Consider the following 71,678-nt stretch of genomic DNA (forward strand, 5'->3'; position numbering starts at 1 on the left):
GTGGCTCAGTCCAGCACAGTCCAGCCCAGCACGGCACAGTCCAGCCCAGTGCCACCCAGTTCAGCCAGTCGCGACCCAGCCCGTGCGGCCCAGCCCAGTCCAGAGGAGCAAGGCCCAGTTCAGCACAGCCCTGTTCAGCGGAGCTCAGGCCAGCACAGCCCAGTACAGTTCAGTCCAGCCCAGTGCCACCCAGTTCAGCTGGTCGCGACCCAGTCCAGCCCGTGCGGCCCAGCCCAGTGCAGAGGAGCGCACCCCCCCGCTGCCGTAGGTTAAGGAGTGAGCGCCCCCGCCTGGCCTTGCAGCCCCTGGAGCCCCGAACCGCGGACAGCGGGTAGCGCGGGCGAAGACTGGGCCAGTGGGAGAAGGTGGGGCGCTGGTACAGGAGGCGCAGGTGCCACCTGCCGGGACCGGCGGCGCACGGGTCAAATTTCCTGCAGCCTGGCATTGCCTGGCGCACGAGCTCTCCATCTCCATTTCCAGAACTCAAGTTCCCGTATTGGCACATTTCTTGAGAGCATTGCTCGGGATTCTCCCGCCCCCACCCCCGCCCTTTGCAGAGTAATAGAGCGCACCTGGCACACCTGTCCCAGGGGCCTGTACCTGGCATGGTTGGGGAGGGTGTGGCAGCACAGGGAGCTGCTCGAGGCCTCGCATTCTGGGGGTGTCCAGAGCAGCTCCGCAGGTATTTCACCTGGCACCCTCCTCCAGGGCACCCCTCCAGGGCTGGGTGCCTGGGCTCCAAACACCAGTGGGGGAGGGGCTGCAGAACAGGTGCAGGGGCGCGGGCCTCATAGCGTCTAGCCAGGGGCACTGCAAGGAGTATGGCCACTCCCCGTGGCCCCGACTGTTCATAAAAATAGGTAATGTATTGTTGAGTGTTTGATCAAGGGCATGGGAACCTGGTAGAGCCACGTTATGGGCCAATCTCCTTCCTGCTGGGTTTTATCATTTGAAAATGGGGATGAAGCTGTTCAGGTTTGTGGGCAGGGAGAAGTGTGATCATGTAAGGAGAAATGTTTTGTAAAGGTGAAGCCTGAGCACATGCCGGCGACTGGGGTTGGGGTGATTTTTTGGTTGTGTTCAGCATGGCTCTGCTCCCTGATCTTAAGAACCTGAAAAATAAGAAAACAAAGCAAAACAAAAGGCATTAATAAGTTTTGGTGTACCTGCTAGCAGACTTCCCAAGGTGTGCTCCATGGAATGTTAGTTTTCACATCTGCTCCACGAAGAAAAGTTTCCCTGTTCAGGTAAGTCTGGCATATTTTGCAAGCTCTGTCACCTTTCTGGCAAATCACATCACAGGCCACACTGAGAAATCAAAGGCTTGGAGAAGTCCTGCAGTAAAGGAAACTGTTTAACTTTGGCAAACCCTGCATTTCTCCTGGTTTATTCAGGAGCCCTTTTCAAGGACACGTGCTTGTTCTCTGAGGAAACAGTGCTCTAGGGCTACCATAGAGGTGACCTGGTGCTGTGGAGTTGGAGCCGAGCTCTGAGAGCTAAGTTCTGTCTGCCGTGTTTAATGGAGAGCGAGCAGAAGCCCAGAGAAGCTAAACGGCTCATCTGTGACCTCACAGCTCACCAGCAGCTGAAACTGAGCTGGCAGTTCCTGGTAAAATGGGGACCAGCACCCCATCTCCCTTCCCAGGGCTCTCACCCTGTTCAGTGGAAACCAGACGTGGAGCTTTCTCTTCTGGAACCAGCGTTGATGCTTCATGTGGCTCCTCTGCAGAGCGTACCACAAATGTGCAAAGAATAAATGACTCATTGTGGAGTGAACATCAATTGAAATGACGAGTGGGCACCTCCTGTGGCGTTTGTTTTTGCAAGGTTCACCTGTTCGTTCAGCCAGATGTGGGACCTGTGATGAAAGCTGTCGTGGTTCCAGAGTCATCCCTACCACACACACGTGCACCCTACACACTCACACACGTGCATCTAAGACAGACACACATGTGTGCCCCATACACTCACACACGTGCATCCTACACACTTACACACATGCCCCCTACACACATGCACATGTGAACCCTATGCACATACATGCACTCTACACACATGTGCATCCTACAGACTTTCTCCCTATATACTCACACTTGTGCACCCTACATGCACACACATGCACTCTACACACACACAGGTGCACCTCTAAACACATACATACATGCATCCCAATCACACATGTGTGTGGGAAACAAAGGCATGCTATTTCCATGGTAGCAAGTTACTTTCTGACCACTGGGTCATGCTGTCCCTGGAGATGTACGTGCAGGTGGCTAATCTCTCTGGGAAACAAAATTCCAGCAGACTTGATATCTCAAGTAACCTGGGCAACAAGATTTATGAGTGTATTTGTTTCAATAACATAATAGAACATCTTGGGCTTTAGTTACTCTCTTATCCACTGTGCACTGTGTTTTCATTAATGAAGTTATGGGAATAGTTAGCTAGGATAGTTGCTGGTTCTCACGATTGCTTGGGGTATATCAAGAAGCCCCTGATATTAATAAACTTGTCTGATGAGCTTGAGGCTTCAATGCTCGCAGATCCCCTGATCCCAATCTCTCTTTGTCTTTCATTCCCAATACCCTTCAGGTCCGTGACTCTGACACATGTGCATCTTCACACTCACACACACTAGCTCCTGCCCACTCACACACACAAACCTACTCTGACACAGAAACACCTGTGTCAACATACTCTCACACATGCTTTTCTGTACACACATACCCATCAGTTCCTAGACACACACCCCTAACATTCACAAACACACCCCTACACCTAAACACACACTCCTACACACACACCCCTACACGACATACACATCCTTACACACACACTGCCTACACACACACCCTTAACATTCATCCACACCCACCTACACACTCACACCCCCCTACACTCTCACACCCCTACACACTCGGACACTCTCTCCCACTCTCTCCCACATCCTTCCCTCACCTTGGCCCTCCCCAGCAGGCACTCATGGTCATGGGCTTGTCCCTCGTTCCCGGCCCCAGAGTTGGGGGTGCCTGGGCCAGCTCCCCAAGGTTTGTCTCGAGTCTGTGGGAAACCCTTCCTAAGCCAGGCCAGTGCTGCATTTCCTCATTGTTTCCAAATTTCTCCCGCTTTCTTGTCAGGTGCATTGGTAACGGGGTGAGTAAGAACACGCGTGTGAGGGCCTGGTGTGCAGTAGCCCTTAGTCACTGGTGGTGAAGTGAGGACACGTGTGTCGAGGCGTGGCCTGGTGTGCAGTAGCCCTTGGTAACTGGTGGCTCACAGTTTCCAGGTCAGAACGCAGAGCTGAGATTGCCTTGTGGTCCAGTGCTGAGCCAGCTGCAGCCCAGGCTCCAGCGCACTGGCAGCTTTTAACAGTTGTGCTGATTGACTTGCCTGAGGTTGTCCAGCTGGTCAAGGGCAGCACTCCCTGTCCCTCCAACCCAGAACGACTCTGTCCCCCACTCACTTGGCTTCCAGGGGTTGGAGCCCTGCCATGGTCTCTGCCCCAAGCTCGAGGAGAGGGCCTGGGTCCTGCAGAGGCTCAGGGTCCAGCATGTCAACTAGCCCCTGGCTGAGGCCACCAGCAAGTGTGTGTCCCTCCAGGTCTCAGTCCCTCCACCTTAGAATGGACGGTTTTGTCTTGGTACTGGAGAGGGTTTGGTTGTCTTTATTTGTTTGTTTATTTATTCTTACCTCTTTTTTTAAGATACATAAATCACACAAAACACCTCAGCTCTTTACCTGAATCTGTTCGCAGGTGGAGCACCAAGTTGTGTGAGGGAAGCTGAAATAGAGAGAGCTGTGACGTGTTCTTTATGGGCATCCCCAGCGCAGCAGGTGCTGGGTGCAGGGTGAGGACATGGAGAAGCCTTCTGGTGTCTGGGGAGAGAGGTGCGCCCCCTCCAGGGTCAGTGTCAGCACACAGGGCCTGCCCTTGGGGAGCAGAGGGGATGCCCCAGCAGTGGGGGTCACTAGGGAAACCTCACTGGGGTGGGGAGGAGGGAAAACTCAGAGATGCCGGAGAGTGGAAGGGCAGCTGATGGGAACGGGGGAGCTGTGGCCCTTCCCTGTACCCGAGAACGTTCCCATCATCTCTGGGAGGTGAGTATTTTCCTGTGGAGGGTGTGGATCTCTTTGACGAGGTCAAAAGAAATAGACTCTGGACTCATGAAAGTCTTCATTTCACCTCTGCAGACGATTTGGTAACCAGCTAATTCCAAATTCCTAGTGAGTGAGGCTAAACTCACAGGAAAAGAAGCTCTTGGGTCTGTGGTGAAAATTAGATGGTGCCACCTCTCTCCCCAGCTGCCAGGGCAGGAGGCTTTCAGTTAGACCTAAGGGGAAGGGACAGTGGGGCCAGTGGGGATGGGAGAGACGTGGGCATTACCTCTGCTCGCCTCCAGAGGGCGCTATGGCACAGGGCGGAAAGCAGCCTTCAACCAACTTTCTAACTTGTGTGCTGTGTTTTCCAAGGGGGAAGGACAAGTGGAGATAGTGGAGAGGAAAGGAAATACACATAACAGTAAAAAGGCCGGTTGAGCCCCTGCTAGCACTGGCTGGTGACCTTGTCAAGCACTTCATCCTCTGGGGCTGTTTCCCCAGGAGCCCCAAGGCCCTTCCAGACTCCTGGACAAGCAGGTGAGAGGCACCTCCTGACTCAGGGGTACCTCGTTCAGCCCCTCTGCTCATGGAGGGCACACAGCGCACGGCAAGTGTTCTCTTCCCCTCCCAGGGCAGACGGCTAATGCCTGAGCACTGAGGAAGGAAAATGCCTGTATTCCAGAGCCTGCCAGACCGTGGAAGTTGCCCTTCCATACAGCATTTGAAAGTTCTGGAGGAAAAGAGCAGAACTTAGCTCCGCGTGTCCTTCCCTGGTCCTGCACATCCTTTCCTCCTTGAAGAACCAGCTCAAAGGCTCCTCCTGAGAGAGCGCCCCCTGCTGGAGGACCTGCTCCTGGAGCTCCTTCACCTTGACTTTCCTCACTAATGGAGCTGCCTGTTCCCCTGTGCTGGTTCCTGTCTCCACCTCGTCCTGGGAAGTGTTCTGCCTCCAGCAGGTGAGTGTGTAGAGATCAGGGACTGGAGCTGGAGTTATCAGTCGGGACGCAGGATGCAAACCAGCTCCACTAACTGGGAGGATGACGCTGGTGGTACCACAGCAGCCACCACCTCCTGCAGTCTTCCTGGGTGCCAGACTGTGGTGAGCATTTACCTGGATTAGTTCTCATAATCTCAGGAACATGCTGAGCATTTATCTGGGTTAGTTCTCGTAATCTTAGCCACAGCCCTGTGAGGAAGTGCTATTAATTCTCCATTGTCTCCATTGCCAGGACCCCATAGCTAGAAGGGCCACCTCAGTCCAAGACTCACCCCAGAGCCCTAACATGACACAGTGACCAGGGCAGTCACCACGTCATCAAACTCGTCTCCTCACTTGCCTGAAGGAGTCAGGTACCCCTCAGTCCCCCATTAGAAATAATCCCCAGCCCCTCATTCCTCTCTCCATCATCTCCCAAGAAAGCGTTCTGCATCCCTCTTCTATCCCATGTGGTGGGGAGTCACTCACATTTAGGAGCTCGCATGCTGGCTGCTGACACTTCTCTAGCTCCTTGACAAGGGCACCAAGCCTGCAACTTCCTCCTTCCAGGAGGAAGAACTTGCCTGCAGGCAGCCTCAGAAGTAGGAAAGAGTAGGACAGTTCAGGAAAGCAGGTGCAGCTCAGCCTGGCTGGATTAGGTGCCTTGGGGAGGGAGCTGGAGAGGGGACGGAAGGGAAGGCAGCATCCCACCTGCAAAGCTTGTGTGAGTAGCTCCTGGGATGCACACCTTTGGGCAGGGCAGATCCATGAAGGGACTCTGAGCAGAGCAGGATGAGCTGTGCCTCCCAGGAGGGGGATGATCGAAGGGATGAGAACAGAGGAGAGAGTGTTCTGAGATCACCCCAGGTCTGGTGAGAGCTGGGGGAGCCTGGCTGTGGGGAAGGCAGAGTTAAACACTGAGATATTTCTGGGGAAGCCTCTTCAAGACCTGGTGCCTGGAGGAGGAGCCATCACTGAGAGGCAGGCAGCGGGCAGTGCCCTCGACCCCAGGGGACATTCCTGCAGTGCTGGGCTCCTCTGAGCCTCCCTCTCTCTAAAAGAAGGGGCACCCCTGCAGGATGACCTTCCCTTCCCCTCTTACCTGGACCCCTGTTCAGGGTGTTGGTCAGTCCACACCTCAGATAGAGCTTGGGGGGCAGGTGCACTTGCCCAGAGCCAGCAGGGGTTCCCTCTCGGGTGGGGTTCTGCCAACAGGAAGGCAATTCTTCACTGCACTGTGGGGTCCATAGGGCAGTGATGGGGATGGCTCCATCTGAAGAGTTCTCTGAGACTGGAGGTCAAGACCCCTAAGAGTGAACTCCCACAGAGCCAGGTGGAGCCACAGCCCCTGGAGTCTAATATTGTATTTAATGGTGAAAGGTGAAAGCTTGCCCACCGAGATCGGGAACTAGACAAGTAAACTCGCTCCCCTCCCCGCCCCCCAGCCCCCAGTATTCAATATTGTGATAGAATATTGAATACAGCTAGAGGAATTAGGCAAGGAAAAGAAATAAAAAGCACCCAAATAGGTAAGGAAGAAGTAAAAGTTTCGTTATTCACTGATGATATTATCCTATATTTAGAAAATCCCACAAAATCCACTAAAAAACGAATAGAACCTGTAGACAATTTCAGCAATGTGATGGGATATAAAATTAATATGCAAAAATCAATAGTGTTTTTATCTACTATCTTAGGAGGAAGTCAGAAAAACATTCCATTTACAGAGCGACTAAAAGGATCAAATTGGAATAAGTTTAGTCAGGACATAGAGGATCTACCTGTGTTCAGAAATATTGCTAAAAGGAACCAATGATAATCTAAATAAAGGAAGGATATTTCTGTGTTCATAGGTTGGAAGACTAAATATATTAAGATGTCAATTCTACCCAAACTGAGCTACAGATTTAATACAATCCTTATAAAAATTCAAATATCCTTCCTGGTGGAATTTCAAAAGCCAATTATCAAATTTATATGGAAGATTCAGGGTCCCCAAATAACCAACAATATTTTTATAAAGAAGAACAAAGTTGCAGGACACTCACTTCCAGACTTTAAAACATATTATCTATCTACAGGGGTAAAAACAGCATGGTACTGGCATAAACATAGAGAGATTGACCAATGGAACCAAATCTAGAGTTCAGAACAGACCCTCATGTCATGGTCAAGGGATTGTGAACAAGACTGTCAACCCACTCAGCTGGGTCAGAACAGCCTATTCAAAAATTGTGCAGGAAGAACTGGATATCCAGATCTCAAAGAAAGAAAGAAAGAGGAGCCTTGTCTCACAGCTTATTCAAAAATTAATTTAAAGTGGATTAAGACAATGTCCACAGAGACAATGTGGAATGGGTGTGGGAAGGGTAGCCATGGTGGCAGCTGGGTTTGGGGAATGGGAGGAAGAGATGAGATGTGGAGGCATTTTCCGGACGAGGGGATGTCCTGGGTGGTGCTTCACGGACAACTACGGGACATTGTAGATCCCCCCAGGGCCCACTGGATGGAACATGGGAGAGTGTGGGCTATGATGTGGACCATTGACTATGGGGTGCAGTGATGTTCAGAGATGTACTTACTGGGTGCAATGGATGTGTCACGATGATGGGAGAGAGTGTTGCTGTGGGGGGAGTGGGGGGTGGGGGCGGGGGGGTTGAATGGGACCTCATATTTTTTGAATGTAACTTTAAAAAAATAAATAATTAAAAAAAAATAAAGTGGATTAAGGACCCAAATGTAAAAACTAGAACCTTAGAATTCATAGAAAAAAAAATGTAGGGAAATGCCTTCAAGATTTTGTGCTTGGTGGTGGTTTCTTGGACCTTACACCCAAAGCACAAGCAACGAAAGAAAAAATAGATAAATGGAAGAGCCTCAAAATTAATACTTTTGGTCTTCTAAAGACTTTGTCATGAAAGTAAAAAGGCAGCTAACTCAATGAGAAAAAAGTCTTTGGATACCATATATCTGAAACAACAATATGAAAACCTTATTAAGAAATGGGCAAAAGATTTTGCGGTCGGTACGTCCTGTTGTGGTCGGTACGTCCTGTCCAGTGGACGACGGGGCAGGAGAGGCCTAGGCTCCTGCGGGGGCTCGCAGGCGTGGAGGGCGCGCGGCAGAGAAACCACCACGGAGACGAGGTGAGCACCAGGTCTAATTTATTAAGGGAAGTACATGTGTTTATATAGGGTTATGGGGGAGTGAGCAGGGGACTGATTGGCTGTGGCCAAAGGGGGATTGGATTGGCGGTGGCGAGCAGTTGGTGGGGGGAAGAGGCAGATTCTAGGTTGGTGAAGGGGCGGCACCGGCGGGAAAGGGGAACGGGGCTGGGAGTGATTGGTAGGGACTAGTTCCTTGCCTTTTATGGTGCGGCTTGTGCTGCGGCTTGACAGTGCAGGAGGGGGGATGTGAGCGTAGGCAGCTCCTGCTGGCTATCAGCAAGCCGGTGCCGGTTGCCTGGGCGGGGCCGAGGGCAGTGCGCCCGTTCCATGGCTGAGGGCAGTTCACCCGTTCCAGCCGCCCTACGCCCGAGTGGTGGGCTGCGCATATCCCCCACTGGGCGCGGCTATGCTTGCCAGCCAGACTTCAGCCTGCCTCACCTCAGATTTGAACAGACATTTGCCAAAGTGGAAATACAAAAGGCCAAAAGACTTAAGAAAAGAAGTTCACATAACTAGCTATTAGGGAAATACAGATCAAAACTACAATGAGAGGGAAGCAGACTTGGCCCAATGGATAGGGCATCCGCCTACCACATGGGAGGTCCGTGGTTCAAACCCCAGGCCTCCTTGACCCGTGTGGAGCTGGCGCATGGGCAGTGCTGATGCATGCAAGGAGTGCTGTGTCACGCATGGGTGTCCCCTGCATAGGGAGCCCCATGCACAAAGAGTGCACCCTGTAAGGAGACACGCCCAGTGTGAAAAGAAGTGCAGCCTGCCCAAGAATGGGGCCGCACACAGGGAGAGCTGACGCAACAAGATGATGCAACAAAAAGAAACACAGATTCCTGGTGCTGCTGATAAGGATAGAAGCTGTCACAGAAGAACACACAGCAAATGGACACAGAGAACAGACAACTGGGCGGGGGGAGAAATAAATAAAAAAATAAATCATAAAAAAAACTACAGTGGGATAACATCTCTCACCATATGGAATGGCCACTCTTTAAGAACAGAAAACGTCAAGTGCTGAAGAGGGTGTGGAGAGATAAGAACACGCCATCACTGACTATAAAATGGTACAATCTCTATGGAAGATGATCTGGCCATTCCTAAGGAAACTATGGAACTGCAATTTCACTGCTAGGAATATATTGAAAAGGACTGAAAGCAAGGACATGAACAGCTATTTGCACACTGATGTTTACAGCAACTTTATTTACAGTTGCTAAAAGATAAAAACAACCTAACTGTCCACCAGCTGATGAATGGATAAAAAACAAGTGATATATTCATACAACAGAATACTTCTCAGCTGTAAGAAGAAATCAACTGGGGAAGCACATGACAACATGGAGGAACCTTGAGGATATTATGTTGAGTGAAATAAGCCAGACACAAAAGGACGAATATTGTATGGTCTCACTGATATGAACTAAATATAATGACTACACAAGATCTGGATTTGGACTCTGAAGTGTAGACTGGTGGGAGATGGAATGTTGGATGAGAAGGGTGTGAAGATGTTGGATATATGTAGAATGGTTAATAGGGTCAAATGTAAATATGTGGTAATGTTTAGACTTGATGGTAACATATTATAGTGACTGTTACACTGTTGATTTATGGATGTGTTTGTGGCTGAAACATAGTCTAGTTAGATTCATGTTAGTTGGAGGACAGCTGGGGGATAATATTGGGGATATATAACAATGACTTCGGAAGTAGGTGAGGATTGTGCTTAATAATATACATACAGGAATGTTCTTCTACTATAGGGTGCTAAGTATATGGGAATACATGGAAAATATAATTAATGTAATTTATGGACTATACTTAACAACATCATAATGTTTTTGTAACAAAAGCAAAGTTGATAGTAAAATAATTTTATTAGAGGTAAAAATAGAATATGAGGTTTGCTTTGGTGAGATACGATTACGATAAAGCATTTTTTTCTCTTGATTTTTTTGCATTAATAAGGAGACCTTGACTATGTAACTAATCTGTGTTCATTTGTGTGTCTTTCTGAAGAACTGAATTAGCAGTTAAAATTAGATGAGATAAAAGCACCTGAAAAGGAAATTTTTAGGAATAATTTTTTCATAACTTGTTGAGCAGCCTTTTCCTGTTGTTTTATTTTTGTGAATTTGAAGTGAAGTTGTTAATAAACAAGTTTTAAAAAGGATGCTATGAATATTTTTAAAATGAAAACAAAGGATTTAGGCTATTACACAGACTTAGTTGAAAAAGCAGTGGCAGGGTATGAGAAAATTGAGTCCAACTTTGAAAGAAATTCTACTGTATATAAAGTGCTATCCAACAGCATCTCAAGCTACAGAGATACCTTAGTGAAAGGAAGAGTCAATTGATGTGCCCAACTTCCTTGTTGTCCTATTTTAAGAAATTGCCACACCACACCACCCTTCAGCAGCCTCCACCTGATTAGTCAGCAGCAGTCAACATCAAGGCAAGTCCCTCCACCTGCAGAATATTATGACCCACTGAAGGTTCAGGACAGGCTAGCATTTTTCAGCAATAAAGTATTTTTTCATTAAGGTATATACTTTGGTTTTAGATATAAAGCTATTTATTCCACCCTTAAAAATCGACAGTATAGTGTAAGCATAACTTTTATATGCACTGGGAAACCAAAAAATCCTGTGTGACTCCTCATTTTATTGTGATATTTGCTTTATTGCCAGGACTTGGAATTGAAACCACAACCTATGCAAGGTAGCCTGTACTGTTGTACCTGTGGAAGGGATAACATTGAGGAGACTTTTCACTACAACCATAGTGTTCTCTTGGCAAACTCTAGGAAAATCCACATCTCTACTGTCAGTAAGGAATTAACTAGTTTCTTGTGAATACCTGTCTAATGCATGTGCTATGGGGCCTGTCACTAACTTTCCTCTTTGAATTGGCTCCCAGGAAACTCAGAGCCCAGTTCAGGGACCCCCTGGAGTAAGAGGGTGAAAGCTTACAGCTGCATTCAGTGCTAAACATATGCCTGGTTTTAATTCTTGTTTTTCTGTCTTTATTTTCACTTCAGCCCAATTTTGCCTCTGATTTAATTTTAAAAGTCTTGTTCTGTGTGGTTTTTGCTGTTGTTCTTACTTGGAATCCCTCTGGGATGAGATAGGGTAAAAATAAATGATAACCCCCTCACCCTGCCAGTCCTGCCATGGGGTGGAATCAGGTCAGGGACCTGGGGAGAGGCTGGAGTGAGAGTGGGGTGATAGGACTTAGAGGGGGTAGAGCAGGCCATGATACAGTGCTGGGAACTGTTCCCAGGACACTTGGACCTGAGAAGTGCCACATTTTGTATTTTTCAAAATAAACTTAAAATTGGCAAAAAAACATTTAAATGTAAATTTATAGCATGAAATGGATAATAAAGAATAGTAATAACTTATATCAATAAACTTGATAACTGAGACAAAATGGACAGATTCTTTAAAGAAACAAATTATCTAAACCGAATCACTTAGAAATAGGAAATGTGAATAGCACTGTATCAATTAAAGAAATTAAATTCATAATGAGAAACCACCCACAAAAGAAACTCCAGGCTCAAGTGGATTCACTGTTGAATTCTACGATACATTTTGTTGCAGATGTTTAGAGAGGTTCAATTATTTGTGTATAGAAAGGCCAGGACTCAGGAATAATTTTGGGAAGGAAAAAAAGATTTATTTATGACCGGCCGGGCTCAGAGCTTCTCTTTCAAAATTGGAGCCCCGAACAAGATTCCTGAGTTGTTTTTATACAGATGAAGGGTCAAATATTGCTTTGTTTCAGTGCTCAGTAAGCTTGAGTTAACACATATTATCCACATTCTAGGTAAACTTTTAGTATATTTGGTTTGCATTTGCTCTGAATATTTAAAGTGTTTTAAAATTTTTTGTAAATGTATTTATTTACTTATTACATTCAGAAAATATGAGGTCCCCATATATTCCCCACCCTCCTCACCCCACTCCTCCCACCATAGCAACAGTCTACTCCATCATCATGAGATATTCATTGCATTTGGTGAATACATCTCTGAGCACCGCTGCACCTCATCGTCAATGGTCCACATCATAGCCTACACTCACCCAAGTTCCATCCAGTGGGCCATGGGAGGACATACAGTGTCTGGCAATTGTCCCTTAAGCACCACCCAGGACAACTCCAAGTACCAAGAACTCCTCCACATCTCATCTCTTCCTCCCATTACCCACAGCCAGCAGCCCCATGGCCACTTTCTCCACACCAATGCCACATTTTCTTCGATGAATAGAATATCTGTAAGTCCACTCTAATCCATATTCTATTCCTCCATCCTGTGGACCTTGGATTGGTTGTGTCTGCTCCACATCTATATCAAGAGGGGTCTTAGATTCCACATGGATGCTGGATGCAATCCTCCTGCTTTCAGTTGTAGGCAGTCTTGGCTCCCTGGTGTGGTGGTTGACCTTCTTCAACTCCATGTTGGCTGAGTGGGGTAAGTCCAATAAACCAGAGTGTAGGAGCTGAAGTCTGTTGAGGCTCAGGGCCTGGCTATCATATGGTCAGTCCAGAGATTCAGATCCTCTGGGTATATATTAAACCCCAGCACCAACTACAGTTCTGGAACACATAACAGGAGAGGCTTGTGAAAAAATATCACATCTGAGTCCAGGTTCATCACACAGAAACACAAACTCCAAAGAAGGGCAAACTGACATGGCATTGAGCTCCATCTGCCATAACATAGAAGCTGTGGGTCTCTGTAGCCCTCAGAAAAACCAATACCTGGGATTATATCTACTTTATCTGTCTCTAGGACTCTGCTCAGGTGTGCATAAGGGCAACCCCTCTGATAACCTCCCAGCTCTTTTTTGGAGACTCATAGTCACATAAACTCATTTGTCCTTTTCATTTCCCCCTTGATTCAGGTCAAAATGCATTTTTAACTCCTGGTATTATATGTAGACTGAGATATTCTGCTGGTCCAAGTTGACTCTTGAATTCAAGGTCATTTTCTAGTTACATCATCAGCTGGTACTTGGTAGCAATCCCTCAGCACCAGGGAGGCTCATCTCTGGGAGTCATGTCCCATGCTGGGGGGAAGGCAACGCATTTACATGCTGAGTTTGGCTTCAAGACTGGCCACATTTGAGCAACACAGAGGTTCTCAGGAGGTAACTCCTAGGCACCCTGCAGCTCTAGGCCTTGTTCTTATTTGAGGTGCACAGGCTCACAAGCATAGTCATTAGTATCAAGGGCTCATTGTTGGACCTTCCTTCTTTTTTGGTCTTTGCCATTGCACTTGGGGGATTGTTGCTGTTCCTTTAGGGACTGTGATAGAGCTCCCCTGGCTAGGATCTCAGCACTCCCTCAGTTGTAGCTTCTAATTGTGTCCACTATGAAAATATCCATACATTTTTATGTATCCTGGATATATGCCCTGGAGAACTCCCTGCCAACCCTGTGTTCCCTGTCAATAACATCCCACACCAGTATTGCTCCGCTGCCATTGTTGAAACTCTCTGTGATCCAAAACTTCCTGAAAAGTGAAGCCTAATATCTTGCCAGGTTCCCTTATTAGTAAAATGGAATATAGTGATGAGTTTACAGGTAGATATAGAATACATATTAACTTTGAAATATTAAGGTATAAATAAATTGGGGTATCAAAAAATTTAAAAATGCAAAAGCTTTGTTTTTCATGTTTTGCCTTCCATCACTGCAATAAGCATTGCCCTGTATGCACATTGGCAAGGCAACTACTTCCACCTTTTCCTCAGTGTCTACATCCTATCTTTCTTCTTTTTTCTAATTATTAAACTTATCTTCACAAGAGTTTTAGATCACAGTAATTCATATATACAATATACAGTACTCGCAGATATATAACATAAAACCTTTTCCCTTCCACAGCAATAATCTTTTTACATATTCATACTATATTTACTGAAACTGATGTACAGATATTGAGATAATAGCTTTCAAACAAGGTAACATTTGTGTTTACATTGGGTTTATATTTTAGACTATACAATTTTCTAAATTTTTAGTTATCTTATGTTTTACATTATGATTTACATTTTACCCTATCAGACCCTATATATTTTTGGTGTAATTTTACATGTCTTATATCCATCCTTGCATACTCTTGTGAAACAGTTCAATTGCCCTCACAGGTACATTGGTTCCATCTATTCAATACCTCTTTCACACTCCCCTTAGGGCCCACAGTGACAATCTTCATTGCTTGAAGGACCATGTTCAGAGATACTTGCAACAGTGCTGAGGGCTTGATATGCTCAACTGCCCTAATGCCCTGGCAGCCACCATTTCTCTTGAGAGATAGAGTTCCCTCTATTTGATGGCATCAGTCCTCCCCAGGAGGTGGGTATACCTTCACTCTCATTATATGAGTCTCTATCCAATGATATAATCCACTATGTCAAAATGAGCATTCACATATTGCATAGGAGCCTGTCCTGCATCAGATTATCCACTTTAAGCATCTTAAACAGGTAACTTCCTTATTATATTTTTGAAAAGGTTTTCTCACATTATACTCTCAACCAAATACCTGACAATCTCCTATGATCGGATGTTGCCCCACCCTCCCCAAATTTCTTGGGCAATATTATCCATCCTCCCATCCCTAGCCCCCCTCAAACCCACAAAGCCCCACCCAAAGGTAACCCTATGCCCCCATTTTATCCCTTCCTTGTACAAATACTTACCTCCAGCTTATCATAGATTTCACCCATGTAGGTGTCAGATTACATCCTTCCTCTACGCTGCCCCCCCACCCCCACCCCCGCCCCGGTTTCCTGTAAGCCTATCCTCCAGTCTCTAGCTCTCTGAGGCAGCTTGGTTTACTTATTTCATATCATTGAGGTCATGTAGTATTTGTCCTTCAATGCCTGGGTTGCTTCACTCAGCATAAGGTTGTCAAGATTCACCCATGTTATCATGTGTGTTTGTAGTGTATTTGTTCTTAAAGCCGAGTAGTATTCCATTGTATGTATATACCACATTTTATTTATCCCTTCATCTGTTGATGGGCATTTGGGTTGATTCCAACTTTTGGCTATAGTGAACAATGCTGCTATGAACATTGGTGTGCATATATCAGTTTGTGTCCTTGCTTTCAGTTCTACTGGGTATATACCCAGCAGTGGAATTGCTGAGTCATATGGCGAATCTATGGTTAGTTTTTTGAGAAACCGCCAGACTGTCCTCCAGAATGGTTCGATCCTTCTGCATTCCCAAGAGCAGTGGATGAGTGTTCCCATTCCTCCACATCCTCTCCAGCATTTGTATTCTTCTGTTTTTTTTCATAGCTGCCAATCTTATGGGAGTAAGATGGTATCTCATTGTAGTTTTGATTTGCATTTCCCTGATAGCTAAAGATTTGGAGCATTTTTTCATGTGCTTTTTAGCCATCTGTATTTCTTTTTGGAGAAGTGTCTGTTTAAATCTTTTTCCCAATTTTTAAATGGGTTGTTTATCTTTGTATTTTCAAGATATAGGAGTTCTTTATATATGCAAGTTATAAGTCTCCTATCTGATATATGGTTACCAAATATTTTCTCCCATTGTGTAGGCTCTCTTTTCACTTTCTTGACAAATTCCTTTGAGGTGCAGAAGGCTTTAATTTTGAGGAGGTCCCATTTATCTCTTTGTTCTTTTGCTGCTCATGCTTTTGGTGTGAAGTTCATGAAGCCATTTCCCATTGCAAGGTCTTGTATATACTTCCCTACTCTGCTTTCCAAAGTCTTTATGGTCTGGGCTCTCATGTTTAGGTCTTTGATCCATCTTGAGTTGATTTTTTTATAAGGTTTGAGATGGTAATCCTCTTTCATTCTTTTACATATGGATATCCAGTTCTCCAGGCACTGTTTGTTGAATAGGCCATTCTCTCCCAGTTGAAAGGGTTTGGTGGCTTTATTGAATATTATATGGCTATATATATATGAGGATCTATATCAGAACGCTGAATTCGGTTCCATTGGTCTGTGTGTCTCTCCTTGTGCCAATAACATGCTGTTTTCACTACTGTAGGTTTGTAGTATGTTTTCAAGTCAGGTAGTATGATTCCTCCAATTTCATTTTTCTTTTTCAATATGTCTTTGGCTATTCAGGGCCTCTTTCCTTTCCAAATAAATTTCATAGCTAATTTTTCAAGTTCCTTAAAGGATGCTCTGTTGATTTTTATTGGGATTGCATTGAATGTGTTCATCAGTTTTGATAGGATAGACATTTTAATAATATTTAGTCTTCCTATGCATGAACAGGGAATATTCTTCCATTTATTTAGGTCTTCTTTGATTTCCTTGAACAGTCTTGTGTAGTTCTCTGTGTATAAGTTTTTTTACATCTTTAGTTAAATTTATTCCTAGGTATTTGATTTTTTTATTTACAATTTTAAATGGTATTTGTTTCTTGATTTCCTCCTGAGCTTGTTCATTATTGGTATACAGAAATGCTACTGATTTTTACACATTGCTCTTGTAACCTGCAACTTTACTAAACTCATTTATGATTTCTAGAAGCTTTGTTGTACACCTCTCAGGGTTTTTTGTGTATAGGATTATGTCATCTGCAAATAATGAAATTTTGACTTTTTCCTTTCCAAGTTGAATGCCTTTTATATCTGGTTCTTGCCTCAGTGCTCGAGCAAGTACTTCTAAGACAATGTTAAATAGAAGGGGGGAGAGTGGGCTTCCTTGTTTTGTTCCTGATCTTGGAGGGAAGGATTTTAGGATTTCACCATTGTAAACAATGTGGCTGTGAGTTTTTCATATATACTCTCTATCATGTTCAAAAAATTTCCTTGTATTCCTATCTTTTGGAGTGTTTTTATCAAGAAAGGGTGCTGTATTTTGTCAAATGCTTTTTCTGCATCTATAGATAGAATCATGTGATTTTTTCCCTTCAATCTGTTTATATGATGTATTATATTGATTGATTTTCTTCTACTGAAACGTCCTTGCATACCTGAAATGAATCCCACTTGGTCATGGTGTATAATTCATTTAATGAGTTGTTGAATACGGTTAGCAAGTATTTTGTTGAGGATTTTTGCATCTAGGTTGATTAGAGAAATTGGTCTGTAATTTTCCTTTCTTGTGGTGTCTTTGTTTGGCTTTGGTACTAGGGTAATGTTGGCATCATAGAATGAGTTAGGCAATGTTTCTTCTGTTTCAATTTTTTGGAAGTGTTTCAGCAGGATTGGTGTTAGTTCTTTCCAGAATGTTTTGTGGAATTCACCTGTGAAGCCGTCTGGCCTGGGGCTCTTCTTAGTTGGGAAACTTTTAATGACTGCTTCTATCTCTTTACTTGTGTTTGGTTTGTTGAGATCGTCAATATAAGCTGCTTATGTGTTTCTAGGAATTTGTCCATTTCCTCTGAATTGTCATTTTTATTGGAATATAGGTTTTCAATGTATCCTCTTATGATAGTCTTTATTTCTGTGGGGTCAGTGGTGATATCTCCTTTCTTCTTTCTTATTTTGTGTATTTGCATCTTCTCTCTTTTTTTCTTTGTTAGTCTTGCTAAGGGTTTGTCAATTTTATTGATCTTCTCAAAGAACTAGCTCTTGGTCTTGTTTATCTTTTCAACTGCTTTCTTATTTTCTATTTCATTTAGTTCTGCTCTTATCTTTTTATTTCTTTCTTTCTTCTTCCTGTGGGGTTACTTTGTTGTTTTTTAACTAATTCCTCCAAATGTGCAGTTCTTCAATTTTTGCTCTTTCTTCTTTTTTGATGTATGAATTTATGGCTATAAATTTCCATCTCAGTACTGCTTTTGCTATTGTCATTATCATTCATTTCAAGGTAGTTATTAAATTCTTTTGAGATTTCCTCTTTGACCTCCTGTTTTTCTAAGAGTGTGCTGTTTAATTACCATATCTTGGTGTGAAAGCTGGGCCTCCGGCCCTTGCAGATTTCCAGCTTCACTCTACTGTGGTCAGAGATATTATTTGGTATGATTTCAATCTTTCTGAATTCATTAAGCCTTTCTTTGTGGCCAAGCATATGGTCTATCTTGGAGAATGATCCATGTGCACTTGAGAAAAATGTAGATCCTGCTGTATTTGGGTGTAATGATCTGTATATGTCTATTAGATCCAGCTCCTCCAATATACTGTTCAAATATTTTGTTTCTTTAGTGATTTTCTTTTGAGAATTGTGTCTAAAGTTGATAGTGGTATATTAAAATTTCCCACTATAATTGTAGAGGCATCTATTCTTTCACTTAGTTTTTCCAGTGTTTGCCTCACATACTTGGAGGCACCCTTGTTAGGAGCATAAATATTGATGGTTGTTCGTTCTTCTTGAGAGATTGTCCCTTTCACTACTATGTAGTATCCTTGTCTCTCACAATTGTTTCAGATTAAAGTCTATTTTGCCTGATATTAATATAGCTACTCCTGCCTTTTTTTGGTTATTGTTTGCTTGTAAGATTGTTTTCCAACCATTCACTTTCAACCTCCATGAATCCCTAGGTCTAAGATGTCTTTCTTGTAGATAGCGTATAGATGGGTCATATTTCTTTATCCAATGTCCCAGTCTGAATCTTTTGATAGGTGAGTTTAATCCATTGACATTCTGTGTTATTACTTTCAAGGAATTATTTATGTTAGCCATATTTTGCTTGGACTTGTGTTTGTCATATTTTGTTTGTTTTTTCCTTCTCTTTTTGTCTTTTTTTGTTGCTCTTACACTCTCCTCCAACTCTGCCTCTCCTGTTTTTTCCTTTCTTCCTGCAGAACTCCCTTTAGTATTTCTTGAAGGGCAGGGTTCTTGTTGGCATACTCTTTTAATTTCTGTTTATCTGTGAATATTTTGAACTCTCCATCATTTTTGAATGCTAGCTTAGCTGGGTAGAGTATTCTTGGTTGGAATTTTTTTTCTTTTAGTACCTTGACTATATCATACCACTGCCTTCTTGCCTCCATGGTTTCTGATGAGAAATCAGCACTTAATCTTATGGAGCCTCCCTTGTATGTGATGGTTTTCTTTTCTCTTGCTGCTTTTAGAATTTTCTCTTTGTCTTGAGCATTGGATAATTTGACAAGTATATGTCTTGGGGTGGGCTGGTTGGGATTTCTGATGTTTGGGATGCATTGTGCTTCCTGGACATGTGTATCCATCTCTCTCAGTAGATTTGGGAAGTTTTCAGCCTTTATTTCCTGCAACACACCTTCTGACCCCTTTCCCTTCTCTTCTCCTTCTGGGATGCCTACAATATGTATGTTTGTGCAATTTGCATTGTCATTCATGTCCCTAAGTCCTAGCTGGATTTTTTCTATCTTTTTATCCATCAATTCTACTATCTGTTTGATTTCAGATGCACTATCTTCCTCATCGCTAATTCTCTCCTCTGCCTCTTGTAACCCTCTGCTATTTACTGAGAGTGTATTTTTGATTTCTTGAACTGTGGTGTTCATTCCCATCATATCTTTTATCTTTTTGCATATGTCTGCAATTTCCTCTCCAAGTGTTTTCCTCATATTGTTAATCTTGTCCTTTACTTCATTAATTTGGTCTCTAATATATGTTTTGAGATCTTTAATTACTTGTCTGATGTTCTGCTCCCCTTCCTGGGTTTTAGTTTGTTCATTTGATTCAGCCATGTTTTCCTGATTATTGGACTGGTTTGTACTTTTTTGTTGCTGTCTGGTCATCATTTTACACTCAGAAACAAGGAAATGTAGTATGAGGAAACATGGCAAATGTGAAGCTCTCCCTGCAGCACCTATTATATAAATAAAATAAAATAAGAAAAAAAAAGAGAAAAAAGAGAAGAAAAAAAGCAGGTGGGCAAAAAAAAAAGGGAGGGAAATAAGCAAGAAAAAGAAAAGAAGAACAAAAATGTAAATAAATGAAAAAGGACCTTGGGGAATAAAATGGGAGAAAGACCAGGAGATAATGCAATATTAGCACCCGAGACAATAAAAAAAGAGAGAGAGAGAAAAGAAAAAGAAACACAAACACTGAGGGCTAGGATAATCAAGGACCTCAGATGGACCTCAGGGCACAGTGGATTCAGGGATGGGAAATCTGCGACATTGCAGACTCAAGGTGTGTGAGTTTCTGGAGTGTGGGACACCAGGGTTTAGGGGACACAGACCTGGGACTCACACATCCCGTTAACAGGGATCCTGGGAGCACTGCAGCACAACACCGCCTTCAGGGATCCCTGCAGCTGGGCCCCAGCCCTAGTGGGAGGGGTCACACCTGCAAAGTCTGACCTCCATGTCAGAAACCCAAAATTCCACCTCTCACAAGAATCTCCTCCGTCACTGTCTCACCAAATCGACTTCCAAACACTTCCTGCCCTGCAAGCCCCCGAAGCAGCCTGCTGGGGGCGCGCTGCACTACATACAGTTCAGGGACTGCTGCAGATGGGCCGCCAGCCCTAGTGGGAGGGGCTCTAGGCAGATGCTCTGACCTCCGTGTCAGAAACCCAAAACTCCACCTCTCGCAAGTATCTCCTCCATCACTCTCTCACCAAATCGACTTCCAGACACATCCCACCCTGCAAGCTCCCGAAGCAGCCCACTCAGGGCTTGGGAACTCCCCAGTGCAGCAAAGCCTCCAGGAACCACCACTGCCAGGCCACCATCCCCAGGGGGAAGGGTCCTGTGTACAGCCCCGATCTCCATGGAAGAGACCCAAAAGTCTACCTCTTACAAGAATCTCCTCTGTCACCGTCCCACTAAATCAATGTCCAGACACCTCCTGCCCTGCAAACACCCAAAACAGCCCGGTCCAGCAGGACTCCAACCCTACTCAGCTGCTTCTTTGCAGGAGAGATTATATCTATTTAAAGTTTATAGAGTTTGCATTGCTAAACTGCTTTTCCAGGACTGGAGTTGTTGCCATGGTTACCAAGGGCAGTGCTACAGCTCTTACTGTCCCACATGCACAGCTCAGGTTATCTACGAAGAGATGAACAGCCTCCCACCCATAGCCCACATTAATTTCAGCAAGAGTTTACATCACTACTGTAGAAACTCTTAGAGAAAATAGAGAAGGAGGAAAACACACTTTCCAAATCATTTTGTGAGTACTTACCAAAAGCAGAGAAATGTCTCAAAACAAAACTGTGGTGGTTAAGTTCATGGGTCAAATGAGCCAGGCAGTGGTTTCCACTTGTTTGGTAAAGCAAGCACTGGTCTGACTGTTACTCTGAGGACATTTCGTGGATTAAGTCATCAGTATGTTGATGGCATTTGTGGTTGATGACATCTACAATCAACTGAGGAGATTGCCTTCAACAATGAGGGACGTCTCACCAAATCAGTTGAAGGCCTTAAAAGGAGAAGAGATGGTTTCAGCAGTCAGAAGAGGGAATTTCCATCTCTACTTCAGCCAGCTTCTCTTGGGGAATTCATGAAAAACCTTCACTGGAGTTCCCAGCTTGCAGCCTGCCCTTCAGAATTCGGAATTTGGACATGCCCATCTCTACAGTCATGTGAGACAACTGTTATAGAAATCTATCTCCTTAGCAAACCCTTACTAATACAAAAACTTTATACCAATGTCTCTCAGAAATCCTTTCAAAATACCAGGAAATTGAATTCAAAGTAATTTTAAAATGAAAATACATCATGACCAGGAAAGTTTTATCGCTGATGCAAGTTGGGATGATTATGTGAAAATTAATCTAATTTATCATTTAACAGAATAAAATAGAATAACAGTAAGATAAACTCCATGTAGGAAAAGCAGTTGAAAGTCCAAAATCCTTTGATAATAAAATTCCTCAGTAAACTAGGAATAGTAGGCAACTTCTGCAAGAAAGGGCACCTATGGGAAATCTGAAGATACCAGCATATTTTATCAAAAAAGACTAAATACTATCTAAGATCAAGAACAAGAAAAGGATGTGGACTCTTGCCACTGTTATTACACAATATACTGTCAAGCAAAGGAAATAACAGACATAAAGATCATAAAATAGAAGAGAAAGTGTTTCTTTTGCAGGTGACATGATCATGTACATAGAAAATCCTACAGTAAAAAAGTTCTTAGACTAGTAAGTGCATATAGTAAGATTGCAGGTTTCAAAGATGATATACAAAAGTCATTTTTATTTCTATACTCAAAATAAAATTAGGAAAAGAAAATTAGAAATTCAATTTATAATAGCATCATAATAATACAATAACTAGGTATCAATTTAAAGGAAGTATGCAAGATCTCTACACTGAAATCTACAAGTACTCTTGAGGGAAAGTAAAAAAATTTAAATAAATTTGGAGAAATAGCATGTCAAGGACTGGAATATTCACTATTCAAGTATCAGTATGTATTAGTCAGCCAAGGGGTACCAGGCCACAAAGCATAAGTTACTTCCCTAACCAAAGTCTGTTTGGAGGAAGATGGCTGCCAATGTCTGTCAGTTTCAGGCTTCCTGGGTTCCTACATTCCTGGGGCTTGCTTTTCTCTGGGTACAAGTTTCCTTTCTTCCTGGGGCTGGCTTCTCTTTCCTCTGTGAGCTTACTTCTCAGGGCTCCAGTTTAAGTCTTCAGCATCAAACTCCAACATCAAAACTCCATCAGAAACCCTCAACTCTGTTCTTTGCCATGCCTTTTATCTGTGAGTCCTCACCCACCAAGGGATGGGGACTCAGTGCCCTAATCATAACTCAGTCATGCCCAGGTACAGATCAGATTGCAAACATCATTCAATGTTTCTTTTTGGAATTCATCAATAATATCAAGCTGCTACACAGTTCTTCCCAAATTGGCTAATTGTTTAAACACAATTCCAGTGAAAATCATAGCAGGCTTTTAAAAAGAAATTGATAAGCTGATAGTACAATTTATATGGAAACACAAAGGACTTTGAATAGCCAAAACATTTCTTAAAATACCTATTTCAAATTCTAATGAATAAATACACAAAATAACAGAAAAGGGCAGCTCAGCAAATTATGGGAGCATTACTCCTAAAAAGTTCTGTCCATGCACTTTCATCTCATCAGATTCCAACTACTAACTTAGTTGTTTCTTTAGCATTCAGAAAGATACGCAGATGAACAGATTAGTTAAATGCCTTAAAACAGGGTTCTTAACCTTTTTTTTTAAGGCTCCCTTTGCCAGTCAGGTGAAAACCATGGACCCCTTACTAAGTACACACTATACTGTGTATTATTTAACAAATAGATCACACCCACACTGCGGCGGCTTGCTCGGTTGGTAGAGGTGGGGTCTGGCTGCGGACGAGGGGTCGGTCCCGCTTGGGACGAGGGGTCGGTCCGGCAGCAGACGAGGGATCGGTCTCACAGGGGTTGCGCGGTTCGGCTGACGGGGTTGCCCGGCGAAGCCGGTGACGAAGGGGTCGCCCGGAGAAGCAGGCGACGAACTGGGGACAAGGGAGCCAGGCCCTTGTCGGGGGCTCTCAGGACTGGAGGGAGCACGGCAGAAGAACTACTGCGGAGACAAGGTAAACACGCAAGTCCACTTTATTGAGGGAGAGGCAACAGTTTTATAGGGGCTGGGGAAGGCTGATTGGTCGAAGCCACGCCCTGTTCTGATTGGTTGCCGGAGAAAGGTCAGTGGGCGGTGCTGGATGGGGGAGGGGTGGTGGTTAGGGATTGGCTGCCGCTGTTGCTGGGGGAAGGGGCAGGGTTTAGGGATTGGTGGCTGCTGTTGCTGGGGTGGAGGGCAGACTTGAGTTTCCCGCCCACGCCTGGCTGTTTCTGCTGTTGGGGGGAGGGAAAAGGGCAGACTGGATTTTTCAGCCCACGCCTGGCTGTTGCTGCTGTCGGGGGAGGGGAAAAGGGCAGACTGGAATTTTCCGCCCTGCGCCTGCGCAGGGAGAAAGAAGAAGGGTACCGCCCCACAGGCATCATGTGGCGCCATCCAGGAGGAGGGGCGGCCGCGGAAGCATGGCTGCCGAGAAGGGGAGACCCGAGGGCACTCTGCGCCCATGCCGAGCTCCCTTCAGGGGTGGCGGTGAGTCCGACCAGCCACCCTATTATGGGGGCAGCGGCTTGGCCTGCCGCGGCTGCTCCCCCGCCAGGCCAGCAAACCACACTTCAGCCCGAGGGGTGACCACACACACCAACATCTCCCCACAGGATTAATGTTTGTTTGTTTGTTTGTTTAATAAATTCAAGCTCATGGACCTCTTGTTAAGAACCCCTGCCTTAAAACATTTTTAAGAACATGGAGGATCCACAGAGCAGATCTGAAAACTTATTCCAGCTCCAGTAGCAGCCTCAGGGCAGTGGTAGTCCAATGTATGTAATAGAGTGTAAGTAGAACCACAGGTGCACGTGCTCATGAAAATGGCTCCCATTAATCCAGTGGGGAAAGGAGGACAGTCTTTTCAACAAAGTGATGATGATTTCCAAAACGGTTTTGACACAAAGGAACTGGCCAGGGCGAGGCCGAGGGGACCTGGACAGCTAAGGCCCCGAAGGAGAAACGACCCGGGACGCCGGGCTCCTGCGCTCAGCCTGGGGGAAGGTCCACCTTGGTGTGGGGGGTGGTGGGCAGGTGCCTGGTCCGGGGGTCTGGGGAGGCGGGAGGGTCAACCCTCGGGTTCGTGGAGCTCGTGGGCAGAGCCTGGGCGGGTCTTATCGCCCACCTCCCCGCCCTCCACGAGGGTCTTCAGCCCTCAGGCCGCATCCTGCCCTCCGCCCTCCAGGACCCGCATCTCCGGGGCCTCCAGCTGCGAGGCCGCCTCCCGGCACCCAGCCCGGGTCGCACCAGCTCAGCTGATCAGGAGCTGAAGAAGCGCCTGCAGGTGGCCAAGGGCTCTGACCACAGGCTGCCCAGGGCTGGGGGGAAAGTGGTGAGAGGGGAGACCCCGGGGCTCCTGGCACCAGGGGCCGTGGCCTCCAGGAGCCACACAGCCGAGCTCGCCCCTCCCTCGGGTCCTTGATTTCCCCCACCTAGTCTTAGGAAGGCTCTGGTGAGGGAACCCCTCAATCACTTCCCGTCCCCCACCCTGACTTCTTCTATTCCTCGGTGTGTTTGAATTATACCATTCCTGTACACACAGAAAAATCCTCAACACTTAATACTTATCATCAAATACAGGGTGACACCTGAGTAGTTACCATCCAGGTGAAAATAGAGACCTCCACCCCGCCCTGGCCAGAAGCCCCCTCCGCCTCTCACTGAGAAGACCCCATCCCTCCCCTCACTGTGTCCACGAGGCTGGCCCTCCCCTCTGGCTCCTTCCATCCACTGTTTTCACCTCCATCCCCAAGTCATCCCTCTCCCCTCTGCCTCTGCCTCTGCCTCTGCCTCTGCCCTCCTTTCCTCTCCTCTCCAGCCCCCCTTGTTCCTAGGCCAATATCGGGGCGGGGGGTGTGGGCTCATCCTCCCTCTTCCCCCAGATCCTAGAGTTGGGGAATCACGGGCTGGATTCCTGGAGGAGGCGCCCTCATGCGGGTACAAGGAATTCCCAGACGAGGAGACCCCCGCCCGCAGCCGCCCCCGCCCCACCGTGATAAGGGCCGCGAGGGGCCCCAGGGGCTCAGTGACAAGAAGCTCCGGAGTGACGGGAAGGAAGCGGGTGGTCCCGCCTCCGCGCCTGCCCCGGCCTCACTGCCCAGAGAGGAGCTTCCAAGCGGCTGCGGGGCTGCCCCGAGCAGCACCCGCCACCTGATCCCGCGCCCGCCCCGCGCCCACCGCCGCCGCGTGGGCCGAGCACCTGGGGCACCTCAGGTCTTAGCCGAGCCGCGCAGAGCCAGCGAGAGGCGCTGCCAAATGGTGGGCTGGGGCGCAGCTCAGACCTACCCAGAGCTGCCCCGTCCAGCAGGGCCCAGCCCAGTCCACCCCGGCACGGCCAGGTCCAGTCCAGTCCAGACCAGACCAGCGCAGTGCGACCCAGTCCAGCACAGTCCTCCCCAGTCCGGCCAGGTCCAGCCCAGTGCGGCCCAGCCCAGGGCAGAGGAGCGCAGCCGCCCCTGCAGGCTAAGGAGTGAGCGCCCGGCGCGGAGCCCCTGCCGGGCCTGGCACCCCTGGAGCCCTGCACACGGCGGAACCGCAGGCCCCCAGGGCTAGGGCGGGGTCTGAGGGGAGTCCGGGCCGTGGGGGAAGGCGGGCTGCCGGTGCAGGACCGCGCAGGGACCACCTCCTGGCACCTGGGGCGCACCGGGCCGATTCCCGTAGCCTGGCATTGCCTGGAGCTCTCCGTCTCCGTTTCCATTTCCAGACACCACTTGTCCCCCAGGGTGACTCAAGTTCCCGCGTTGGCCACTTCTCCAGAGCACTGCTCTGGCTCCCTCGCCCCCACCCCCGCCCTTTGCAGGGTAATAGAGGGCACCTGGCTCACCTGGCCCAGGGGCCTGCACCTGGCAAGGTCGGGGAGGGGGGGCAGTGCAGGAGCTGCTCCAGGCTTTGCATCCTGGGGGTTTCCAGAGCGGCTCTGCAGGCGTTTCGCCTGGCGCCCTCCCCCACGCCTCCCCACAGTGCTGGGTGTCTGGGCGCCACACACCAGAGGGGGGTGGGCGGTGGGTGGGGGTGGGCATGCTGCAGAACAGGTGCAGAGTCTTGGGAGCATCACTGCTCTCCGTGGCCACTACTGTTTATAAAAATGTGTGATGCCCTTATTAAGTGTTTGATCAAGGGCATGGGGGAAACTGGCAGAGCCAAGTTATGGGCCCACCTCTTTCCAGCTGGGTTTTTTTTCATTTTTAATTTTTTTTAGAAATCCAAAATTTATTTAAAATTTTCCCTTTTTTAAAAAAAAGTTGCATTCAAAAAAATGAGGTCCCCATATATCCCCCACCCCCCTCACCCCACTCCTCCCATATCGACAACCTCTTTCATCATCGTGGGTTTTATCATTTGAAAATGGGGGTGAGGGTCCCCAGGGTTGTGGGCAGGAAGAATCCACTTCATGTAAGGAGAAATGTTTGTGAAGGTAAAGCCTGAGCACATGCCGGTGACTGGGGTTTGGGTGATTTCTGGTTTGTATTCAGCATGGCTCTGCTCCCTGACCTTGAGAACCTGAAAAATAAGAAAACAAAGCAAAACAAAAGGCATTAAGGTTTGGTGTACCTGCCAGCAGACTTCCCAAGGTATGCTCCATGGAATATTAGTTTTCAAAACTGCTCCACCAAGAAAGGTTTCCCTGTTCAGGTAAGTCTGGCAGATTCTGGAAGCTCTGTCCTCTTTCTGGCAAATCACATCACAAGCCACATTGGGAAATCAAAGTTTCTGAGAAGTCCTGCAGTAAAGGAACCTGTTTAATTAACTTTGTCAAACCCTGCATTTCTCCTGGTTTATTCAGGAGCCCTTTTCAAGGACACGTGCTTGTTCTCTGAGGAAACAGGGCTCTAGGGCTACCGTCGAGGTGACCTGGTGCTGTGGAGTTGGAGCCGAGCTCTGAGAGCTAAGTTCTGTCTGCCGTGTTTAATGGAGAGCGAGCAGAAGCCCAGAGAAGCTAAATGGCTCATCTGAGTCCTCATGGCTCACCAGCAGCCTAAGCTCAGCTGGCAGTTCCTGGTAAAATGGGGACCAGCACCCCATCTCCCTTCCCAGGGCTCTCACCCCGTTCAGTGGCGTCCAGACGTGGAGCTTTCTCTTCTGGAACCAGCGTTGATGCTTCATGTGGCTCCTCCCCAGAGCGTACCACAAATGTACGAAGATAAGTGAGTTATGGTCACAGTTAAAATAAGGAATGGGCGTCTACTGTGGCTGTTGCTTTTGCAACGTTTGTCCATAAGTTCAGCCACATTCTGGGGCTGTGATGAAAGATGTTGTGGTTCTAGAGCCATCCCCGCCACACATATGTACATTGTACACACTCATGCATGTGCATCCAAGACAGACACACATGCATCCTTCACACTCACACACACACACACCATATACCCTCAGACACACAACCCTACACTCACATGCCCCTACACATTCACACATAATTCATTCCTACAAACTCACACATATGCATCCAATGCACACAAATGTCCACCCAACACACACACATACATGTACCCCACAAACTTACATACACATGTGCACTGTGTATACACACGTATACCCTACACACTAACACACTCATGCTATCTACATGTTCACGTGTGTTCATGAACCCTGCACACTCACACACATACAACCTACACACATGCACTCTACATGCCCACACACTTGTACATACTAAACACACACTTATGCACCCTACACAGACACACACATGTGCACCCTACACACACACACAGGTGCACCCTACACACTCAGGCAGACACACCTTCAAACTCACACACATTTCCCCTATACACACACAACAGCCTGTGAATGCTCATTCAAATCCAAACCTGCTCTGACACACACTTACACTCCTGTGTTTACATACACTCATTTCTACATGTACCCATCAATTCCTGCACACTCACACACACCCTTAACATTCACACTCCCCCCACATACTCCCACACCCCATACACACTCCCACTCTCTCCCACCTCCTTCCCTCACCTTGGCCCTCCCCAGCAGGCGCTCGTGGTCATGGGCTTGTCCCCTCATCACCGACCCAGAGTTGGGGGGTGTTTTGTTATTGAGGACCCTCCCTGGGGCCTTCTTAGGGTTTGAGTCCTGAGTCGTCTGGCAGAGAGCCAGGGCTTAGTACCGGCAGGAGCTCAGCCCTGAGGCTGCTCAGTCACGTGCTTGCCCTGTGGTTTGGGGCAGCGTCTCACTTCACTGTGTTTCCTTTTCTCACATATGAAATGTGCTCTGACACCTTCCCTGTGGGCACCACGGGTGTTAGGTGAGATGGTGTAGAATCCTGACCCCAGCACGTCCAGCTCCCCGTGTCTTTTCTGCTCGGCTCTGCCTCTTCTCTCCTCTTGGTGCTGGTTTTGCAGAGTCACCTTGAGCCCTCGCTGGGGGTCTTGAAGGAAGTGGGAACCAAAGAGAGGAACTGAAGATTGTTTCTCTCTGTGAAGAGAAGGGGCTGTGGCAACATCTGAGGCTGAAATGGCGCCTCATCCGGGCAGCTGAGGCTCCAGGCTGCCCCGCTCTAGGCACAGGGGTCAAGGCTGTCTTGTGATTGTTGCCGCAACAGGATCCTGATATCAGGGACCAGCGTTGGGGGAGGGCTTCAAGCCTCCAAAATGCCTGTCCAGACACGGTCTCCCTGCACCCTCCTAAGGCAGCATGTCCACACCATGGACGGGCAGTGTGGGTGCTGGAGAGTGGAGGGACCAGCCCAGGACATGTCCAGCGAGGGCAGAATGCACACTCAGACCCAGAGCTGGAGCCACAGGGCACGGTGTTTCATCCACCTGCGTGCAGTGGAGCACTGGGTGGCTCTAAAACGGTGTGTGTGTAGAGGTGGGTATTATGTGCAGCTTTCCAAGCTTGATTGACCAGAAAACCTGCCCCTTTTTAAACTATTTGTAGGGAAGTTTTAGATTCCATTCACAGAATAATGACATAGAAAGTATAGTGAATTCCCATATAAGCCTCCCCCACACCACACACCCAGTTACTCCTATTATTGGCATCTTAGATGATCGTGGCACATTTGTTACAGTTGATGAGCTGATACTGAAGCACTGCTGCTGACCATGGTTGACAGTTCACATTGTGGTTTGCACTTTGCACTGTACAGTTCCACAGGCCTTGACAAATGTGTAATGTCGTCTCTCCATCATTGCAGGATTAAACTGAAGAATCTCCCCACCCCAAAAGTGCCCTGTTCACCCCCTCATCCCCCTCCCTTCAGGCCCATGGTGACTCCTATCTTTATATCAAGGATATACATTAATCCTCAAACACAAGGTAGCAACCACAGTAACTAACCTGCTTTGGTCCCTGGCCACCCCCCCCCCCATGGTTATTCATTCCCCAATCCCGAGGGACCCTGGACATTTCCTCTGATAACCCCAGGCTGAGAGGCTGATACCACGGGGCAGATGGAGGGAATTATCCTGTCCCCACCTACAAACACCTCCCATTTTTTGGGATGGGACCTGTTCATCACCATCATTTTAACAATATACTTTGGGAAGCAGCTATAGCTCAGGTGGTTGAGCATCTGCCTCCCACATGGGAGGTCCCTGGTTTGGTTCCTGTGACTCCTGAAAAACAACTACAACAAGCAAAACAAATGAGAAAATCAACTCAGGGAGGCCGAGGTGGCTCAGTGGTTGAGCGCTGGCTTCCCACTTAGAGGTCCCAGGTTCAGTCCCTGGCCCCAGTACCTAAAAATAAACATGAGTCTATTTTGCTTATACCAGTGCTCCCAAAATATAATTATTTTATTGCATTTAGGCAGTATAAAAAATGATCAATGGGATATTTTACTGGACTTCTGTTCATGCTTCCCCTTTCTTGAAATTAGTGTTTTGAATTACCAGGTGGTAGAATTTCCTTAATTTTACATGCTGCCATGAGACATCCTGCCAGAGCCAAGGGCTCTAGGAAAACATCTGCATCATGCATCCCTCAGACTCTGAATGGGGGAGAAAGAGCACAGAGTCAGGCGGGGCTGGAACCTCTCTCCCCACTTTCCTCCACATGCCAGGCCCTTCACCCACCCGAATCCCCAGGACTTCAGGAAGCCGCAGGCACAGACGGGAGCCATCAGGAGGTACACAAACCAAGATCCCCACAGTTACAAAGCAGGCAGTCCTGCCCACCCCTCACCCCATTCTGGCTGCAGAGCCAGGGCTTTCCCAGTATTGCCCAGGTGTGTGCAGGTGCTCCTAGTGTCAGCCCCTGTCACATGTCCTTAAATTCCTTTATGCCTTAGGGCATTAGGGTAACACTGGGTCCCACATTCTAATCAAAGACACTTAATTTTCAAGAGTCCACAAAAGTTTCAAACCAGGGCAGCCTCCCACCTCGGTAGAATGTGAAAGAATCCCTGCTGATTAGGCAATAAAGCACTCAATGATACTGTTTGTTCAATCAAATAAAAATAATCTGAGCTGAGAGGGGCTGGGTGATCTGATGAGTGAAGTATGAGTCCCAGTTCCTGTAGCATCAGTGTCCCTCTTCTGATGTTCTTTCTTACTTTGTACTAATTTTTCTTTTTAAAGGAAGGCACTGAGGCTTGAACCCAAGACCTCATAAATGGGAAAGAAGTGCTCGTCCACTTGAACTATGTGTGGTTCCCTTTCTGCAGTGATTGTTTCTTTTTTTTTTTTCTTGGAGGCATTAGGTATTGAACCCAGGACCTCGTACATGGAAAGCCAATGCTCAAAAAGTGAGCTACATCTGCTCCCCCAAAGGGATATTATGAACCCCTCTATGCCCACAGTTTTTTTCAGGAGGTACCATGGATTGAACCCAGGACCTCATACAGGCGAGCAAGCACTCAACCACTGAGCTATACTGCTGCCGTTTGATGCAATTTTGATATTGGAGCATTGTAAAATATTTTCTCCTGACACAATGTTTAAGTGTTGTCTGTGGAAAATGGACACTTTGAAACTGAAAAATTTGTGTGAAAATAAGAAAGGAACATAGTTCTAAATGACAATCCCCTCCCCCCAAAAAACCCAACAAAAACAACCTGACCTATTACTCCAACAAACAATTTCAAGAAAGATCTTGGAGTTTGAAGGGAGAAAATGGTATGTATATGTGACTGATAACTTTACTGTACAGTTGCCTCTTTTATTAATCCTTTTTATTTAAAAAATACTTTAGATTACATAAAAACTACTTAAAAATGTAGGAGATTCCCATATGCCCCACTCCCTTCTCCTCCCACACTTTCCAACAGTAACAACATCCTTCATAACTGTGGTACCTTTGTTATAATTGGTGAACACACATCACAGCATTGCCACTGAGGATGGATCATAGTTTACATTATAGTTTACTCTGTGTCTCACAAAATGTTTTAAGTTAAGACGAAATATAGAATGGTCTGTATCCATCATTGCAAAGTCATTCAGGACAATTCCAATGTCCTGAAAATAGGATATGTGCTATTATTCTTCCCATTTGATGTATGAAGATGTGGAGTCAAAAGCTTCAGTAACGTTTCCTCTTTCACTCTAGCAAGAGCCAGAACAGAGAACCCAAGCAGCTGGGCTCCAGGGATCCTGCGTGGATGTGGCCCTGAAGGGCTGGAGTGGAGCTCCCAATGCCCCAGCTCTTTCCCTGAATCTGTTTGCAGGTGGGGCACCAAGTTGTGTGAGGGAAGTGGAAATAGAGAGAGCTGTGACGTGTTCTTTATGGGCATCCCCAGCGTAGCAGGTGCTGGTGCAGGGTGAGGACATGGGAAGCCTTCTGGGGTGTAGGGGAGAGAGGTGCACCCCCTCCAGGGTCAGTGTCAGCACGCAGGGCCTGTCCTTGGGGAGCGGAGGGGATGCCCCAGGAGTGGGGGTCACTAGGGAAACCTCACCAGGGCTGAGAGGTGGGAAAACTCGGAGATGGTGGAGAGCAGAAGGGCAGCTGATTGGAACAGGGGAGCTGTGGCCCATCCCCTGTACCTGAGAACATTCCCATCATCTCTGGAAGGTGAGTATTTTCCTGTGGAGGGTGCAGATCTCTTTGACAAGGTCAGAGAAATGGGCTCTGGACTTCATTTCACCTCTGCAGACAAGTTGGTGGCCAGTTAAGTCCAAATTCCTGTGAGTGAGGCTAAACTCACAGGAAAGGAAGCTCTTGGGTCTGTGGTGAAAATTAGATGGTGTCACCTCTCTCCCCAGCTGCCAGGGTAGGAGGCTTTCAGTTAGACCTAAGAGGAAGGGGCAGTGGGGCCAGTGGGGATGGGGGAACGTGGGCATCACCTCTGCTCGCCTCCAGAGGGTGGTATGGCACACGGCGGAAAGCAGCCTTCAACCAATTTTCTAACTTGTGTGTTGTGTTTTCCAAGGGGGAGGGGACTGAAGTGGAGATGAAAGTGGAGAGGAAAGGAAATACACATAACAGTAAAAAGGCCGGTTGAGCCCCTGCTAGCCACTGGCTGGTGACCTTGTCAAGCACTTCATCCTCTGGGGCTGATTCCCAGGAGCCCCAAGGCCCTTCCAGACTCCTGGACAAGCAGGTGAGAGGCACCTCCTGACCCAGTGGTACCTGGTTCAGCCCCTCCACTCATGGAGGGCACACAGCACACGGCAAGTGTTCTCTTCCCCTCCCAGGGCAGACGGCTAATGCTTGAGCTTGGAGGAAGGAAAACGCCTGTATTCCAGAGCCTGCCAAACCTCACAGCATTTGAAAGTTCTGGAGGAAAAGGTGCAGTTGGGTGGGAAAGAGGAGTGGAAGGCATCTCTGGACCTCTCGGGTTCCAGATTTATTGTTTTCCATGGAAGATAGTTCCCCTTAGAATTTTACATTTTAAGTGGTGTTAGACACTGGCTTGAGTACTAAAAATTTCATAGATTAAATAGTATTCCAGGTCCAGCCTAAAAACATGATTATTATTTGTAAGTATTTCTACTGAGGAAGTGTCCCCCTAATATCAAATAATCCATTTTTAATGATGCGAACCTTGAACACAGCCCTTTAGTGGCTTGGGTGTTTGTGTGAGTGATTGAGATGGTGTGTATATCAGAGGACCCGTGCTTTTCTGTGGAGTTGTCCTCATGGGGGGTGGTGAAAAGCCCCTTTTCTGGAAATGCCCCCTTCCCTGGAGGCAAGGCTGGGGAATGGGTCTCCCTGCTTCGGGTGACTTTAACATCCTTCAAAAGCAGACAAGAGCAGAACTTAGTTCCATGTGCCCTTCCCTGGTCCTGCACATCTTTCCTCCTTGAAGGACCAGCTCAAAGGCTCCTCCTGCGAGAGCTCCACCTGCTGGATGACCTGCTCCTGCAGCTCCTTCACCTTGACTTTCCTCACTAATGGAGCTGCCTGTTCCCCTGTGCTGGTTCCTGTCTCCACCTCGTCCTGGGAAGTGTTCTGCCTCCAGCAGTTAAGTGTGTGTAGATCAGGCACTGGACCTTGAGTTATCAGTTGGGCCTCAGGACTAGCTCTACTAACTGGGTAGGATGACTGTGGTGATACCACAGCAGCCACCACTTCCTGCAGTCTTCCTGGTTGCCAGGACCATGCTGGGCATTTACCTGGATGAGTTCTTATAATCTCTACAACAGGCTGGGCATTTACCTGGATTAGTTTTTCTTTTTCTTTTATTTAAAGATTTATTTATTTCTCCCCCTCATCCTCATGTTGTCTGCTCTCTGCATCCATTCACTGTGTGTTTTTCTGTGTCTGCTTGTCTTCTCATTAGGCAGCTCCAGGAACCGATCCTGGGACTTTCCAGAGTGGGAGAGAGGCGACCATTCTCTTGCACCACCTCAGCTCCATAGTTTTCTTTGTCTCTTATTGTCTCTTCTCTGGGCCTCTCATTGTTGCATCATCTTGCTGCATCAGCTCTGCATGTGGCCAGCACTCCTGGGAGGGCTGCACTGCTATGCAGGGGGTGCTCCTCTGTGGGGCAGCACTCCTTGCATGGGACAGCACTCTGCGTGGGCCAGCTTCCCACACAGGCCAGGAGGCCCTGGGTATTGAACCCTGGACCTCCAATATGGTAGATGGGAGCCCAATTACTTGAACCACATCTGCTTTCCTGCATTAGTTCTTATAAACTTGGCAACATGCTGAGCATTTTCCTGGATTAGCTCTCATAATCTCTGCAACACACTGAGCATTTACCTGGATTAGTTCTTATAATTAGCAACACGCTGAGCATATACCTGGGTTAGTTCTCATAATCTTACCAACAGCCCTGTGGAGAAGTGCTATTATTACTCTGTTGTCTACAGAGACTAAGAAACTTCCCAGGACCACACACAGAAGGACCATCCCAGGCCCAAGACTCAGACCAGCACCCTAACTAGACACAGTGACCAGGGCGGTCACTGCATCGCCATCTCGTCTCCTCTCTGGGCTGAAGAAATCAGGTACCCCTAAGGCCCCCATTAGAAACAATCCCCAGCCCTTCCTCACTCTTGGCAGCACCCCCCAATGGGCATTCTGCCTCCCACTTCTATCCCATGTGACCGGGAGTCGCTCACTTTTAGGAGCTCGCCTGCTGGCAGCCAACACCTCTCCAGCTCCTTGAGGTGGGCGCCAAGCCAGTCACTTCCTCAGGGACTTCCAGACTTAGTGCTCAAGCTCTTGCAGGACCTGCTCCAGCTCCCTCAACCTGGCCGGCAGGAGGCGCTGCTGTCTCCCCACCTCCAGCTGCAGCCTCTCCACAGCTGTTTCTACCTGTTGTTTCTTGGTTTCCATCTGATCCTGTGAGGGGTAGAGGACAGGCATGGTTAGAGGGGCTCACAGAGCTGGGATCCAAGAGGATCACAATGTATTTACTACCAATTAACGTGATGCATGATGGAAGAGTTTTAGTAAGAAGTGGAAGTAATGGCAGCACAACCTGGTGGTATAATGAATTTCATGATTTGAAAGTGGTTAAAATAGAAAATTTTGTGCTGTATGTATGTTGCTAGAATAAAAACATAAAAAGCAAAACTGTACAGTACAAAGCCTGAACTTTGATGTACACTATGGAATATAGTTAGTGATATAATTATAGAGATACTGGTGACACCAAACTACCACACTATTCATAACATTAATATGGAAAGATGCATGAGGGGTGGGGCAGTGTATGGGGACTCTGCCTGGTGAAATAGAAATAAATTTAGTTGAGGGCAGAAAGGACCTGTATTTAGAAACCCATAAAACAATGCTAAAACAAACCAATGGTAATTAATAAATGGAAGAAAATTTCCATGTTCATAGGTTGGAAGACTAAATATTAAGATGTCACTTCTACCCAAACTGAGCTGATAAAAATTCCAAAACCCTTCTTGGTAGAATTTGAAAAGCCATTATCAAATTGATCTGAAGGAGTCAGTGTCCCTAAATAGCCAAAAATACTTTTAAAAAGAAGAACGAAGTTGAAGGATATTCACTTCCATAAATCATATTATCCAGCCACAGGGGTAAAAACAGCATGGCACTGACATAAGATAGAACGATTGACTAGAATAGCCAACTGTAGAGTTCAGAACAGACCCTCCCATCTATGGTCCAGTGGTCTTTGACAAGGCTGTCAACCCACTCATCTGGGTCAGAATAGCCTATTCAAAAATGTTGCTGTTGAACTGAATATCCATATCTCAAAGAATGGAAAAGAGGACCCTTATCTCACAGCTTATTCAATAATCAATTTAAAGTGCATCAAGGACCTAAATGCAAAACTAGAACCATAAAAATCTTTGAATAAAATCTAGAGAAATATCTTCAAGATCTTGTGCTTGGTGGTGGTTTCTTGGACTTGACACCCAAAGCAGAAGCAAAAAAGAAAAAAAAAATAGATAAATGGGAAAACCTGGAATTTAACTGCTTTTGTTCATCAAAAGATTTTGTCAAGAAAGTAAAAAGGCAGATAACTCATGTGAAAAAATTTAGGATACCATATATTTGATAAGACATTGCTCTCCATGTTATATAAAGAGGTTATTCATGTTAATGACAAAATGATAAGACACCCTATTGAAAAATGGGCAAAAGATTTGAACAGACATTTACCAAAAGTGGAAAAACAAAAGCCCAAAAGACACATGAAAAGAAGTTCACATATATGGCTATGAGGGAGATGCAGATCAAAACTACAGTGAGATATCATCTCTCACCATACTAAATGGCCACTCTTAAAAGAATAGAGAACATCAAGTGCTGGAGATGATGTGGAGAGATAGGAACACTCCTTCACTGATTGTGGGATTGAAAAATGATGCAACCTCTGTGGAAGATGATCTGATGGCTCCTCACGAAACTAAATATAGCACTGCCATGTGATCTAGCAATACTGCTGCTACGAATATTTCAGAAGAGCTGAAAGCAAGGCCATGAACAACTATTTGCATACTGATGTTCATAGTAGCTTTATTCACAATTGCTAAAGGATAGAAACAACCTAAGTGTCCAGGAACCAATGAATGGATAAACAAGCAGTGTTATAGTCATACAATGGAGTATTTCTCAGCTGTCAGAAAAAATCAGTTGGGGAAGCATGTGAAAACACGGAGGAACCTTGAGGATACTATGTTGAGTAAAATAAGCCAGACGCAAAAGGATGAATGTTATATGGTCTCACTGATGTGAACTAAATACAATGAGTAGAATAATGAATTTGGACTCTGAGGTGTAGATTGGTGGGAGATGGAATGTGGGATGAGAAGGGGGTGAAGATGTTGGATGTATGTAGAATGTTTAATAAGGTCCAATATAAATATGGTGTAATGGTGGGACTTGATGGTAACATATTACAGTGACTGTTACACTGCTGATTTATGGATGTGATTGTGGCTGAAATTAATATTCTAGGAAGATTCATGTCAGTTAGAGAACAGCTGGAGGATATCATTGGGAATATATAACAATGTGTGGAAGTGGATGAGGATTGTGCTTAATAATATAAATATAGGAATGTTCTTCTACTTCAGAGTGTTAATTATATGGGGATACATGGAAAAATGTAACTGATGTAATTATGGACTATAGTTAACAACATTGTAATGGTTTTGTTACAAAAGCAAAGTTGGTACTATATTAATTTTATTAAAGTGAAAAAAAGAATATGGGGTTTGGTTTTGTGAGAAATGAATATGATAATGCATTTTTCCCTTCATTTTTGGGGGGAATAACAAGGAAACCTTGACTATGTCATTTAATTCATCTGTGTTCATCTGTGTGTCTTTCTGAATTCTAGGGGCACAATTGACTTAGCGGCTGCAGTTAATTGAGATAAAAGTGCCTGAAAAAGAACTTTTAAGAGTAATTTTTCCATGACTCATTGAGCAGCCCTTTTCTGTTCTTTTTGTGAATTTGAAATCAAATTGGTAATAAACAAATTTTCATAAAGATGCTGTGAACATTTTTGAAATGACAACATAGGGTTTAGAATATCACACACTTAGTTGAAAAAACAATGGCAGGGTATGAGAACATTGACTACAACGTTGAAAGAAGTCCTACTCTGTGTAAAGTGCTATCAAACAGCATGGCATGCTACAGAGACACCTTTGGTGAAAGGAAGAGTCAATTGATGCAGTCAACTTACTTTTTGTAATATTTTAAGAAATTGATGCCCCACCCTTCAGGAACCACCACCTGATCAGTCAGCACCCATCCACATTAATGCTAGCCCACCCACCAGCAAAAGATTATGACGCACTGAAGCCTCAGGGGAGGGTTAGCATTTTTAGCAATAAACTATTTTTAATTAAGGTATGTACATTGTTTTTAAATATAAAGTTATTTATTGCACCCTTAGTAGACTATGGTATAATGTAAGCATAACTTTTATATGCATTGGGAAACCAAAAGAATCATGTAGCTTATTTTATTGTGATATTTGCTTTATTGCTTCAGTCTGGAATTGAACCCACCTCATCTCCGAGGTATGCCTTTACCGTTGTACCTGAGGAAGGAATGACGTTGAGGAGACTTTTCAGTACATCACATAGTGTCCTCTTGGTGACCTCCCCGAAAGAACTCTCTCTCCAGTGTCAGCAAGGCATTACCAGTTTTCTTGTGAATAACTGTCTAATGTGTATGTTTTTGGTATTTTCACTAACTTGTCTTTGATTTGGCTCCCAGGAAACTCAAAGCTCAACTCAGGGATGCCCTGGAGTAAGAGGGTGAAAGCTTAAGGCCATATGTGTGTGCCAAACACATTCCAGATTTTACTTTATACCTTTATGTTCACTTCAACCCAATTTAGCTTCTTATTAAATTTTAAAAATCTTGTTCTGTGTGGTTTTTGCTGTTGTTGCTACTTAGAGTCCCTCTGGGATGAGACAGGGTAAAAATAAATAATAAACCCTTCACTCAGCCAGTCCTGTCTTGGGTGGAATCAGGCCAGGGACTTGGGGAGATGCTGGAGTGAAAGTAGGGTGACAGGCCTTAGAGGGGTGGGGGCAGGCCATGATGCAGTGCTAGGAACTGTTCCCAAAACATTAGGACATGAAAAATGCCACATTTTTGTATTTTTCAAAATAAACTTAACACTGCAGAAAATATTTAAATGTAAATTTTTACCAATACATGAATAATAAAGAACAAATAGAAACAACTTGATAACTGAGACTAAATGGAGAGATTCATTTAAAGAGAAAAATTATCAAAACTGAATCAAGAAGAAATAGGATATGTGAATAGTCCTGTATCAATTAAAGATACTAAAATCAGAATGAGAAATCATCCCACCAATGAAACTCAAATGGCTCAAGTGGCAGCAGTGTTGAATTCTACCATACGTTTAAGGAATAATTTATATCACTACTGTGGAAACTCTTAGAGAAAATAGAGGAGGAGGAAAACACACTTTCTAAATAATTTTGTGGGGCATTACCAAAAACAGAGAAAAGCATTAAAAGAAAACTGTGGTGGTTAAGTTCATGGGTCAACTGGGCCAGGCAGTGGTGCTCAGTTGTTTGGTCAAGTAAGCACTGGCCTCTTTGTTATTGTGAGGGCATTTCATGGATTAAGTCATCAGTACGTTGATGGCATCTATGGCTGATGACATCTACAATCAACTGAGGAGATTGTGTTCAACAATGAGGGACAGCTCATCGAATCAACTGAAGGCCTTAAAAGGAGAAGTGATGGTGTCAGCAGTCAGAAGAGGGAATTTCCATCTCTACTTCAGCCAGTTTCTCCTGGGGAATCCATGGAAAACCTTCACTGGAGTTCCCAGCTCGCAGCCTGCCCTTCGGAAATCAGAATTTGGACTTCCCCATCCCTATGGTCATGAGAGACAACTCTTATAGATATCTGTTTCCTTAGACAACCCTGATTAATGTGAAAATTTTATACCAATTTTTCTCAGGATCCCATTTCAAAATACCAGAAAATATCCAAAACAATTCTAAAATGATAATACATCATGACCAAGAAAGTTTTATCCATGATGCAAGTTGGGATGAATAAATGGAAATTGAACTAATTTATCATTTAAGAGAATAAAGTAGAATATCAATAAGATCAACTCCATGTAGAAAAAGCATTTAAAATTCCAGTATCTTTTGATAATAACATTTCTCAGTAAACCAGGAATAGAAGGCAACTTCTGCAAGGTGATAAAGGGCACCTATGAAAAATCTGCAGATATCAGCATACTTTATGGTTAAAAACGAAATACTTTTAAGATCAAGAACAGAGAAAGGATTTGGATTCTTGCCACTATGCTTACACAATATGCTGTCAATCAAAGGAAATAACAGGCATACAGATTATGAAACAGAAGAGAGTGTCTCATTCTGCAGGTGACGTGATTATGCGCATAGCAAATCCTATGGTATAATGTTCCTAGACCAGTAGTGTGTATAGCAAGAATGTAGGGTTCAAGGACAATTTTCAAAAGCAAATTTTATTTCTACACACAATGTAAAATTAGGAAATGAAAATTAGAAATTCAATTTATAACAGCATTGTAATAACAAAATACCTAGTTATCAATTTAATGGAAGTGTGCAAGATCTCTACACTGAAATCTACAAGTACTGCTGATGGAAAGTAAAGAACCCTAAATAGGGCGGGGGGCTTGGCCCAGGGGTTAGGGAATCCATCTACCACATGGGAGGTCTGTGGTTCAAACCCCGGGCCTCCTTTTTTTTTTTTTTTTTTGTTAGAACAACTCAGCAAAACAAAATCCTGGTTTATTGTTGGACAACATTGTTTCACACATACATCAAACAGGCCAAAAAGAAAAAAAAATAAACAGCAACTTCATAGACAAAAAAAAAAAAAAGGAAAAAGAAACCTTTATCTTTGGCCTTTTTTAACCATCTCATACAAACCAACTACTTATAGTACAGCTAAGTACATACACAAAAAAAGTTACTGGAATGCTCGGAATAAGATTGTATTTTTTTGTTGTTGTTTTTGCTTTTTTTTATAAGGTTTTTTTTTTCTCCTTTGAGATTATAATGAACATGGTCACAGCACAAGTCAGAAGTAGGACAGTGGACGCTCCGGGAGGCTGGTTTGGTCATCCGAGATCATTAAAAATGGCTGACCCCTAACAATATGTACAAAAATATAAAATGTAAGTAAAAAATACAAACAAATTTTCCTTTTTAAAGTACTTTTAAGAAAAAAAGCAGGGCCTTGGAAGTTTTGGTTCTTTTCCCCTCCCCTGTTGCAAATTCACGCTGTGGTTTTGGTGGGGCGGTGGCGAGCGCGTGTCATCTGCGGGGGCACTGCCCGCGGTGGGGGGCGGGCGGGCCTCTCTACTGGAAGGTGACCACGTTTAGATTCTGAGACGGGAAGTGGAGGGTGAATAGGTCACGGCGGCCTTTTTTTTTTTTAAGTTTAACTTTTCCTCTTTTGCTGTCTAGTCATCCTCTTCGGTCTTCTGCTTCTTGGTGGCCACGTCATCATCCTCATCATCTTCAGCTGCCCGTTTGCCCGTAGCTGCCTCAGCCTCCTCATCTTCATCTGCGTCTTCTTCCTCACCAACTCCTTCCTCCTCCTCCTCCTCGTCTTCCCCCCCTTCTTCCTCTTCTTCGTCTACCTCGTTGTCAGCCTCCTGTTCCCCGTTTTCTTCGTTAGCGTTCCCATTAGCAGGTGCGTCTCTTCCGTTCTCCGCCTCCTCCACAACTTCCTTCTTCTCCTTTAAGTCCTTGGTGGTGATTTCGGAGCTGGTGTCCACGGCCGCGTCTGACATGGTGGGGCACGCCGGTGATCTGCTGCAAAGGAGCGAAAAAGGAAGCGAGAGTTCGGGGACTCTGGCGCTAAAGCCGCAGGTGTCCGCGGCGGCGCCCGGCGGAGGTAGCTGCGGCGAGCGGGGAGCCGGCCCGGGAACAATGCAAAGATGGCTTTTCTGAGCAGCCAGACCCCGGGCCTCCTTGACCCGTGTGGAGCTGGCCATGCACAGCGCTGATGTGTGCAAGGAGTGCCCTGCCACACAGGGGGTCCCCCACGTAGGGGGGAGCCCCACGTGCAAGGAGTGCGCCCCATAAGGAGAGCTGCCCAGCGCGAAAGAAATTGCAGCCTGCCCAGGAATATCACCGCACACATGGAGGGTTGACACAAGATGACGCAACAGAAAGAAACATAGATTCCCGTGCTGCTGACAACAACAGAAATGGACAAAGAAGACGCAGCAAATAGACACAGAGAACAGACAACTGGGGAGGGGAGGGGAAATAAAGAAAGAAAGAAATCTAAAAAAATCCTAAATAAATGTGGAGAAATACTGTAAGGGTAAGGCCACATTGGGAAAATAGGAATAGAACTAAATTGGGAGGTGGGATTTGCAAGGGCCTTCAAATAGATAAATGACTTAAAACGGTCCTTAAACAGAGTGCCAGTAAATAGGACAGTCTGTAAAGAGAGTGACAATGAATAATATGGGACTGCTTACAAGAAGAAGCCTCTCAAAAAGAAAGAAAACATAGATCGTTATCTTCAGCTAACCGCAGTGTTCCGCTTCTGTGCCTGCTTGCTTGCTATAAAACCACCCCTGCCCTGAGACTCCAGGCTGCCCTCTCCTCTGCAGAGGAATGAGACAGTCGCCTCACTGGCTAATAAAGCTCTCAGTTGGAACTATATTCAAAGTCTGAGTCTGGTCAATATCACTGGTCTATAACAATACCATGTCAAGGATTGGAATATTCATTATTAAGGGACCAGTTCTCCCCAGATTGGCTTATCGTTTAAATACAATTCCAATCAAAATCATGGCAGGCTTTTAAACATAAGCTGACAAGCTGACAGAAAATATTTAATTAGCCAAAATGTTTCTTGAAATACCTATGTCGAATTTTAAAAAAGTGAAATAACAGGAAAAAGCAGTTGAGCAAGTTACAGAAGCATTACCCCTAAAACGTTCTGTACAGGCATTTTTATCTCATTGGATTCAAATTACTAACTCAGTTGTTCCTCTAATGTTCAGAAAAATGCTTAGATGAAATAGATTAGTTAAATGCCTTGTAGGTAGAGCGGCAGAAACATTCAGCCTGGCTGTGTTGCAAGCGACTAGATGAGCACAGTCTCTAGTCTACAAGCTCTTGGGCACACCAAAAAGACGGTTTACCGGCACTGAGCCAAATGTCTCAGCCCCCCTCACCCTCCTCCCGTGAGCCCTCCACCTGTCAGCTATGTCCGTAAGCCAAACCGCTTTATAAACGCTGCGACTTCCTCTATAAAGCAGACATGCGTCATGAACCCGTCTCCAGAGTGAGTCTGTCTCCTCCTTACCCCAACGAGCCCCTCGTTCAACAAGTGGCGCCCCGAGAGGGACTCGTTGCAGCCGCCTCTCCTGCCGTCTACTCGGGTAAGTGATCCTCGCCATGGGTAACCTCCCCTCCTCCGCTCCGACTCCGCAGGCGGGAGCCCTTCCCACTCTCTTGGCAAGCAGGCATATTAAAGTATCAGAAAAAGAACTTACCCAGTGCTGGGATATGATAGCCTGCTTTAATCCCTGGCTCTCTACCGCGTCTCTGGGACCCTCAGACCTGGGCTAAACTGTTAAAGCGCGCGCTCTGCAGAGGTTCAGGAGAACAGCACGCTCCCTCTCGGCCTCATCCCTGCGCCCCTAGCTATTCATGCTTGCCTCACGGGGGCTCCGGTAGAGGAACCAGCCCCTACCCCTGATATAATGTCGGCAGACTGCTCCCCGGCAGCGCCGCCGCCCCCGCTCCGCCACCGGACCCCCGCCCCGCGGCGCCCCCCTCCCCTCCCCAGAGTTGCGGGCAGGCGGCCAGCGGTGGGGCCCAATGGGGACAAAAGCACCGGGGAGGGGGGGGTGCCTATAAACGGCAGCAACTCTGAACGCGCGCCAGGCCCTTCCCGTAAATCACCCCAGCCCCAGGAAAGTCCCGCGGGCGCTAGCGCGGCTGCGCACGCGAACGGGTCAGCCCACACCTCAGTTCCACACAGCACCCCAGCCTCAGCCGGCGCCCAGCAGCCGACTTAAAACTAATGCAAACCAGAGGAATCCAGCTGTTTAATTAAAACAATCCATCGCAAAAGCCCGCAACGAGTGTTAACGCAATGTAATTTCTGCCCAGTACTCTAAATGTGAAAGTAAAATAATCCTTGTCCAACAACAACTAAACCTTAGGCACACAGAGCCCACTGCCAACCCCCATAATACCCCTGTATTTGTTATGCAAAAATCAACAACAGGCAAATAGCGCTTTCGTCATACCTTGTGAGCCGTCAACTCTCATATGGAACAAATGAGCTCACCACAACCGAGTCTCCCTATCCCTCAGCTAAACAGGAAAAGAGTTATATTTTTATAATAAACATAAAAGATTGTTTCTTTGCCGTCCCATTGCATAAACATAACCGCCCATATTTCGCCTTCACAGTTCTGGCAATTAAGCATGCTCTGCCAGCTGAGCGGAACCAATGGAAAGTCCTCCCCCAAGGCATGAAAAACAGTCCCACTAATGTCAGAATTTCATAGGCAATGCCACATTAGCATTGCAAACTTACTGCCAAATCATCCACTACATGGACGACATTCTCATAGCACACCCTGATCAGGATCACCTAACAAACTGTTTTAAAGTGTTACTCCATAATCTAGAACAATTAAAACTACAAATCACCCCCCAAAAAGTGCAAACTAAATCACCCTTCAGCTTTCTAGAATATCGAATCAATACAGGCATCAAGCCCTTACCACCATCTCTAACAATTCCACAAAACTGCACATTGTATGAACTGCAGAAAGTCTGTAGAAACGTAAACTGAATCAAACCACATCTATCCCTCTCATCACATAAATTAGCCCCCCTCTTTTCCCTTTTAGAGGGAAACCCCAATCCCACGAGTCATCGTGTCCTCACTTCTAAAGCTGTAAACGTCATAAAATATATCAATTCCCAAATGCAAAACACAGAACTAACCAAATTTAATCCTCATAAACCTCTCCTTGCTATAGTATTAGCAACCCCAAAAACACCCCCTGGAGTTCTGTGTGAAAACCAACCCCTGTATTAGGTTCACCTTTCCTTCAACAGTCTGAGCAAAATCACACCCCAGGAATGGCCATCTTCCTGCTGGAAAGAAAGCCACGTCACACAGCAAAAGTCATTTATGGCCAAGAGCCTGACAAACTAATCCTGCCCCTTTCTAGAAAGCATGTTACCCACCTCCTCCAAACCAACCTTGAAATGCAAACGCTTGTAGCAGGATTTCCTAGGCAAATAAATAATCATCTGCCCACTCACAAACTTCTCTCCACCCTCAAACAATTCCCGTGCAGAACAAAACCACCAAAGAAAATAAAAACTGGGTTCAACTTCTACCCATCTCTCTTGGGGACTTCGTAAAAAATAAAAATAGCCAAAAAAGCTCTAATGAACAAAATGGCTCTTTCATCGGTCTCACCAGCCATTTTCCTGTCACCAATATGAACTGAACCGACTGCCGTTCCAGCATGTCAAGGCCACTCAACCCACCTTGGGTACATTGCCCGTGCCAGTTCCTCATAAGTCCTTCCACCAGAGTATCTAAACTTCCCCCTGGGCCAATTGCATCCCCACGAAACCTCCATATGGCAAGATTACACCAACTCTTTGGGCCACAGGCCCAGACATAAAAAAAAAAAAACATGCTACCCTAGGCGAGTCACGACCCTTGACTAGTACTAAGAATGATTTTTGAACGATGAACACTTTGTGGCAAAACGCCTGCATGGACTTGCGTCCTTCATCGCTATGAACTCTGACTTAAACAACAGAACATAGGAAACATTGAATAAAACATTGAATGGGATTTGAGAAGAAAATCTTAACTAGCCATAAGCACTCGCATTATACTATGCTAGTTTGCTTCACCCTAACTTTTCTGTTTATTGTTAACACCAATAAATCCTTTCAGTGCTATAATTCCTCCAGCAGCTGTGATATCACCAACTGCTGGGACAGCTCAGCTTTCCCCTATGCCATCCCCGTGCACATCCCCACGTTACTGTGGGTGCCTATAAACGCCACTGACTGGGAAGGTCCCTTTAAGATCATAACTCATAAACAAATCCGCTCCAAAAGAGCCGTTGGCCTTGTCGTCGCTGTAATTATGGCCATTGTGACCAGCCTAGCCAGCACAGGCACAGGCGTGGAGCCTTCCTCCAAGCCACTCCCCCTGCAGCCACTCTAAACCAGCTGGCTGAAAACAGCCGCCACATTTGACACGCAGTCTCTCATCACCAGTCATATCCACGCGCCTTACTCAACCTCCACCAACAAATAGATCTCTTAGGGAAAAAAAACATATTTACTTTGGCAACTTACTCATACCCATTGTGACCAGCGATTCCCCTCCATATGCGTTACCCCAGTTCCTGTAACTAACGCTTCCCTAGCTCGGCAGCAACTCAGAACCCATGTACTTGGTCCTTGAAACCAACAGTTCCTCAACCTTACCCAACTATTAACATCCCAAATCTTATCGATTAACAACCCCCGAGCCTCTGGAGTAAACACCTCTTTGCTAGCTGCAATGCTGGAATGTGTACAGTCCCTCCTATCACCTCCCAACCTTCTGCTATGGCTTATACTAGAAATCTTAATTGTTGTCACGTGTATTATCTATCGATATATCAACAAAAGCCTTCAAACTTTATCCCAAAAACTGAAAAACTAAAATTAGTACAATTGGCTCTAATTAATAACAGAGGGAGAGATGTAGGTAGAGCGGCAGAAACATTCAGCCTGGCTGTGTTGCGAGCGACTAGATGAGCACACTCTCTAGTCCTCACGCTTTTGGGCACACCCAAAAGAAGGCACACCGGCACTGAGCCAAATGTCTCCAGCCTGCCTCACCCTCCTCCCATGAGCCCTCCACCTGTCAGCTATGCCCGTAAGCCAAACTACTATATAAACACTGCAACTTCCTCAATAAAGCAGACGGGCATCATGAACCCAGAGTGAGTCTATCTCCGCCGTCCTTACCCCAATAAGCTCTTTGTTCAACAAAGCCTTAAAATGTTTTTTAAAAGAATAAATGTGGAGGATCCACAGAGCAGATCTGAAAACTTACTGAACTCCAGTAGCAGCCTCAGGGCAGTGGTCATCAATGAACATAATCAAGAGCATAAATAGAAACACAGGTACACATGCTCATGGCAACTCCTCGTAATTCAGTGGCAAAAGGATAGTTTTTTCAACAAATGGTTGAAAGTTTCAAAAACAATTTTGTCACAAAGGAGCTGACGGGGGTGAGGCGGAGGGGACCTGGACAGCTAAGGCCCCCGAAGGAGAAACGACCCAGGACGCCGGGCTCCTGAGCTCAGGCTGGGGGAAGGTCCACCTTGGTGTGGGGATGGTGGGCAGGTGCCTGGTCCGGGGGTCTGGGGAGGTGGGAGGGTCAGTCCTCGGGTTCGTGGAGTGGGTGGGCAGAGCCTGGACGGGTTTTATCGCCCACCTCCCCACCGTCCACGAGGGTCCCCAGCCCCCAGGCCCGGTCCTGCCCTCTGCCCTCCAGGACCCGCATCTCCCGGGCCTCCAGCTGTGAGGCCGCTTCTCCTGAATCACTTCCGGTCCCCCACCCTGACTTCTCCTTTTATGCCTGGGTGTGTTTGTATTATACCATTCTTGCAAAACAGGAAGGTGCTCAACACTTAATACTTATAATCAAGTACAGGGTGACACCTGAGTAATTACCATCCAAGTGAAAATAGAGACCTCCACCCTGCCCTGGCCAGAAGCCCCCTCTGCCTCTCACTGAGAAGACCCTGTCCCTCCCTTCACTGTGTTCACGAGGCTGCCCCCTCCTCTCTGGCTCCTTCCCATCCACTGTTTTCCCCTCCACCCCGAGTCGTCCCTATTTCCTCCCTCTCTTCTCTTCTCAGGAGCCCTCCTTGTTCCTAGGCCAATGCCAGGGGGGCTCACCCTCCCTCTCCCCCAGATCCTAGAGTTGAGGAATCATGGGATGAATTCCTGGGAGGAAGCGCCCTCATCCCTGGAAGCAGCAGCAGGAACAAGCATCAGGGTCGTGGGCATCCAAGGACCTCTTCTAGGAGACGGGGTCTGGTGCTGGGGGGCCCCTAGCTTGTGGTCCACCTTGGACCTCGGAACCAGATAGAATGGTCTGGATATCATGCTTTATCCTGAGGTCAGAGTCCATGGTCACCCCAAGGAAGGAAACGTGTATATCAGCCCAGCATCCCATCCACATTACTGCATGACATGTAGTCCCATCAGCTCCTCTGGCTGTGAGAGTTTCTCAGACTGCCCTTGGTTTTGGTGACTTTGACAGGAGTCTTGGTCAGGATGTATAGACTGCCTCTCAATTTGCTTTTGGGTGAACTTTTTCTCTTGGTTAGACCAGGGCTGTGGGTTTTTAGGGAAAAGGCCATGAAGATGCCATATCTCAGCATCATAAGAAGAGGACATGGCGTGACCCTGACTCATCTCTGGTGATGTGAGGTGGGTTTTCTGGCTAAGGCAGCGTTTCCCAGGGTTCTCTAGCCTGAAGTTACTCTTCACATCGCCTTCCATTGTCCTCTTTGGAAGGATGTCTTAAGTCCACACTTAAGGGGTGGGGACATATGGTCAACTCCGTGAGGGTGGACATCTACCTAAATCATTGGGAATTCTTGTATTTGGAGGTTTTTCTATTCTTGCTGCATTTAATTATTTATCCACTTGTTTACAGGCTTGTGGATATTAATTTTAATCTTTTGGCTATAATCCAATTCTGTGCTATTTATTTTGTTGCTCAGAATGATCCAGTTTTGGGAAAAGGATCTGGCTTAGGCAGTTGGGCTCCTGTCTACCATATGGGATGTCGAAGATTCAATATCCAAGGCCACATTTTGAAGGTAAGATGGCCCACACTGGAGTGCCCCCGCTTAGGAGAATTGCCCCATGAAGGAGTGCTGGCCAATGTGGAGAGCTAGCACAGCAAGATGATGCAACAAGAGACACAGAGGAGAAATAATAAGAGACGAAGCAGAATAGGGAGCTGAGGTGGCGCAAGAGAATGATCACCTCTCTCCCACTCCAGAAGGTCCCAGGATGGGTTCCCAGGGCCACACAATGAGAATACAAGCAGACACAGAAGAACACACACTGAATGGACATAGAGAGCAGACAATGGGGTGGTGGTGGTTAGCAAAATAAATAAATAAGTCTTAAAAATAATTGTTCTAGTGTTGGTCATAGCGAGCCCTTCCAGGTGGCTCCTGAGTCCTTCTGACACGTCCCATGGTTTTATGTTTTGGGCAATACTCACTTGCTCACACTCCCATATTCTCCAGACTCATCCTATATTTTTCCTACCCCAGCCCTATTTTCAGCATTTTTGCAAGAACCTTTGATTCAGCTTTGAGATAATGGTATTAGAAACTGAGGTCTAGGCACTGGTTTGCTCATTGCTATTGGGGCTTCATTGCTTCTAGTCACTCAGTAGAGGGGAAATGTGTGTGTATACCAATGCATGTGTAACACATCTATAATACATATGTACACACATATCAATGTTTACACTAGACTACATTAAGTTAAACCTGAGTTGATTCCGTGTCTCCAGCTCTAATCCATATCATATACGTCATTCTGGCTTTCCCCCTTGCAGATCTGTAACCTCCCACTTCTCAGCTGGAAATATAGCTCTCACCACCCACCACATGTTTATTGTTCAGTCCTCATACACATGGGTAGTGACTTCAGAATTGTTAGCCCTTACCCCATGAGAGACAACTTTGCCAACTACAGCCAGTGCTTATGCATAATTCCTTTTGTCTTCATGCTTACAATTGCCAGCCTTATCCAAAGATTCTCAGGCAAGCAGTCCTTCCCCCCTCCTTCAGTGAGGTCATGTCATGCACCTGTAACACAGCTAGATCCTTCTGCCATAGGCTGCAGCCATCTGGGACTTCTTGCTTGATGGATGGCTTTTTATAGTTTGCACACTTAACATTTTTTCTTTGTGGTTTCTTTGTGGTTTATGGTTTTAGACACAGTCATGTATCCACCCAACAGTACCACACAGACTAGGGCCAGGGACCTGAAAATATCTTCTGCTTCACCTAAACAACCCGTCACCCCCCCAAGGTCATGGCAACCAGGGATCTGCTTTCAGTATATATATTCTTATCTTTCCATACTTTCATGTAGATGGAACCAGACAACATGTAGCCTTCCCAGAGTGGCTTCTTTCATTAGCAACATGCATTTAAGTTTCATCCATGATATTCCATGAATTTATAGCTCATTCCTTTTGATGACTGAGTAGTATTGTGTAGTGTGGATCAATGGATTACCACTTATTTTTTATTGAGGTTCCAGGCATTGAACTCAGAATCTCAGACGTGGGAAGCAGGTGCTCACACTGCTGAGCTATACTCGCTTCACAACCACTAGCTGTTTTAACCATTTACATAGAGAAGGTAAATATGGTTGCATCAAGTTTTGAGGAATTATTAAGATGCTATAAGCATTTCTGTGCAGGTTTTTATGTAAATATGTTCTTAAATTAGATAAGCAAATACCTGGGAATTGTATTGCTGGGTTGTAAGTTAAGTCCACGCTTAGCTTTTTAAGTCCTGCCAAATGCCTTCTGTGGTGGCTGCACCCTTTGGCCTTCCTACCAGCAGGGAGTGTGGGTTCCTGGGGCTCCCCCTTCTTGCCAGTGCAGGTGTCACCAATCGTGACAGACTGAAAAATGTCTCCCAACCCAACAATGACCTCTACATCCTAATCCCTGGAACCTGTGAATATTACCTTATATGGCAAAAGGGGCCTGTGCTTATGTAATTGATCTCGAGATGGGGGATTAGCCAGGATTACCCCCATGGGCCCTAGGTGTGATCACATGGATCTCATAACAGGGAAGTAGGGGTAGATTTTACTACACTCAGAGGAGAAGGTGATAAGATGGAGCAGAGATTTGATGTTGGCCTTAACATTAGAGCAATGCAGTCAGAAGCCAAGGAGAGCTGGCAGCCCTCAGAAACAGAAGAGGCAAGACACAGGTTCTCTCTGCTCGAGCCTCCAGAGGGAGCCAGGCCTGGCTGACACCTTGATTCCAACCAGGGTCATTGATTTTGGTTTCTGAGAACATAAATTTCTGTTGTTTAATGCCACCAAAAGTGAAAATTTGTTCCACTGGCAATAGGAAACTAACCCATCAGTTTATTTTATTTTATTTTATTTTAGCTATTCTAACACCTACATGCAGGGGCATCTCATGGTGGTTTCATCTGCACTTCCCTAATGACGATGCTGAGCATGTTTTAGGTGCTTTTTTTTTTTTATTGACTTTGTAATAATATTACATTAAAAATATATATGTGAGGTCCCATTCAACCCCACCCCCACACCCCCCTCTCCCCCCCCCCCCCCAACAACACTCATTCCCATCATCATGACACATCATTGGATTTGGTAAGTACATCTTTGGGCACCTCTGCACCTCATAGACAATGGTCCACATCATGGCCCATACTCTCCTCCATTCCATCCAGTGGGCCCTGTGAGGATTTACAATGTCCGGTGATTACCTCTGAAGCACCATCCAGGGCAGCTCCATGTCCCAAAGACGCCTCCACCTCTCATCTCTTCCTGCCTTTCCCCATACCCATCGTCCACCATGTCCACTTTTCCCAATCCAATGCCACCTCTTCTATGTGGACATTGGATTGGTTGTGTCCATTGCACCTCTATGTCAAGAGGAGGCTCAGATTCCACATGGATGCTGGATGCAATCCTCCCATTTTCAGTTGTAATCACTCTAGGCTCCATGGTGTGGTGGTTGTCCTTCTTCAACTCCATCTTAGCTGAGTGTGGTAAGTCCAATAAATCAGATTGTAGGTGCTGGAGTCTGTTGAGGCTCAGGACCTGGCTATCACATTGTCAGTCCAGAGATTCAAATCCCCTAAATATATCTTAAACCCCAACATTAACTGCACCTCCAGCACATTAGCATGAAAGTCTTATGAAGGGAGATCCCATCTGAGTCCAGATTCATCACACATAAACACCATTTCCAAAGAGGGGCCATCTGCCCTGGTAGTTAACCCCATCGGCCATGACCATAACTCCCATGGGTCTCTTTAGCCCTCAAAGGAACCAATATCTGGGGGTTGTATCTGCTTTATCTGTCTCTCTGACTCTGCTCAGTTGTGCATGAGGGCAATCCTTCTGCCAGCCTCCAGACTCTTTTTTAGAAACTCGTAGCCATATAAACTCATTTCTCCTTTCCATTTCCCCCTTACTTTAGGTCAAACAGCATTTTAAAGTCATGTTATTTTATGTAGACATGGATATTCTGCTGATCCGCATTGAACCTTCTGTATAAGGTCATTTTCCAGTTGCATCATCAGTTGGTAGTTGATAGTGGTCCCTCGTTGCCAGGGAGGCTCATCCCCGGGTGTCATGTCCCACACTGGGGGGAAGACATTGCATTTACATGCTGAGTTTGGCTTCGAGACTGGCCACATTTGAGTAACATGAAGGCTGACAGGAGGAAATTCCCAAGCACAATGTTGCTCTAGGCCTTGTTCTTATTTTAGGTTTATCAGCACACAAGCATAGTCATTAGCATCAGGGGCTCACTGTTGAACCCTCACTCCCTCCTGGTCCCCGCCGCTGTACCTGGGAGACTGTCGCTGCTCCCCTAGGGACCACGACAGAGCACCACTGGCCATGAACCCAGTACCCCCCTGCTGTGGTTTTTAATTGTTGCCACTATGAGTATATCCAAACATTACCATGCACCCTGGACATATGTTCTGTACAGCTCTGTTTTAGGTGCTTATTGGCCGCCTGTGTATCTTCTTTTGTGAAGTGTCTGTTCAGACAATAGCCATTAAAAAAAGGGGGGGTTCTTTTCTTATTGTTGTGTGTTAAGAGTTCTTTACGTATTCTGGGAAGAAATCCTTTATCAGAAATGTTATTCAAAATATTTTATCGCTCTGACTTCAGTCAATGGTAACATGTAAGCTCTCAGATGAAAAATAGAATGTTGGAAACTTTGTATCCATCATCTTCAGCTTGACAGCTTTCCCAAACTTATTCATTTACTGGTGGGATCTGGGTTAATTCTAACATATATCTCCTTTTGGAAATATGTAAAGAAATGTTTCCATACTGGAAGATCTACATAACTCAGTCGGCCAATGTGTTATATTTAAATATTCATGCATTAGTACAAGATCCATTCAATGTGCAAGCAGAGACCTGAGGATTTCAACGTCATAAGATGAAATAGTCAAGATTTCAGACTACAACTCACTTTTAGAAACTCCACTTGTTTGCTTTTAGTATAGTATCAGAGATGAATGTCACCACTCACCTGAAAAGGCTATTACAAATATTCCTCTCATTTCCAACTACATTTATATGGGAGCCTGAATTTTGGTTCAAACCTGAATAACTGATTTAATATGATAAGCAAGTCCAGTGGTGCTCTACTGAGTCAGCTAGGAAAGATGTGCATAAATGTAAATTGATCAACTCTTCTTATTACATTGTTTCCTTTTGGAATTACTTATCAACCTGTAATGAGTTTTGGTATAAGTATTAATCTATGTGGATCTGTCTTTTAAATTCCTTTTAATTTCTAGTATGGTTGGTACCAGTAGTGGTCACCAGAATCTCCTCGGGATCCTCACTAATGTGTAAACTGTGAAGAGTCAGCACCAGGCCTCACTGACACGGGGTGACAGAGGGATCCTGCAGGGGAGGGGTCGGGCCAGTCCAGGACCCGGTTTGGGCTCTCAGGGTCCCCCCCCCCCCCCCGAGGCTGGCGTGGGGGGCGGGGAGGCAGAGCTAGGGAATCCCCGGTCCCCAAAGTTTCACTTCTCCCCCCCCCCCCACCCCGAGTCAGGTCCTTCTGCCCCGACCCTCGTGACGCGGGCCCAGGCTGCCTCCCATTGCGTGCCCGGTTCTGGAGAAGCCAATCGCCGGCCCCGCGGCCCATCCAGAGCCCGCCCCGACCCGCCCGGACTCAGGTTCCGCCAGACCCGGGGATGCGGCCATGGCGCCGGGACCCTCCTCCTGCTGCTCTCCGGGGCCCTGGCCCTGACCCCGACCCGGGCGGGTGAGTGCGGGGTCGCGGGGCTGCCCCAGAGGGGGCGAGGGGACCTGCGAGGGGACAAGATCTGGGAAGAAGCGTCCCCGCATGCTGACCCCTCACGCCGACCCTCCCCCCCTTTCCTGTCCCCCCCCCAGGCCCCCACTCCCTCAGGTATTTCAGCACCATCGTGTCCCGGCCCGAGCGCGGGGACACCCACTACCTCGCCGTGGGCTACGTGGACGACACGCAGGGCGTGCGGTTCGACAGCGACGCGGTTAATCCGACTTTGGAGCCGCGGGCGCCGTGGGTGGAGCAGGAGGGGCCCGAGTACTGGGGGGAGCAGACGCGGAGGGCCAAGGGCCACGCGCAGACCTCCAGGGTGTACCTGCGGACCCTGCGCGGCTACTACAACCACAGCGAGGCCGGTGAGCCACGGGGCGCGGGGTCCACGCACGACCGGGATCCCTAGGAAGGGCCGGGGTCATCCCGAGTTTCCAGCCCCCACTGCACCCCGAGGCTGCAGGACCTGGGTACGCCCCACCCCCACCCGGGAGCACTCGAGGGACTTTTTCTCAGTTTCGTTTTCTGTTTTCTGTCTATCGGCCCTGACTAATCAGCAATGGGGCGGGGCGGGCAGGTGGGCGAATAGGTGGCGGGGGCTGACCGCGGGGTCGGGGCCAGTGTCTCACACCCTCCAGATGATGTATGGCTGCGACGTGGGCCCCGACGGGCGCCTCCTCCGCGGGTACATTCAGTTCGCCTACGACGGCGCCGACTACATCGCCCTCAACGAGGACCTGCGCTCCTGGACGGCGGCGGACACGGCGGCGCAGATCACCCGGCGCAAGTGGGAGGAGGACGGTGAAGCCGAGTACGAGAAAGCCTACCTGGAGGGCAAGTGTGTGAAGTGGCTGCAAAGATACCTGGAGAGCGGGAAGGAGACACTGCTGCGCACAGGTACAGGGGCCTGGGGCCCTCCCCGATCTCCTCCGGCTGGGCTGTGCCCCCACCTGCGTCCGCGGGGAGGGGGAAATCCGGTAGATGCAGGAACACTCTCTGCCTGGGGTCCAGGGGAGGGGTCGGCCCAGGTGTCCAGACCCTGAACCCTGAGTGACTCGCGGAGGCCCCACCCTCTGTCAGGACAGTGAAGGGTCCAGCCTCCCCCGGGATGGAGGAGACCATCCCTGAAGCACCTGGGCAGCAGGTCAGCCTTGGGGACCACCGGGACGTTCTCAGGCCTTGTTCCTGCAGCTTTTCTGAGCATTTCTGGGGCTTCCACTGCCCCCCACCAAGACTTTCCTGTCCATTCCTGGTGGTCACATGAGCGCTACTAGAATGCCCAGGAGGGCGATGGAATTGGACCAGTGGTTAGGGCCTCCGTCTACCACATGGGAGGTCCGCGGTTCAAACCCCAGGCCTCCTTGACCTGTGTGGAGCTTGCCCATGCGCGGTGCTGATGCACGCAAGGAGGGCCCTGCCACGCATATGGCAGCCCCATGCGCAAGGAGTGCGCCCCATAAGGAGAGCCACCCAGCCCGAAAGAAAGTGCAGCCTGCCCAGGAATGGTGCCACACACACAGAGAGCTGACACAAGATGACGCAACAAAAAGAAACACAGATTCCCATGCCGCTGACAACAGAAGCGGACAAAGAAACAAGAGGCAGCAAATAGACACAGGGAACAGACAAATGGGGCGTGGATGGGGGTGGGGTGGGGAGAGAAATAAATAAATAAATAAACCTTTAAAAAAAAATAGAATGGCCAGGAGAGAAATGGAAATTTCCTGAAGTTTCTGACCTTCCCGCAGACCCCCCAAGGACACACATAGCCCGCCACCCCCTCTCTGACCGTCTCGTCACCCTGAGGTGCTGGGCCCTGGGCTTCTACCCTGCGGAGATCACGTTGACCTGGCAGCTGGACAGGGAGGACCAGACCCAGGACATGGAGTTTGTGGAGACCAGGCCTGCGGGGGACGGAACCTTCCAGAAGTGGGCAGCTGTGGTGGTGCCTTCTGGGGAGGAAGAGAGATACACGTGTCACGTGCAGCACGAGGGGTTGCCCGAGCCCCTCACCCTGAGATGGGGTAAGTGGGACGAGGTGGGGGCCTCTTCTAGGGAAGCAGGAGCCCTTCTAAGCTCCTCCAGAGGGTCAGGGCTGACCTGGGGTCAGGGTCCTGACCTTCACCCCTTCTCAGAGCCACCTTCCCAGACCCCCACCCTCATCGTGGGAATCGTGGCTGCCCTGGTCATCCTTGGAGTGTCCGTGGTGGCTGGAGTTCTGATCTGGAGGAGGAAGAGCTCAGGTAGGGGAGGGGTGGGTCTGAGGTTTCTTATCCAGGGGGTTTCCAGCCTGGGTAGCCGTGTGCCCTGCCCCTTCCTGGTACTGTGAAACCCCTCCTCACACACGTGCCCATCCAGTCTGGGCCTGTTACTACACTTACTTTATAAACCTGTGAGAGAAGTAGGACAATGTCCCCAGTGATAACGTGGAGACCCCTGTTCCCAGCAGTCAGAGGGAAGGGGCTGCTGAGGACAGACCTCCATGAGGGCAGAGGGTCCAGCCCACACATCCCCCACCTCATGTTTCCTGATCCTGTCTCAGGCCTGCAGTCATGGTTCTGGAAACTTCCCTGAATCCTGGACTAGTTCTCAGGACCTCATGTCCTGCTCTCACTAGTTGTTTTCCCACAGGTGGAAAAGGAGGGAGCTACGCTCACGCTGCTTGTAAGTGGGGGACGGAGGAGGAGGTGGTGTGGAGGGTCAAGGCTGACCTGAGGCTTTGGGGAGTGTAGACAGAGCCCATGGGCAGCTCACCCCGTCACTCCTTGACTCACGTCTCCCTTGGCTCTGACCAGACCCTGTGTTTGTTCCTCTCCAGCCAGCGACAGTGCCCAGGGCTGTGATGTGTCTCTGGAGGCTTCTAGAGGTGAGACCCTGGGAGGCCTGAAAGGGGAGAGGGGTTGTGCCAAGAGGACATGCCTGGGTCCTGGGGATTCCTTGGACAAGGACATGAGGACTGTGGAGGGCTGGTCATGACATCAGCACTTACAGAGATGACCTGGATATACTCTTGATTGTTTTCTTCTGTAGCATGACAAAGCTGCCTCGTGGGGGACGAAGAGTTTCAAGAGCTGTTCATGCCCCTCATGTGACTTCAAGACCCCCTTCCTTTGGGATGTGAAGACTTTCCTTCCTCAGCTGGCATCTATGTGTCTGCATTCCTGTTGTATCCTGGAGGATGGGGAGGTAGCTCGTCCCCTTCCCCCACGTCCCCCACACTGACCTGTGTTCTCTGCCCTGACTAACCATCCTACGGTCACCCCTCGAGCTGAAGTGTGGCCCAGCGGGGGAGCGGCCGCGGCAGGCCAAGCCGCTGCCCCCATAATAGGGTGGCTGGTCGGACTCACCGCCACCCCTGAAGGAAGCTTGGCATGGGCGCAGAGTGCCCTCGGGTCTCCCCTTCTCGGCAGCCATGCTTCCGCAGCCGCCCCTCCTCCTGGATGACGCCACATGATGCCTTGTGGGGCGGCACCCTTCTTCTTCTTTCTCCCTGCGCAGGCGCAGGGTGGAAAAATCCAGTCTGCCCTTTTCCCTCCCCCCGACAGCAGCAACAGCCAGGTGTGGGCGGAAAAATTCAGTCTGCCCTTTTCCCTCCCCCCGACAGCAGCAACAGCCAGGCGTGGGCGGGAAACTCAAGTCTGCCTTCCACCCCAGCAACAGCAGCCACCAATCCCTAAACCCTGCCCCTTCCCCCAGCAACAGCAACAGCCAATCCCTAATCACCACCCCTCCCCCGTCCAGTACCGCCCACTGACCTTTCGCCGGCAACCAATCAGAGCAGGGCATGGCTTCGACCAATCAGCCTTCCCCAGCCCCTATAAAACTGTTGCCTCTCCCTCAATAAAGTGGACTTGCGTGTTTACCTTGTCTCCGCGGTAGTTCTTCTGCCGTGCGCCCTCCAGTCCTGAGAGCCCCCGACAAGGGCCTGGCCTCCCTTGTCCCCAGTTCGTCGCCTGCTTCTCCGGGCGACCCCTTCGTCGCCGGCTTCTCCGGGCGACCCCGTCAGCCGAACCGCGCAACCCCTGTGAGACCGATCCCTCGTCTGCTGCCGGACCGACCCCTCGTCCAGACGACCCCTCGTCCGCAGCCAGACCCCACCTCTACCGACCGAGCAAGCTGCCGCACCATCCTGTTCAGGAGAGCTAGGTGTGGAGCATCTTACTTCTTGGTACACTGAGCTGCCCTTTCATGCTTCCCTTGAAAATGTGAACCTGGTATGATTTTGCTTTTACAAATCCTTGCTATTAGGTGGAATTGAGGAATCAATTAAAGAAGATTCTGAAACTAGAGAAAGAAATTAAATTGACCTAAGAACCTTCCAGAACTGCGTGTCTACTGTGCTGAGTGTTCCTGAGAAGCCGAGGGTGGACAGGCCTGTGTCCAGATGGTGCTCTGTTCACTTGGGCTTTGACTCGTCCACACCTTGACTGGGCCATGCTCACTGCTCCTGTGTCCTTGTCCCTGCAGTAGGATTTTGTCCCTCCAGGACCTGAGGTCACAGGGTCTCAGATGTCACCGGGCCTTGTCCCATCTGTAGAACCTTGGGCAGCAAGGGCCTGTGTGGCTGATCATCCCAGCTCAACCTGGCCCACCCTCAGCGCCCCTCATTTCTTGTTCGCTTTATGATTCTGTGATGATGGAGGAATTTGGCTTTTTTTGCTCTTCTCCACGATGTCTGTTCTCCTCCTGCTCTGTGTCCCCATCTCTAACTCCAGCAGGCATCGTGTTGACCATCCCTGACCCACGAGGTCCAGGGCAGCTCCTGCCCAGGAGCATCTCTGATATCAAGAGACTGATTTCCAGACCTACCAGCTCCTGCCTCATGCTGGGCTGTTACCTGGTTGTTCTTTCCACGCTTTCCCTCACCTTTCTAAGGAATCAGTTCAGGAATTAGCACTGAGGAGCAACAACAGTTTTGACTTTAACTCCTGGTGGTTTGGTCCTTCTCTGCCACCTGCCCTCCTCTCTGCCCTTTCCCAGCTCCATTGACCCCAATGGTGGCTGCAGTCCTAGACCATGGATTTGTAGAGCAGATCCTAGTGTAGACCCACAGGTGGGCAGTGGAGTCTTAGCCTGGATTGCTCTTGTCTTGGAGGGAGCTGAAATTGTGCTGTAGTCACGGGGGTGGAGGGGAGGGGGGAGAGCAGCACTTCTGAGGACAGTCCTGGTGGCTTCAGTGTCAAGTGAGTGGAGGTTGTGCCATCGCTGCCAGGAGACCACAGCTGTGTTAGGAAAGGCCCTGGGGGGTCCTCACTGACCACTCCTGCACCTGGTGTTTGTGGAGGACTGTGTAGGACACCAATTTTTAGATTCTGGGAAACTTTTGTGAACTAAAAACAGTCAAGATCTCTGGCCTTGGTCAGACAGAAAGCATTTTGTGAACATGGGTGGTCAGTGCAGGCCTCACTGGGACTGTGACCTTAGAGGAAAGCTTGAAGGTCATGAAGGGCGTATTCCTGAGGATGTCTGGGAAGGTCTTCCCGGGCAGGGAACTGGGCAGCACATCGTGGTGGGCAGGGGCGGCCTGTGGTTCTGGGAAGAGCAGGAGGCAGAGTGCCTGCAGCAGCATCATGGAGATGGGCAGAGGCCGGCCAGATCTTGGGCGACTTATGGGTATGGGACAGCTTAATTTTTTGTGTGTGAGATGGACTTAAAAGATATTTTGAAAAGGAGACCTGTGTTGTGATTTCTCTTACACAATTACTTGGGTTTCTGTGTTGAGAACAGCAATGAGAGGTGAGGGGGAGTAAGGGAGTAGGGAAAAAAGGATGAAATTAGTGCAGTGTTCCAAGTAGAGATGTGAATTGATCTGCCTGGGATAGAAGCAGGCAAAAGAGTGGGAAGTAGAAGTGTGTATTTATAAATATTATAGGGTTTCCTAATGGATCAAATTTGGTCCGTGAGAGAATAAGCAATTAGGAAGACATGAAAAAGTTCATCTATTGAAAGGAGAGGAGTTGCAACTAGAAAGGTAGAGTTGTCAATGCAGGTGGGACAGCTCTGGAAGGAGGATAGTTAAAGGTCATTACAGGCATTTTGTTTAGGAAAAGTTGAATCTGAGCTGTCCATCAGAAATGTGAAGTTGTCAGTTGTCATTGGAAATATGAATCTGTAGATTAGAAGTGTCTGGGCTGGAGACACAGATTTGGAGGTGATGCCATATAACTGATAATTTGAACCAAGGAAGAGGCTGAGGTCACAAGGGTGTGATTAGCTACAAAAGGAAAGGAGCAAGGACTGACCCGTGGACCTCCCAGAGCTCAACCATCCATGGACCACCCTGGAGGGACCACACAGTTCTGTCACTGTGTCTGGAAGACACATAGACCAGGGAGCCCCAAACTTCTCAGTGCACAGGAACTCCTGGACATCCCACAAGGATCCAGAAGGTCTGGGTGGAGCACAAGGTTCTGTGTTCATAACAAGGGGGTGCTGAGCTGCTGGATTTCAGGTCCACCTTTAGAGCAAGAACCCAGACCAGGGAGGCCACGTGTCTGTGCTCCAGCTCCCCTGTGGTGGTGGAATGTGCCTTCTGGGCTCTCACCCCATGTCCTGAGACAGGAGTCTGGGAAGAAGCCGGAGTGTTTCATCACAAGCCCCTCAGGCCATCCTGGCTCAGCTGGATGATGAAGCTTGTTCTTCCAATGATGAGTGTTTCACCCCATATGGTGCTTAAACCATGTAAAAAAAAGTCCTTTCTGGAAAAAAAAAAAAAAGAGGAAATCTATCATCAGTTATGAGGGTGATGTTGGGGAATCAATGTGCTTTCTCTACAACATGGAGTGGTCAGGTGGGAATTTATAAAGTGGCTCAATGTTCTCCATAAATTAAACTCTGAATTCTTGCTATGTGTCCCTGTATCTTAACTGATTTCGTGCACACTTCTTGGTGCAAGCAATGGATTTTAGATTTTTCTAATTTCAGCATAAGGAATGCATAAATGTGACCTGGGGGCTCACTCAAGTTTTGGGAAAAGTCACAGAACCAGGAGCTTGAGGCCACACAGCCAGGAACAGAATCCACAACTCGCCCTAGGTCAGATTCCCTGTGGGAACCAAGGCCACTGCTTCTGGGCAAGAGGCTTGGCTACCCACTGGCCTGATGCTGTACATGTGACCTACAGGTAAAAGGTCATGCGCCCTTGCTTATTGGACTCTGCAAGTCCAGCATCACTGGGTCAGTGCGTCCTGAGTCAGTGTCTGCTGTGGTCTGACAGGGAGGCCAAGGCTACTCCATGTCCAGCTCAAGCATGTTGGGAAGGTGAGCTTCCCTCTTCATGGTGGGTGGTGGCTCTGCCTCTATCAAGGCTCCTAAGTGTGGAATTTCCTGATGTGGGAAGAGGTTGAGGAGCTGCAGGATGGGCATGGAGGATGGAAAGTGAGGACAGATGTCAATTCCTGGAGCTGGGGTCAGCCTGGAACTTTATCTTGTATTTGATGACACTTGGGTTTGATTGGCTAAATGAGTGACTAATAAATTACATCTTTCAACTCATTCCCTTATATTCTCTCATTTCACTATTTTTGTCAGTTTATCTTCACAAATAAGTAGAGGGCATTGCTGGATGGATACATGATTTCTGAAAACATCTCTCCCTGTCTTTTTCTTATAGTAGGATTAAAAACCCCAGATCATTAAGACTTCAGAGGGTCATGTGTGCCCTGACATTTCACATAACTTTTATATTTCCTTATCCATGCACACATTTCTGTGGAGAGGATCCATAACCTTTTTAGTTTTTATGTGACCCCCATAAGTGTCTAATACACCCCCCAGGTTTAGACACTTTGCTACTCAAAGTCTGGTCAGGAGCAGCTGGTCAACACACTTTAGCAGACCCAAGGACATGTAAATGCTCCTCCGTTGCTTGCATGTCTAATCTGGGACACGATAAGGTAGAGGCTCCCTGTTGCTCTCATCTCAGTCTCATTTTCCATCTGGATCTCACTGTGGATGGTAAATGGTTCACAGAGCAGCACTAGTCCCTGACCACACTCAGTGGCATTGGGGGAGATGGACCTTATTCCAGCACCTACCATGGAGTCCAGTACCAGGAAGGAATAAATGGGTATTAAGGAGATTCCATTTTCAGTAATAGGATGGACAGGCTTTTAAGACTGTCTCTTCCACTGAGTAGAATTAAAATACTAGATAAAGCATAAAACCATCAATTGGTATTAAAGAAAAAGAATAATTTAGGCCAAAGTCCATGTGGAAAGGCATCTAGAGAGGTTACTTACATTCATCTTGTCAGCTATTTTCAAATCTCAAAATCCTGTCTTTAGTTTATATGGCTCATACCCTGAAGTAGATAGGAGCTGATACCAAACCTTTTTCTTGTGGGAAGTGAAGTAGGAGTCAGTCTACTATCCTGGAAATCTAGGAATCCAAAGGTTCATAGCCTCAGAGTAAGGGAGGAACAAAATCCCCCAAAGAAGAGTGTTCTGAGGAAACGTGCCTTTTACCCATCAGCATGGGCTGAGTGGTGGGAAAGAGAAAGCAACTGTTTCTGAGGAATTGTAACCACCAAGCAGCCCTCCTATGGTTTGTTGCCCAAATGTGCCTCACCTGTGGAACAAAGTAACTTCAAGCCATGGATTTAGTGTGTAATATCTTAGATTGGTGGTGATCTGAAAATTGGAAGAAGGAAACAAAAGCCTTTAGAGGATTCCATATTTAATCTATGTGTCAAAGATTTTATTCACTTTCACAAGGAAGAAGTGCTGCTTATAGCAAGAAACATATAAATGAATTAGAAAAAAAGTCAATATGAGCAAGAATCAGAAAAATAGATCACAAAGATAAGGTCAGAAAAATTTCAATATTGGAATTATGAGATATAGAAAATATTTTGTGTAAAGAATAAAATTATTAGCTTGAAATTTCCTGCAGAACATGGAAAACTTAAAATGATCTAGATATTTTGTGAAAGAACCAAATATACTTCTCTGAATTAAAACATACAAGAAATTCAATGAGAAACTCTGTCTGGAATTTTGCTTTGGATCATGATGTTGAAACCGCAATCAGATGAACTTTCCTGACCTAAACAACTTCAAATTTAAAAAAAAAATGTAAGAAAAAAACATTTTTCAGACACTGACCAACATATGCATGAATTTATGGTAGTTAAGATGAAGATAACAAAAGACACAAGTTCTACAGTTGTCCACAGCAAGTAGAAGGAAAGAAATAATAAAGATAAGACCAAAAATCAGTGAAATAGAAAACTGAGAAAAACAATGAGACTGAAACCTTGTTTGCTGGGGAAATGTCAGTACTCTTTATCAACCGCTGGCTAGATTGGCCAAGACAAAAAGACACAAATTACATATATCATGAACAAGAGAAAGGTTATCTGTACAGACTCTTTAGAAAGTTAGAATTGAAAACTTTCCCATACATTAAACTCGAGGCCAAGAAGCTCTCATTGCTGAATTGTATCAAACATAATGAACTCTCTTACATATTAAAAAAAGGTGGGAACAATTCCCAGTTTCTGTTCAAGTCCAGCATTATCCTCATTCAAAAACCAGGAAAGACATCACAAGGAAAGAGACGTATAGAACATTGCCCCTCATGGTTCTGGGCTTAAATATCCATACAAAATGTGAATAAACCAAATGCAAAATACATAAAAAGTATTATAGGTCATACCTCATTAGCCTAGCTTGGACTGCAAAGGTGGGCTAATATCTGCTACTCATCTCAGGTCTCCAAATTAAGAGAATAAAGCACAAATACGATGTCACCAAACTGCAGAAAAACCATTTGTGAAATGCATCTTCTTTTCAAGACAAAATCTCTCAGCAAACTAGGAAAAGAATAGGAAAAGAAAGCAGATTCCAAAATGTGCACCCAGACATAATGAAAATCTCTGCTAACATCATACTCAATGATGAAAGGCTAAATCCTAAGATCAAGTAGTTAGGTCCATTCTCACCATTTTTGTTTAACCTTATTCTGGATATCCTAAGCAGTGCAAGAGGCAAGAAATGAAATGCATGCCCTATAGATAGTAAAGGAAGAAGTAAAGCTGCCATTATTTCCAACCAGCATGATAATATATGTTAGAAAACCACACACACACATACACAAACCCTACACATTTACCAGAATTAAGAAATGAATTTAGCAAGGTCACAGCATGCAAGGTCAGCATATATACATCAATTCTATTTCTATATAGTGGTGATGGCAACCAGAAAATGTAATTTTAAAGACTTTTCCCTGAGCAGCTGCAGCACGATGAAGCCCCCAATCCTTGGCCACTTTGCTGCTGCCCTGGAGCCAGGACTGCCTTGCCCAAGGTTGCCCTGAGGGTCCCAGTGGGTGGCAGGGGCAGAGGCAGTGAGAGCAGGAGCTCTGCCAGGAGCGGGTGTGGCTCTCACCCATTTCTGCAGTCACCAAGCCCCAGTGACACCCCAGGGGATACACAGTGTGTCAGATCACCCCTGGTTGTCTCATGAAGGAATCCAGAGGATGTGCAGGAGAGAAGCATGTGGAAGAGCTCCTGTGACTGAGAAACTGCACAGAGAACTCGGGCAAATTCACAAGAACTTATTCCACCATTCAGAATTGTTTTCTCCAATGCTAAAGAACAGTTTTTGGAAACTTGATGACACTTATTGAAGAGATAAGATTGGCCACAGTTCTCTGCAAATATTCCAGCTCCTCCTAATAGTAACAGCCTGAAGATCCTTTAGAGGCTGGAGTAATTAAAGGCAGTTCTGTGTGGATTGGTCCTGCTGAAGCTTATTTGGATTGCATGATTGATGGCTTTCCTGAGTGTAGCAGGGAAGGCTTCTCCAGCCACGGGGATCTGATTTCACTCACTGTATGGTGCCCAACGTGGGCCTCGAGCTTCCAGATGATCTCACAGCAAGTCATCGAGTATGACTCTTGTTGTAGTCGGTAAGTGACCCTCAGTATGAGGAATCTTTCCTCGTCTGAGAAGGCCCCTCAAGCCCGTGCGCTGCGCGCCCTTTCAGTGAGCAGATGCATCAAAATATCTGAAAGGGAACTTTATCAGTATTGGGATCTTTTTGTACCTTTTAATCCATGGCTTTCTACTGCCACAATTTGGGATCCCACCACATGGGCAAAGCTGCTTAAGTGCTTTCACTGAGTCGAAGTCCATGAGGGTGAGAACTTTCTCCTTGGTCTTATTCCTGCCCTTTTAGCTGTCCATGCCTGTCTTACTGGCGCCCCTCTAGAAGAACCTTCCCCCATTCCCCTCAAAGATCTAGCCTCCTCTTCTCCCTCTGCTCCTGCCCCGCCATATGAACCTCCTCATCTTGAACTTCTATATCCTCTGCTTGTTAATCCAGCTTCCAATACTGATTCTCTTCTCCATCTCCTGCCGCTCCCCCTTTACAGTCTCCCCTCTCCTCGGCCGATCGTTCCCATGAGAAACAACTCGGCCCTTCCTCTTTGAAACCACCAGTTCCTCCTAATGCTGATGCATCTTCGTACCAAAGCCCTGCTTCCTCCTTTGAGGAAGAAAAGGAACTTATCTCTTTGGAGTCAGACAGGCCACCACCTTGTGGCCTCTGACCATTTCTCTCTAGGCCTAAACCTAATCCGCCTAATCCACCCACGTCTACCATTTCACCTTCTGCTTCATCCTCGTCCCCCATTTTCTCCTCAACTTCCCCTTTCCCTATGAACTCCACCACTCCTCCTCTAGCTTCCCCTTTTTCCCTGACCACTTCCGTTTGTCCTCCTTATCTGCCAGTGCATGCCTTCCCTGTGAATTTTGCCCCTTCAGATGCTGCCCCCTATAACTGGTATCCATGAGATCATAAAACTATATCTAATCTCCACAGAGCCATCCAAGAGGATGGCCTTAACAGCCCTTATGCACAGATGTTACTAGATAATCTCTCCCTTGAACATAATTGTGCTGCCAATTGGAAGAATCTTGCCTGTGCTATTTTAACTCCTGGGGATTATGTTACTTGGAAAGCACTCTATTATGATGAGGCTGAGACAGTTGGTGCCCGTAATCTCACCAACAACCTTACTGCAATGCCCCCTGATGCCTTGAAAGGAGAAGGGCAATGGACCCTCCCCACAATCCAAGCCACATGTCCTGCCCCATATTTTGATCAGTGTCTGACCATAGTCAAATCTGCTTTTCATAAACTCAATCCACAGGGTAAACCCATACACCTTGCCAAACTCTTACAGAGTCCTAATGAACCTTTCCCTGACTTGTATAGTCGAGTCAAAGAAGCAGTAGAGAGAAAAGTTTCCCATGCCGCTGCAGCAGACGCTCTCTTAAAAGATCTCCTTTGGGAAGGCGCAAACACTGAGTGTCGACAAACAATTATGCCCATTCTCAATAAATCCCCTGATGATTGGGTCCTTGCTTGTAGAGATATTGGCTCTACCTCCGCATCTGCTATAGCAGCTGCCACCAACTCTGTGACAATCCTTGCCGCGGCCTTAGCTGATCAGTTGAGCCTCCAAACACAAAATAGAACTTGTTACCAGTGCCATAGGACTGGCCACTTTGCCAGGGCCTGTCCAGAATCCAAAATATCTAGACCATTGAACACTCCTCCATCAATCTGTCCTAGATGCCATAAAGGCTTGCATTTGAAAAGAGATTGTTGCTCAGAAACCAATTTTCAGGGCAATCCTCTCCCACCTTTAAACGAAGTCAAGGGCACCTCTCAACCCCGCAAGTAAGAGAGGAAACTTCACCTGCCATATTTTGGACAATTCCCATTACACAAGGAAAAGCTTTCCTCACCCTTACTGTTCAAGGAAAGCCCATTAAGGACAAATTGACATGGGCACAGATTTGTCAGTTCTTAGCCCGTCTGACACTGACCCTTCCTGGCAGCTTAAACTAGGCCCTTTGGTCTAAGGGGTAGGGGGATTAAGACCCTCACATCGACTTGTGGATCCCCTCACATGGACCGACCCAGATGGTAGGACAGGAATGTTCCATCCCCTTGTCTTGTCAAGTATCACACAAACTTTGTGGGGACGTGATGTTCTTCCAAAGTTAGGAGCCGTCCTTTCTACATCCTCTCAGGAGCACCCCCAAGCATAAAGGCTACTGGTCTTCCACCATTATTCACCATCAATAAACCCACACCTATCAAACTTATTTGGAAAACTCAAGAGCCTATATGTTCAGACCAGTGGCTGCTGCCTCAAACTAAATTAGAACAATTGGAAGTCCTTGTGCAAGAACAATTAAATTTACAGCATATTGAATCCTCCACCAGTCCTCATAACTCACCTGTCTTTGTAATTCAAAAAAAAATCTGGCAAATGGAGGCTATTACATGACCTTAGAAACATTAATGCTCAAATGACAAAAATTGGCTCTCCTCAATCGGGACTTCCTCACCCATCAGGCATCACGTGCAATCATCACATCCTTGTGGTAGATCTTAAAGACTATTTCTTTTCCATCCCTCTTCATGAGGATGACCGTCAATACTTTGCCTTTTCTGTACCCGTTACAAATAATGCAGTCCCTCGATGACATTTTCAATGGAAAGCCCTCCCACAGGGAATGAAAAACAGTCCTGCTATATGCCAAATGTTTGTTAGTGAAGCCACTCGTCCTCTTTTACCCTTTTGTGAGGTTGTTCACTATATGGATGGTATTCTTATTGCTCATGTGGACTTGACTCATGTACAAAAATGTTTGCAATCTCTTCTGCACAACTTTAAACAACTAGGTCTCACTATATCATCTGAGAAAGTGCAGAAATATCCACCCTATACCTTTTTAGGCTATACCATTACAAAAGTTATCCAACCTGCCATCCCTGTATTACAAATACCACAAAAATGTACCCTCAACATGCTCTGTTAGTGTGGTGATATCAATTGGCTACGTCCATGCCTAAACCTGATCACCCATGAACTTAAACCTCTTTTTGACCTCCTGGAGGGTGGCCCTGATCCCTCCAGTAGTCGTACTATCAGTGAAAAGGAACGCAACTGTCTCAAACTCTTGAATGACAAAATGAAAAATCTCAGCCTAGCCCGTTTTCAGCCCGACCTCCCTCTTCTTGCTCTAATCATCAATACCCCTGGGACACTCACTGGTCTTTTATACCAAAACTCCCCCCTCTTTTGGGTACATTTATCCCTTAGTCATATGGGCAAAATTACTTATTGTAATGCCATATGCATCCTTGGAAGAAAACTCAGAAAAACAGCTCTTCAGTTATATGGCCTTGAACCCGACATTTTAGTCCTACCTTTCACTCACGAACAGATACAACATCTTATTCAAACTGATTTAAATATGCAAATTCTCATATCAGGATTCACAGGTCACCTTGACAACCACTTGCCAAAAGACAAACTTATCACTGCCATGACTCTCCTTCCCTTTGTTCTCTCCTTTCACTCCTTCCCTACAAAATCTCCCATTCCTCACGCTGTTGTAATCTTTACAGATGCTAATAAGACTCATAGTTCTATAGTTGTAAAAACCCCCGGTACTTCAGATTCTATCCATGTTGAGCGACATACTGGGTCTGTCCAACAAGGAGAAATATATGCCCTCTTCCTGGCTTTCCTAAACCATCAGTCCATTCCCGTCAATATCTTCACTGACAGTGCATATGCGGCCAATACTATCCGTGCACTGCCACATGCTATCTTTAAAAATAAAACAACCATCCAAGATGATTTGATGCTGTCCTTAAAATCTCTTCTTGAAAATCACAAGCATCCCTGGTTCATTCAACATATTAGTTCCCATACTGGGCTCCCACGACCTCTTGCCAGTGGCAATGCCTTGGCAGACTCCTCGCTCATAATAATATTAGTAACCACAGATCTAGACCAAGCTAGAGCCCTTCTAGACCAAGCTAGAGCCCTTATGCAAAGTTTCACATGTCTGCTCATTCTCTCCATCAACTCTTCCCTGCATTGACACAACAGCAGTGCAAACACCTCACCCGCACATGTAAACAATGTGGCCCTCTCCTCCCCATAGGCCCTCTTCAACCCCAAGGAGTAAATCCTCATGGTCTCTGTCCAAATACTATTTGGCAAATGGACATTACTCATGTTCCTACTTTTGGCCACAATAAATTTCTTCATGTCATAGTGGACACCTTTTCCAAATTCACCTTCGCCACTGCCCTTACAGGAGAAAAAGCAAAACATGTCATTACTGCCTGTCTTCAGGCTATTAATCAAATGGGCATACCATGGACCATAAAAACTGATAATGGACCTTGCTATTCTTCCAAAATTTTCCAAGATTTCTGTGCCTCATGGTGCATCACACACAAAACAGGTATCCCATACAATCCCCAAGGTCAATCTATCATAGAACGCACTCATTCCACACTCAAACAACAAATTAAAAAATTAAAGGGAGAATATCCCCGAGACACTCCCCGAGATATACTAAACAAAGCCTTAATTACTATAAATTTTCTCACATTTGACAGTGAACACAGCACCCCAGCCATCTGACACTGGGGAGAACTAAGAAATGCCCCCACCCCCTTACCATTAGTTAGATGGAAAGATCTACTTACAAATACCTGGAAGGGACCTCATCCCCTATTAACCCAAGGATGAGGATATGCTTGTGTCTTTCCAAAAACTGCAGAACAGCCAATCTGGGTCCCTAGCCAGCTTGTGTGACCAGCGGACAAGAACGATGTCACCTCATAACAACCAGGCACCTCGAGGCAGAACTGAACCACACCTCTCCTGTTTCTGGAGTGCAGTTAAACCCCTATTTCTCTCTTTTTAAATTTTATGTTACAGCTCCATGGTGCCTCCAGCGCAAAGCTTTGGGCCGCTATCAGAAACCCCCCTCTCATTACGCCATTAGATGCTGACTCACTTCAATTTCCTGCCTTTCTTACCAATAATTGCACTATTGGACTCCCCTGCATAGAAACAGAGGTCCTCCAAACCAACTGGAGTTCTAATGTTAATGTCATGAGTCCCAAAACTCTTACATTTACCACCCTAAATATCTCTGTGGCATCCTATCCCTAGGGAACAAATGCCACATGTAATTCCTCTGACTTCCCATAACATGTTCAATTACTTCACTATGAAACTGGCAACTTCTATCAAAATAAGTCTAGTAACAATTCTTATTGCCACAGCTCCTTCAAAGCAGTTTCAGGTTTCTTTCCCCTCACCACTTGAGGCAACAGATATCCATACATCTGTCTCACTCCCATCAATATAACTAGTACGCTTTACAATATAACCACAGCCAGATCAGAGTTATGACAAAAATTACTTGGATATTGGAATGTGATTTCTTAAACTTCACCACTCAACTCACTTACTGAGTCATTACACTTAACAATACCCAAGCAACCGTCCTGGACATCACTCTAGTATCAAAAGTTATCTCAAAAATAACCCCTCTTTTCTCTCCCCAGAATCTAATCGTGTACATGCTTTTTGGAGTCATGTTTTTAATTTTCTTTTGCATTATAAAATACATGCTTCACAAAGTGCAGCACTTACGGAAAGAAGTAAAAAACTTAGTTCTTATACAGCAGGCTATGGTAAACACTCTGGACACAAAAGAGGACAATGAAGAAGTTCTGCACCATGTCACAAATATCTTCAGTCTCGCGGTACTGCACAACATGCACAACTAAAGAGTAGCACCAGTGTGCTTGACTGGTAGTCAATGACGGGTACGATCTCCAGAGGGAGACAACCTAAGAAAGGCACAGTCACCTTGATGCTCATTCAACCACTGCCTAATGCTTCTTAAAAAACAAAAACAGGGGAATTGTGAGTGAGCTGCAGGCACCACTTTTTAAAGATGGCACCGAGCCTTGCAGTAAACAACTGTTGGCCACTCCTAATTCTTCCCCAGTCCTCAGCAACAAGATCCCATGAGCTAACCAACCTCACTGAATTAGCATAACCAATTGGGTGCTTGCATGATGCCTAGCTTCCCCCCGGCCACCCATAAAAGTTGTTGCACTTCCTCAATAAACTAGACCTGCACCACCAGCCTGCATCTCCAGAGTGGTTACTGTGTGCGTTTCTTTGCTCTGCCGTCCTTACCCATCCAGCTGAGGGGGTCTGCCGGCCAGACCCCATTGATGACAGCTGTGGATGTGGATTCTCTTGCTGAGTTAGGGAATGGAATGGCCTCCAATCAAAACTCCCTTTAGAATACTTGGTCTCTGCCTTTACTCAGATACCATATAGGGCCTGTTGATTCTGACAGTGGCCAGAATAAAACAGAAGAACAAGGAGAAAGTCATATACACTTTCCTGGACATTCAGAACTCAAGTTTGGCAAGGGAGATTATTTGGAGATAGCAGGAGAATTAATAAAGCTGGGTTTTAAAAAGGAAGAAGAAAACGGTGAAGCTGCTTCTGATCTTATAGGGAGGGAGTTCCTGTACTCCTAGGAGGTGTTCAAGGAGAGTCAAGCCCTACCCCTAGAGAAGCTGTGATGAGAAAGCAGATGAACTTA

The 71,678-nt window shown here is 46.6% G+C and overlaps 2 protein-coding genes across 4 annotated transcripts; one reads left to right on the plus strand and one right to left on the minus strand.

The window, feature by feature from the left end:
* Nucleotides 1–40,812: 40,812 nt before the first annotated feature.
* On the minus strand, nucleotides 40,813–43,786 carry LOC101433865 (prothymosin alpha-like). Of its 2 annotated transcripts, none has more exons than XM_004476037.5 (2): nucleotides 43,569–43,786; nucleotides 40,813–41,865 (listed from the first exon to the last, which is right to left on the minus strand). In XM_004476037.5, exon 2 carries the CDS (start codon nucleotides 41,841–41,843, stop codon nucleotides 41,511–41,513), a length of 333 nt encoding a protein of 110 aa, XP_004476094.1. In that variant the 5' UTR covers nucleotides 41,844–41,865; nucleotides 43,569–43,786; the 3' UTR covers nucleotides 40,813–41,510. The 2 variants fall into 2 exon arrangements, with proteins under 2 accessions (XP_004476094.1, XP_071067130.1); XM_071211029.1 differs by lacking the exon at nucleotides 43,569–43,786 and adding an exon at nucleotides 43,379–43,396.
* Nucleotides 43,269–58,076, plus strand: LOC101435448 (patr class I histocompatibility antigen, A-126 alpha chain-like). Of its 2 annotated transcripts, XM_071211024.1 has the most exons (11): nucleotides 43,269–43,454; nucleotides 48,480–48,561; nucleotides 48,858–48,956; nucleotides 53,966–54,178; nucleotides 54,310–54,579; nucleotides 54,836–55,111; nucleotides 55,963–56,238; nucleotides 56,350–56,457; nucleotides 56,846–56,878; nucleotides 57,033–57,080; nucleotides 57,245–58,076. In XM_071211024.1, the coding sequence occupies exons 3-11, from the start codon at nucleotides 48,920–48,922 to the stop codon at nucleotides 57,247–57,249; spliced, it is 1,266 nt and encodes a 421-aa protein (XP_071067125.1). In that variant the 5' UTR covers nucleotides 43,269–43,454; nucleotides 48,480–48,561; nucleotides 48,858–48,919; the 3' UTR covers nucleotides 57,250–58,076. The 2 variants fall into 2 exon arrangements, with proteins under 2 accessions (XP_071067125.1, XP_012374072.1); XM_012518618.4 differs by lacking the exon at nucleotides 48,480–48,561 and having other exon boundaries at nucleotides 43,270–43,454.
* Nucleotides 58,077–71,678: the final 13,602 nt, after the last annotated feature.

The sequence above is a fragment of the Dasypus novemcinctus genome, chromosome 22 (assembly GCF_030445035.2).
Source record: "Dasypus novemcinctus isolate mDasNov1 chromosome 22, mDasNov1.1.hap2, whole genome shotgun sequence".
In the NCBI taxonomy this organism is placed as follows: Eukaryota; Metazoa; Chordata; class Mammalia; order Cingulata; family Dasypodidae; genus Dasypus; species Dasypus novemcinctus.

Bases quoted from the DNA above. Each gene is read 5' to 3' on its own strand.
- LOC101433865 (XM_004476037.5), bottom strand. From the start codon at position 41,843: ATGTCAGACGCGGCCGTGGACACCAGCTCCGAAATCACCACCAAGGAC.
- LOC101435448 (XM_071211024.1), top strand. From the start codon at position 48,920: ATGTCGAAGATTCAATATCCAAGGCCACATTTTGAAG. The intron at 55,112-55,962 runs GTACAGGGGCCT...ACCTTCCCGCAG, and splicing joins GGAGACACTGCTGCGCACAG to ACCCCCCAAGGACACACATA. The intron at 56,458-56,845 runs GTAGGGGAGGGG...GTTTTCCCACAG, and splicing joins CTGGAGGAGGAAGAGCTCAG to GTGGAAAAGGAGGGAGCTAC.